The following is a 72,089-nucleotide window of genomic DNA, read 5'->3' as shown; positions in this document are numbered from 1 at the left end:
TGCCTCATATCACTTCCTGCCTGCAGTCCTGTTCCCACCTCGCCCAGTGTGTTATCTCACCCTGCATCCAGTCATCTTCAACACTTCAGTGGTCTTCCGTTAACAACATATGTAATATCCAAGTTCCTAATCATACCATTCAAGTTCCTCCAGGACCTGGTCCTTGGTACTCCCCTACTTTTCTTTCTCCAACCAAACACCTTATGTGAGGTTTATAAAAGTGTGGTCTACAAATTTATCTTATGGGATTCAGTTAAGATATTACTTCCTCTGAGAATCTTTTTACAACTCCCCTTGTCCCTTCTTCATGTTTTCCCAGTTGCTAACAACAATTCTTGGTTTGATAGTATGAGGAAATGAGCAGAATCATGCCGTATTTACCATTTGATAGCTGTAGCCTTAAAACAGACAGCCAATGTTGTATTGAAGACAGATCACACCAGCTTCTGAGAGCCAATTGTATTCATATCTTCCTGATTCTTTACAGAGTGACATCATTTTGGTGGATTGAAAGAAGTCCGGGTGACTGAAAATGTCACGCAAATTGGTTACATGATACATATCACATTTTTTCTTTCCAGAAAGCTTGTCATTTCAGGATACCAACATACCACTGCAAAATGTTTGACTACATCAGTAACGTGATAAATCGTGAAAATATGTCATTAATTCAAACAAATGAAATAGCTCTATTACATCAAAATTTGAAAATGAAATTATTATTTTCTTAATTAAAACATGATGCTTTCCAAGTCACAGTTTCACAAATGGTTTGAGGATAATTTGTATTTTTTTTTTTTCAGTAACAGTTGCCTAAGAATTTGAGTAATTTTGTGTATAACAACTATGGTAATTTTGTTAATTTAGTCATCTTGATAAATGTATCAGATTAGTTGTGCAGAAATCTCATAAATGTCAACATGTACTTTGGTGAGAGAAGGTTGTTATGACAAATGTGAAAATACATTCATTTAGTCCTACCAAAAAGCAGTCAGTCTGTACCCAACCAACTATTTTTGAAGTTTGCTCCAAAGAGAAGTTTCAAGCCAATAGCCCTTCTACCGATAGCAGTTTGCATAGATCTTGAAGTACTCAAATCTCCAGCTGTGCTGCTATGAAAATACCAGACTGGGACTGCTCTGATCAGGAGTTTTAGAGAAAATAGTTTTCTCTCTATCAATTTCCATGATATATAAACAGTGTCATAAGAGAATTCAGATAAAATGCTTGAATGCAAACTATCAAATATATAAGAATCCTTCTAGTGAAACTCAACTGTTAAATATTTGCTATGATGTAGTTTAATAATTCCCAAACATTAATTGATGTTGGCCGGTTGAGATGCATCAGAATCACCTGAACAGCTGGTTACAAATACATATTATTTATGTATCCCATAACGAGAAGGTATATATATATAAAATTATATTTTAACAGGTTCTCTAGATGCTTCCAGTATATAGATTGAAAGCACTAGTGTAGTTTTTGACACAATGTCCTCTCCCACAAATATTTTGTTCTAGTTTTCAAGTTTGTCTTTCTTTTATTTTAAAACGTATGCTCTCATATCTGAGTAATGACCATGAAGAGACGCCAGAATTCATCAGTAACATCGACAAATAGCAAAAACAATGTTTTCAGTATAGAATACAAAGTATTGTGCTTACACATGAAAAATGAGCAGGGAAATTTAAGCAATTATCTCAATAATTTGGCTTGCCTTTCACTTGATAAAATATTCTTTCTGATGACCTGTCCACATAATAGAGGGATGGGTGCTGTGATAATTGACTTCTCCAGGTAATTTCCTCAATTCTTCTTTTTGAATATACAAGTTATTCTTTAATAGAATAAACAAAATCTGAGGCATTGGCTTTTGGTCATTATTGCTCTACAAAAAGCTTTGCTTATTTCCATATGATAAAACTACCTCTTGATTGTTTAAAAGCTAGACACAAACTAGAATGTATTGACAGAATGGCAACTTAGTCTCTCAAAATATATGTGAGTACATAAACAAAAGTAAACCTGCTTTGTTAATTGATAGATTCATTTTCATATATACCCTTCTTTTCCTGAAAAAGATTTTACTTACCTCCGTTGAGTTTGCCTTTGTATTCACCTCAAAGACTGCATGGAGACTTTAAGGACAGCAGATGGACAGCATCACAGCTATAAGCCAATACCCTGCTCATCTTAGTAATGTATCATTCATTTAGAAAATACACACTAGTTTTAGAAACACAAGGTGTGTTTTCTTTAGTATCCATGAGTACATAACCATTCTCACTTTTGTATTTGGTTACACATTTTTTTAATGGAAAGCCAGAGGTTTCTGTGTTCCATAACCATAGAATTGTTACATTACTCTGTTGTTGAATGCCTCTGAATGTCATTATAACACCATGTAATTTTCGTCTTAATTCATAAAACATTTTAAAAATTTATGCTAACACTTGGAAACCTGGGGAGTACCCTACTTCTGAAAACAAAAATAGTAACACTTAACAATACTATCAGTACTTAATACAGGGATTGCTTTGACTGTGTGTGTGGGGGAGGTTGAAGGTTGGATCTGCGTTATTGACTTTAACATCTTGGTTCTAATGTCTTGTCCAGAACCACTAATTTAATTACTATTTTGAAACACTCATAACACAACGTGGCTATAACTGTACATCTGTTGGGCTTTACTTGAAATTATTATGAAGACCAGTTATAATACATGATCTGGTCTTCTTTTCTAAGTGGTGTCATTAATCCAAATTAAAATGCTTAGTTAATGTGCTTTCTGCCATACATGGGAATTAATATATCTTTTATTGACAGTGTAGATGATTTGGGATGATAGGATCAGGGTAGATTGCATTATATTTATTTTCACAAAACTAAAATTAAAGGTTAAAATAATAAGAATATTACAAATACGTTGGAACTTAAAGCATCTCTATTAGACAGTCATATCGATACATGACATTAGAATGGAAAGAGCCCCGATGCAGAAGTTAAGAGCCTTGAGTTCTAATTTAGATTCAGTTACTATCAAGCTGTGTGACTTTGGAGAATTTACTTAACCCCTCTGGACATCAGTTTTCTTGATTATGATATAAGGATATTGAATTGGATATTCTCTATAATCTTATCAAACTCTAGTGATTTCTATGGGAGAAAGTGAAATCACCAGCATGACAGTTTGAGGCCACAGAGGGCTAGAAACATGACGGCAAATATTTTCACTGATTTATGTTAAAACATGCTGGAAATAATTGTTGAACAGGACATTATAGTGTTAGCTGTGTTCTACAGTTTCAGCTGACAAAGCCCTTAGAATAAGAGCAAATGTATCTAGAAAGAAAAAACATAAAAGCAGAATTAGTTGAAAAATACTTATTTTAATTTGATTAGGCACAAAAATACCACTGCAATCCAATTTGGATTTAGTTTACAAAAATAATTGTAATGTGATTCAATCTAAAGTGGTGGTTCCTGCTGGACAAAGCCAAAGGTTAAAAAAAAGATACAATTTTAAAATAGGTCAAGAACTATGAAATGTATGGTTCTCATCTTAGACTGTGAAAGTGTGAAAAATGAGTCGGAATATAAATACAGAAAATGCGTATATAATTTGAAGGAGAGGCTCAGCTGAGAAACATGAGATGTAGATTCAGAATGTAGGTCATCTTTGAGATTTAAATACTCACAGTAAATTTCCACTAATTGGGAATAATAGAATGGAGAAGCATTTAATACAAAGAGTCCTTTTAGAAAAATAAATACTTAGGCAGTGCTACAGAATGACTTCCATTCAGCACAAACACATATAATAATTCATCAGTTCGCTTCCCTTCATAGATGGATCATCTTTTTGCTAGGTGAGATTGGTTACAGTGGGAGAAACCTAATTCATTCAAAATGTCACTGGCCAGGTTAAAGACCTTCATACATTTATTCTGTCAGAGAAAACTACTGGTGAATAAATAAAAGATAGGGAGTAAGTAGAGTAAAAATAACGAAAAAAATAAAGCATAATAAAACAAGTTTGTAATTTACAGTTGTATACAAATAAAAGATGTTATTGTCCTTGTGATAGTTTGCTGAGAATGATGGTTTCCAGCTTCATCCATGTCCCTACAAAGGACATGAACTCATCATTTTTTATGGCTGCATAGTATTCCATGGTGTATATGTGCCACATTTTCTTAATCCAGTCTATCATTGTTGGACATTTGGGTTGGTTCCAAGTCTTTGCTATTGTGAATAGTGCCGCAATAAACATACGTGTGCATGTGTCTTTATAGCAGCATGATTTAATAGCATTAGGAGATATATCTAATGTTAAATGACAAGTACATGGGTGCAGCACACCAACATGGCACATGTATACATATGTAACAAACCTGCACATTGAGCACATGTACCTTAAAACTTAAAGTATAATAAAAATAAATAAATAAATAAATAAATAAAGATGTTATTTAAAAAGACCTTCATAGATCCCTTTGATAAGAAGATCCACCCTAATTTCAGGAAATGAAAAATTGTGAATCTCAGAAATAAAGTGACTGGCTTACTTGTTTTCCCCTCTTCCCAAGCTCATAGATTCTATTCAATGTTTTCATTTTATTGAATTATTTTTGATGAGATACGGGTCACTCTTGACACTCTGGATGCGATTGAGCCCGAACTCACCAGAGTCTAAATAATATTTATCTTTGAACCACATTATTTTAGCTTTAAATAATTTTTATCACCATTTTTAGCCACCATCTCTGATGCTTTATGGTAGATCGGAATTGAAAACCTTGCTCTGCCACTAAATAGTTTTATGACCTTGGAAGATCGCTTTCCTAGGTCCTCAGTTCCCTCAAGTATAAAATGAACATTCATAAGATGTCGTTCAGATGCACAGCTCAATGGATTTTATCTCCTCTCATGTGGATCAGCTGTAGGCTTTGTTCTGTGTATTTACACTTCTGTAATCCTTTAGAGGATCCAGTATGGATTTATTCATGAGCAACATCCCAAAAGAAGCATGGTGTTCTAAATGAAAAAAAAAATCCAGCTATTCAAATTATCCACTATTTAATCATTTTCTCATGTAATAAACATTTACTGAGGCCCTACTAATTGTCATTGAGATAGTAGGTTTCAAGTCTAATGTAGGAACAAATGAGAAAATAAACAATTATAATAAAACACGACAAGGGCATGATAGAGATACAGATCCTGAAGAACAGGTACTGCAGGAGCATAGAAATGAAGAAGCCAGACAATTTGGAAGTTTTCCAATTAGATACAATTTAAGCCTTTTTTTAAATTACCTATATCAATAATACATAAATTTCCATTTAAAAAAATCCGCAACCAACTGGATGAAGTGTGACTTTTATAGACTTATTTAAATGGAAAATTACATACACACATACACAAAAACACACACATTCATGTGGTAAGGCTACTGTGAATATTCAGCAAGGTAACTGGAGTCAATATATCATATATCTTTGAAAGTATCAACCATAAACAAACCAGAATGCACTAACCAGAAGCAATGACAAGAGGAGAGAAAAGAGAGCATGGCTGCACTATCTCAGAACCACGCTGAATATGCACTTTGAAAGGTATACTGATAATTCATTAAAACCACAAAGAGAATCTTACATTACGTTTGCTGGATTTGACTACCTTGCCTCATGATGTGACTAATTACCTGTCAAATTCAAATCTAAAATTATAAAAGAAAAATTATAGGGTACCTCTAAAGAAAAAAACGTGGGGAAATTTCCACAGATCGTCCCCCACCCTCATTTGAATAACTAATAAACAAACACATTTGTAGATCAAGTTAAAGAAAGGCATGAGAACTGAATCTTTCAACAATTTCTACGGAAGTGAGTGGAATGAAGAACTGAGATAATTAAGTAAACAATCTGGGAATAGAGACCTAGAAAGGCAGAATGAGTTTGGGTCTAGGTCACCTGGATGAGTGATCTATGTAATTACACTACTTGAACAAATGCTCAGTTTTCTATTTTACTTTCCAGTTAATTTAATAGTCCAAAAATATAACTGAGACAGGGTCCTCATCATAAAAGTAAAGTGTTATATTAAAACAATTTATTCAGATGCTTTCAGGTCACAGTGACTATCTGGGACATCTTTAGACAAAAAATATTTTGTTTCCTTTATTTTCGTTAAAACATAGTTGTAATGTGTAGCTGATTCCTCTGATTCTCCACATCACATCTGCTCAGCCCACATCTTATTTCACCTGCAGCTTCAGTGGACAATTTTATGTGAGCTCAGACTCACCTCATGCTGGCAGCATCTCACCTCAAAAGTTTGCCACAATGTCTCTCTGCTTTCTTCCCAGGGCCTTCTCCAATAGCACAGGAGTAAGAACATTCTTTCCACGTATCAGAAATGGGAGATGATTAGCCTGAAGAGTAATTTTTAACCAGTGAGGGACAAGATATGTTATATTGCCTCTGTTCATCAGGTGGAAAATTCTGGCAGTCATTCTGTGCACTTTTCAGGAAGTCTCAACACAATTGAGCCCCTATTGCCCACAGCGAAGGTCTCAGTTATATACCTTAGATTGGCATATTTATTTTTCCACCTTCCTATCTTCCTCTCTGTGCTCCCTTACTCCTGCTCCTGGTAACTCCCAAATAAACTACCTGCACTTTGGTCTTTATCTTGGGCTCAGCATTCAGCAGAATTTAAACTAAGATGGTGTGATAAATTATTTTGTGTTCATCAGAATTTCTTCTTCCTGAGTTTAAATGAAAACAATATTTCTCAGTCTCCTGGAAGTAATGGTAAGGTACCTGTGACAGATTTCTGACTAGTGGAATGTCAACAGAAGTAACCTAAGCTGTTTTTATAAACCTCAAAGTATAAGGAGAGCAAGTTCATCACTGAAGGTCTCTCACCATTCCTGTAGCACCCTGCTTTTCTCAACACTAGCTCGAGCACTTAGTATACTCTACAGAAATTGTTGCTTTGTTTATCTTTCCCCTTACTCAAACATCACTAGATTGTTAGATTTTCACACACAGCCTGTCACAGAGGAAATTTTTAGTAAATGTTTTTGAATGCATAAATAAAGCCTAATGTCCGAGCAAAAGCTCACCAAAAACCTTAAGTCACTAAGAAGTTGCAAAAATTAAATCCCCTTACTTTACCCTATATCCATTCTCTTGATTATTTAGCCTTTCTCTATGAGCCTTTCTTATCAACAAATATTTTTGCTCAAGTCTTTTTCCAAAACCAAACCAAACAAAAACCTTCCTGGATTCTTTTTTATAGCATCCAGGTTACAGGTTATCCTTCTTAGTCAATTTCACAGCCAGATGTCTTTAATGAGCTGTCTAAATTCAACATCTATGCCTCCTCACTTCCTACTCACTCTTCATCTTACTTCATTTTGGCTTCTGTCTGCACAAGTCTGTTGAAACTCATAAATGTCACTGAAGAATTCTATGACTCTAAAGCGAAAGAATATTGTACAATCTTCATCTTGACTTCTTAGCAGCAGCCTTCACAGTTGGCTATTCCCTTCTCCTCAAAACAGTGTTTTAACTTGATTCCTGTGATATCCACTCATTTAAATTTCCTCCTTTCTAGTTGCCTTTTTTCAGTCTGTTTTGGGGGCTCATCTTCCTCTCTATGTTCCTTGAAATAAGTATTTCTCTAGGCTTTTTCATTTTCTCTTGGCACACTAGTATTATATGGCATCACCTGTCATTTGTGCACTGATTATTCCCAAATTCATAACCATATTTCCGATTGCTCTACCCATTTACAGATATCTATTGTCATTCCATCTGCTGGATATATATATGTATATATAGATATAGATATAGATATAGATAGATATAGATATAGATTTTTTTTTTTTTTTGAGACGGAGTCTTGCTCTGTCGCTAGGCTGGAGTGCAGTGGTGCGATATCAGCTCACTGCAACCTCCACCTCCCGGGTTCAGGAGATTCTCCTGCCTCAGCCTCCCAAGTAGCTGGGACTACAGGCATGAGCCACCATGCCCAGCTAATTTTTGTATTTTTAGTAGAGACACGGTTTCATCATGTTGGCCAGGATAGTCTCGATATCTTGACCTCGTGATCTGGCTGCCTCGGCCTCCCAAAGTGCTGGGATTACAGGCATGAGCCACTGCACCCAGCCTGATATATAGTTTTAAATATTCCACAAACACTTCATGTGAACATATCAAAAAATGAACCCATTTTTTGTGCACTCAGACCTTAATCTACCACTCCATCTGAGTCTCCTGTCTCAGCAGATGGCAGATGAATGCCTAGTAAACAAAAGTAGAAAATTGATAAAACCCTATCCCTTTCTCTTCCAGTATCATAGGATCACTACATACTATCAATGCTGTTCCCTAGGTATCTCTCAAAATCTATCTTTTCTTCATGTTCCCAGCAGACATCTCCTCATATTAGGTCATTATCATCTCTTACAAAGAATTCCATATTATACCTGGCTACTATGCCTACCTCTCATTATATTTCCCTTATCTCTTCATAAGTCTGCCTTCTCCACTAGACTGAGTGCTCTTAGATAACAAATAATTTCCTTATGCATTTTTACAATTTAGAACTTGTTGCAATAGGCACTTGAAACATGTTAGTTGAATAGATGAATAAAATAATGGATGGATGAAGGCTACTCTATTTTTCTCTAATTATGACATGTATGTATATATACTGCTTCTTTATATTCTTAGCAGCCTTATGTTCTTGAAGTTTCAAGATCTGAAAAATTTTGCCCTAGGGATTAATATCCAAAAATAGATAAGGAAGTTATACAACCTAATACCAAATAGACAAACAAATGATCTTGTCTAAAAATAAGCAAAGAGCCCAAATAGATATGTTTCCAAAAAGACATGCATAAGACCAATAGGTATATGAAAAGATGTTCAACATCACTAATCATCATGGAAATGAAAATCAAAACCACCTCACACCTGTAAGGAGGACTATATGAAAAAGACAAGAGATAAAAAGTGTTTGTGAGGGTATAAAGGGAACTTTTGCACACTGTTGGTGGGAATGTAAATTGGTATAGCTGTTACAGAAAACAGTATGACGATTCCTCAAAAAATTAAAAATATAACTACCATATTATCTAGAAATCACACTTATGGGTATACATATGAAAGAAAGGAAATCAGTATATTCAAGACATATCTGCATCCCCATGTTTATTGTAGCATTATTCACACTAGCCAAGATAGAAAAACAAACTGAATGTCCATCCATGGATAAATGGACAGAGGAAATGTGGGATATCTACACAGTGAAATATCATTCAGCTATGAAAAAGAATGAAATCCTGCCTTTTGCATCAACATGGATGAATCTTGAGAGCATTATTGTAAGTGAAATAAATCAGATAGAGAATGACAAATACTATATGACCTTATATGTAGAAACTAAAAACGTCAAACTCATGAAAACTGAGTGTAGTATGGTGGTTTGCAGGGGCTATGGGTTGGGGGAACAGGGAGAAAGTTTGGTCAACATGTACAAACTTTCAAATGTGAGATGAATGAGTTCTGGGGGTCTAATTTATAGCATGGTTACTATAGTCAATAATACTGCATTATATACTTGAGATTTGTCTAGAGAGTCGACACTAAATGTTTTCACCACACACACACACACACACACACACACACAAAATGGTAAGTATGTGAGGCGATGGATGTGTTAGCTAACTTGATTGTGGTAATCATTTCACAATATATACATATATATATAATCATCATAGTTTATGTCTTAAAGAGATACCAATTTTGTCAACCACTGCTCAATAAAGCTAGTGAAAAAATTTGTCTTCAACACAAAAATGACCTACATAATTTCTTGAGAATTGATGAATAATCTGGGCTTTCAAAATATCTTTTTAAAGACAATCACATCATCCCATCTTTAAAAAATCTATTGGTTCAAATAAACATAAGTTTTAAGAAACCAAATATATTTCAGCTACCTTGAGGGAATGGGATCAGCCAGCTAGAAAAAAGAAAAATGGTGAGTTAATTCTGTCAAACAACTTGAGAGTTTTTTGTTTTGTTTTAACAAAATATGCTAATTTGTTCAAATAAACCAGTTATGTTGGTACTGTCTAGCACAATATATTTGCTAGATGTCTAGTTCTTTTTTATTATTTTCCAATACTTCCGAAGTTTTGCCTTGCTTGCATGTAATCAATACATTATGAAGGTATTTTTTATTAAAGTCACTCAAGCCTTAATTATTTAATTTTATAATAATTTAATACATCGTGGACTTAACTCTCCTTTTAGGCTCTGTATGCAGAAAAATGCAATCTTATTTATAATGTTAAAGAAAAATGTTAAGTGATAGTAAACTGCTTAGAGGAATAAATGCTTCCAAGGACTTTAGCAAAATCAACTTGAATACAAACAATGAGTCAGTTACAAATTATTATCATCTATTAATTAAAATGAAACTCATTAAATGTTCTGTTAAACTATGCTTTACTATTATTTAAATTAATTAGAGCAAGAAATTTATATAAACATTCTAAATACTGAAGACTTTTCACCAATTTAGACTGGCTGTCTCTAATGAGTCTGATTTAACAATGCTTTATTGTCTTTGAAAAAATACTTTGAAAAAAATAATGCACTCTTTATTCTGTGCACTACAGATTTTTATCTTCAGAACAATTGGATTTTCTATATATAGATATGTGTATACATTTACTTCTATAGAAATACTCAGGCATTTCTACTTAATCTATTTTCAGTTTAGTCTGCATCGTATATACCAGAGAGACAAACATTTGACCTCTTGTTCATAGGACTATTTTTATTAATATGAAGTAACTGATTTAAATGAAATTTTCTCTTGTCTTCAGGTAACTTGCAAACATGTTTCTTCCTCACAGTTAAATAAAAGAGACAATGAATGTGCCCTGGACACTTAAAGTATTTGGTTATTCTAAAGTAAGGTGACACTCTTAAAATTTAAAAGACTCTTTCTCTATAGTAAGACTTTCATTCTAATAGGTTCAGATCTGATAACATTTGTACATGGATTCACATAAAAATCATTATTAAATATCAACTATATTGAGTAGTTTTGAACATTGTCTACAAGTCACATCTGCATAGTCTGTGGATTGTAGACTTTCTGCCAATAGTTGCTATTTAATTTGACCTTGGAAGAGTTCCAGCACATTAAGCATGACATTTATTTAAGTGTTAAATTTATACTATGCTTTTCTGATCAAAAGTTCAAGGAACCAAGTGCAGTGACATGATTTGCCATTATAAAACTAGTCTCATTAAAATTGTGATAACATGATACACATTTTTTTTTCTGTAGTGTCTTTGTCTGGCTTTGGTGTCATGGCAATGCCAGCCTCCTAAAATAAGTTTGCAAAAATTACTTCTACTTCAATTTTGGGGGAAGAGTTTGAGAATAATTGATGTTAATTCTTCTTTAAATGGTTGGTAGAATCCAGCAATGAAGCTGTGTAGTACTGTGCTTCTTTGATAGGAGATTTTTATGGCTGATTCAATCTCCTTACTCATTATTGGTTTATTCAGATTTTTTTATTTCTTCATAATTCAGTCTTTGAAGTGTTATGGGCCTAGGAATTTATCAATTTCTTCAAGGTTATTCAATTCGTTGGTATGTAATTGTTAATATTAGTTTCTTATGATCCTTTGTATTTCAGTGGCATCAGTTGTAATGTCTCCACTTACATTTCTAATCATGTTTATTTGGATAGTCTCTGTTTCTCCTAGTCTAGCTGAAGGTTTATACAAACCTTTATCTTTTATCTTTTTACCTTTTCCAAAAAAACTAACAGTTTTGTTGTTTTTTTCTATTGTTTTTCTAGTCTCTACTGTCTGCTCTGATCTTTGTAAATTGCTTCCTTCTGCTAACACTAGGCTTAATTTATTCTCTTTTCCAACTCTTTGAGGTATAACATTAGATTACTTATGATCTTTATGTTTTAATACAGGCTTTTATCACTATAAATTTCCCTCTTGAGATAGCTTTTGCTGTATCCCATAGTTACGGTGCAATGTGTTTCCATTTTCATGTTTCACAGAATTGTCTAGTTTCCATTTTCATTTTGTCTGTGACCTATTGATCGTTTAGGAACATGTCGTTCAATTTCCCATATTTGTCTATTTTCCAATATTTCTCCTGGTTTTGATTTCTAGTTTCATTTCATTGTGATCTGAAAAGATACTTGATGTGATTTCCATCTTTAAATTTTTTAATATTTGTTTTGTTGCCTAACATATAATTTACCCTGGAGAATATCCAATGAGCACTTCAGAATAATATGTATTCTGCTACTGTTGGATGGAATGTTCTATATGTGTCTGTTAGGTCCATTTTGTCTAACATATAACTCAAGACAAATGTCTAATTATTACTTTTCTGTTAGATGACCTAAAAGTGGGGTATTGTAGTCTCCTACCGTTATAGTATTGCAGGCTATCTCTCCTTTCCGATCATTTAATAACTGCTATATGTATTTAGGTGATCCAATATTCGATGTAGATATACAATTGCTATGTACTCTTGATGAATTAGCCTCTTTATCATTGCATAATGACCTTCTTTGTCTCTTTTTATAGTTTTCAACTTAAAGTCTATTTTGTCTGATGTAAACATAGTGACTCCTGGTCTTTTCTGGTTTCTATTTGCATGGAAGATATCAATCCCTTTAATTTCAGTCTATGTGTGTTCTACTACAAAGTAAATAAGCAGAATACGGTTGGATCTAGTTTTTCAAAAAATTTATTCAGGCACTCTTATGTCTTTTTATTTTTTTGCCTTTTGTAAAATGCCAAAGTCATTTTCTCTTTTATTTTATTCTTTTTTTAAATTTTATTTTATGTTAAGTTCTGGGTTCATGTGCACAACGTGCAGGTTACACAGGTAAACATGTGTCATGGTGGTTTGCTGCACCTATCAACCCATCACCTAGGTATTAAGACCCACATGCATTAGCTATTTATCCTGATGCTCTCCCTCCTGCCACCCCTCCAACAGGCCCCACTGTGTGTTGTTTCCCTTCCCGTGTCCATGTGTTCTCAGTTCAGCTCCCACTTACAGGTGAGAACATGCGGTGTTTGGTTTTCTGTTCCTGTGTTAGTTTGCTGAGGATAATGGCTTCCAGCTCTATCCATGCTCCTGCAAAGGAAATGATATTATTCCTTTTTATGGTTGCATAGTATTCCATGGTGTATATGTACCACGTTTTCTTTATCCAGTCTATCATTCATGGACATTTGTGTTTATTCCGTGTCTTTGCTATTGTGAATAGTGCTGCAATGAACATACGTGTGCATGCATCTTTAGATGAGAATGACATATTCCTTTGGGTATATACACAGTAGTGGGATTGCTGGGTCAAATTGTATTTCTGGTCCTATGTCTTTTTATAGGCAAATTTAATTCATTTACATTCAAGGTAATTATTGTTAGGTGAGGACTTGCTACAGAAATTTTATAATTTGTTTTCTGATTGTTTTGTAGGTCACTTATTTCTTTCTTCCTCTCTTGCTCTCTTCCGTGTGGCTTAATACATTTCTGTATTCTTTGAATACTTTCTTTTTATATTTTGTGCAACTACTATAGGTTTTTCCTTTGTAGTTACCATAAGGCTTACATAAAATATATTTTTAACTTTTAAGTTCAGGGCTACATGTTCAGGTTTATTACATAAATAGACTTGTGTCATGGGGTTTGTTGTTCAGATTATTTTATCACTGGTATTAAGCCTAGTACCCATTAGTTATATTTTCTGATCCTCTCCCTCCTCCTACCCTCCACCCTACGAAAGACCCTGTGTGCATTGTTGTGCTCTATGTGTTCATGTGTTTATAACAGGCTACTTTAAGCTGATAATAACTTTCCTATAATTGCATACAAAACTTCGCATTTTTACTACCTCCCTAAACTTTTATAATATGATGTCAACATTTACACTTACTTTTGTAATTTGTATCTCTTAACAATTTATTGTAGCTATAGTAGTTACTTTGAGTTTTTCTTTTAATCCTCCTAGTAGTGATAAAATTGCTTTTCACACTATAATTATAGAATTAGGGAATTTTGAGTGTAACTATGTATTACTCACATCATCGAATTTTTTCAAATGCTTTTGTTACTAATTAGCAGCCTTTCATTTAGATTAAATAACTCCCTTTAGTAATTTTAATAAAGGGGACCTGCTGGTGACAAACTTTCTTCACTTTTGTTTGTCTGGGAAAGTTTTAATTTTATCCTCATTTCTGAATGACAATTGTGTCTGTAAAGTATTCTTGGTGGGCAGTTCCTTCTTTTGTTCCCTTCAGCACTTTGGATATATCACTCTATTAACTCCTGGCCTGCAGGTTTTCTGCTGATAAATTCCCTGAAAGTTTTATTGGGGTTACTTTAAGTGTGATATGTTATTTATCTGTTGCTAATTTCAGTGTTCTTCACCTTTGATTTTTGATAATTTGATTATAATGCCACTTGGTGCATCTTTTGGGCTAAATTTGATTGGTGACATCTGAGCTTCCTGTACCTGGATGCTGTCATTGTTCCCCGGCTCTGGGAAATTTTCAGCCGTTATATACTTAAATATCCTTTCTAGGCCTTTTCTTCTCCTTCAATAACTCTTATTATGCAAAAGGTAGTTCAATTGATAGTGTCTTATAATTCCCATAGGCTTTCTTTATTATTATATTGTATTGCTCCTCTGATTGAATAATTTCAGATGTTCTGTTTTCAAGCTCATTGATTTTTCTTCTGTTTGATCAAGTCTGCTGTTCAAGCTTTCTATTGATAATTTTTTAGTTCAGCTATTGTATTCGTTATCGTTAGGATTTCTATTTGTATTTTTTATTGTTCCTAATATGTTGCCAAACTTTTCATTTTGTTCATGAATTGTTTTCCAAATTTTTTTTAGTTTTCTACCATTACTTTTTATAGTTCCATGAACTTCCTTAAGATTATTCTGAATTCTTTGTCAATCATCTAATAAATCTTCATTGTTTCTGGGTCCATTATTAGAGCTTTATTAATTTGTTTTGGTGGTGTTATATTTCCCTGATTTTTCATTATTATTGTGTCCTTATGTTGAAGCCTGCACATTTGAGAAAACGGCTGACTCTTCCAGCCTTTGCAGGTGCCCCTTGGTGGTGATAGATATTTACTATTTAGTCTGTCCTGGGTTTCTGTATGAGTTGGCAGTAATGCCAAACAGGCAGACCTTGGTGTCAGATTCTCTAGATGGGCTGGACCACCTCCTATGGTCTGAGGTTGAGTGGTAATGCTGGCTGTATTCAATGGTCTGGTGAAATAATTGGCTGTACTCTGCCATTAAGTGATGTTATTGCCAGTGATCTGTAATTTTCTCTGATCAGGTAAGGTTGAAGGCCATCATCCCTGGCTCAGTGGTACTGTTGTTTGGAATCTGTAGCTGAGCAGGCATGTGTGGTGGACTTCATGACTGGTTGAAGTCTTTGGGGTTACTACTCAGCCACATGGGGTGGGAAAACCCAGAGGCTCTGGTCCATGGATATGTTTAGACTTGGGCTTGCCTCCTGGCCTAGGGTAGGCTTCAGCATAGCACTGAAATTTGGTGAAGTCACAACTCTGCAGTTGGGGTTGAGTGAAGCCTGATGCTTTCTCTGTGGGTGATTGATGACCTTCAGTTGCTTCCCAGTCTGAAAAAGATTGAATTTAAGCATTGGAACTTGGTTGGATGACCTATTCACTGCTAAGATTGAGCATGGTCACATGCTCACCCTACATGTAATCACTGACCTGCAAATGCTTTCTAACCTGGGGAAGAATTAACGTGAGCCCCAGAGCTTAGATTACCTCTTCACTACTAGGGTTGAGTGGGGTCCAGATGCTCCCTCTATGGGTAATCACCAACGCACAGTTGCCTCTCAACGTGAGGAATACTTAACAAGAGCACCTAGGTTGTGTGGGGAAGCTCACTAGGGATTCAGACCTGTAAGATCAATGGACCACGTTTCCAGCAGCATGATGCTGTTGCTTAGCTTCTCTAGTGTGGTGCTTTTCTTGGCCAGAAGGCATAGCAATCATCTGGATCCACACATTGGTAACTGTGTGTCTCACTGGCATTCTTTATTTCTAACTGAACCTGGGTGATCTAGTGCTGCTGGTACTCCTAATGTTGCTTGTGGGTTGAGACATGAGTGACCCTCCTTTGAAGGGGCTCGGCATGGTAGTGAAGCTTCATGGGCACCTCCAACTAACTTTTCCCACTGTAGAAACCATAGAACCAGGCAAGTTCTTTTCCTGTGGTGCTGTGCTAGCTAGGAAGAGGGGCAGTCTGATAAAAAAGAACCATTGCTCTTATAATTTCATTGTGGCTTTTCTCGGTTTTGCGTCCAAGTGGCTCAGTCTCATTGCCACATTCTGGGATATTTGGGATGGGATTCTTGCCTTTGGGTAGTTGATAGTTGAATTTCTGTGCTTGGGAGTAAAGCGCAAGAACTATTCTTCCAATTTGCTGACATTACTGATCTTGTTTTGCCTTTCCTTTAATTTTATATACATTGAATAAAACATTATGTAGTCTTTTTTAACTTCTTTCATGTAGCGTAATTTTTATAAGATATATTTATATTGTTGAGTTCACCAGTCATTTATCACTTTCAATATAGAGTATTTTTGCATTGTATGAATATACCACATTTTGCTAATCCTTTCCCCAATTGATGAAAATGGCCTCTTCCAGTTTTTGGTGATTATGAATACATTTACTCTCACCATTCATATAGAGGTTTTTGTGTAAATACAAATTTTAATTTTCTTTACCAGGAAGTGGAATTGCTGTTGGGCCATGTGTTAAGACTATATTTAACTTTATGAGAAAATGCAAAACTGTGTTCTAAAGTGGTTGTCCATTCTGCATCCCCACCAGCAATCTATGAGAGATCTCTTCACTTTGCATCCATACCAGCTTTTGTTATTGCCAGGTCTTTTATTTGTAACCATTCTAGTACATATTACTGATATATAATTGAGGTTTTAATTTGTGTTTCCTTAATTAGGTAGTAGTATTTTTGCCCAGAAATGTGTATTCCATTTCTTTTGTCAGGCTGTTGTTAATACATGGTGTTGAGTCAATCTAGTCAGTAGTTGAGCTCAAAATGCTTGAAGTATTTTCTTGGTAATCCTGTTTCACCCTCAGCTTTTGGCAAGCCTCGTATGCCTGTGCAACAGAGTGTTCTCTCTCCACATGCTTGCATTCTCTCAGCAGTAGACTGCTTTTGCTTGTTACTCAGTAAGAGGCTTGTGCTGTTGGCAGGGGAGGTCCTCATTCTTCAATTGCATCCTCAGTTTTTAACACTGTGCGCATGAGCCTCAGAGATGGGGATTTCACAGTGTTCCTGCCTTCTTTTCCAGTGACAGTCAATCTCTATCTTTCTGTCATATCAGTCAGTGTATTGGATGGAAGAAAGATTTCTGCCCCTTTTCCACTGGTAGCTAATCTCCTAGGATTGAGAAGGTTTTCCACTCTTTTCCCAAAGGCAGATGAAACTTGTGTCTACCTTTCTTCCAGAAATCACAGGACTTTGTCCTGGGGCAGTAGGATTTCCTCCCCTTCTTCCTGTAGCATGTGGCTTATGATTGGGATGCAAACAAAGTCCAGGGAAGTAGGCAAGATTTTCTGCCTGTCTCCCAGTGGCAGCTTATCACCACCTATCTGCCTGCAACACAAATAAAGGGCACCCTGTTAGGTCTTGTTGCTTTCAACTTTTCTTATGAGCAGCTAGTGAAGGCCCAGGAAAAAACATTATGAGTGAGGACAGACTCTCATTTTGTCTGAGTCTTTCAAGTGCTCTAGATTAATTAGTAGCCCACAGTAGATTTTTAAGAATCCATTAAAATTCAAGTTATTTTCTATTCACCTGCTTTTTGTGGGCCACCCCTTTCTCCCATGCTCTCTAAAAGATAAAACAGTGTATGTTCTTTGCCTCTCTTCAAAGGCAAAGGGGCTTGTCACTCTTTTGAATTTAGTTCATCTGGTTGCTTTGAACCTTTGCAAACTGAGCAACACAGAAACAGTTAAAGTTTTGTAAATTATCTGGTTTTTTATTATTGTTAGGATAGAAGCAACATGCTCTTGCAGCTTTCTACATCCTAAGTGGAAATATAACTTCTTTCAATCCATGCTTTTTGTATTTGGTCACTCAGCTCACACTATATTTCTTGGGACAGACCATGCTACCTTACAGGTCACTGCTATGGCTACTGTCATGCTGGGCAAAAGGCACTCTATAGCCTTCTCAGGTCCTCAATATACTACTGGCTCTTGCTCCTAACTGAACATGTTAACTCTGAGAAGTTTATGAGAACTCTGATGTAAGTGGGACTTAATATGGACCTTGGAAGGAAGAAAGAATGGGGATATACTGTCCAAAGGGTATATGTAATGAAAAAAAAAAAACATAAGCTTTCTTCTCACTTTTTCATCCTCTTTATATCTGAGACATGTCAGCATTGATCCAACTATGGCACAACCTTTTTAGGGCACTGCCATCTGATGAGGAGCACTCCTCTCTCCACATGGTCTTTTTCCATTTTATGGCTATGTCTTCATCTAAAATAACTGGCAGTGTAACAACTCCTGTGAGGTAATTTGCATGTGTCCAGAAGGAAACATTGCCAGAGAATAGCCCTCTGGCAAAGCCTTGGGTTATACAAATCATAGATTTATAGCCTGCCAAATATCAACAGGCTTTAGCAGTGGGCTTGAAAAGATGGTGTTTTCCTATGATTTCCAGCCCATGATTTGTACTAGTCTAAAAACCCATTCCACTTTGAATAAATCCTCCTCTCCCAGTTGAGCTAATTGATACCTGATGATTCTCCAATTATAAAGTACATTCTTTTGTCTTCTATGAACACATAGATATGTCTAGAAAAACTGATTTTTTAGGCCTTATCAATTGAAAACATCTCAATGTGAATGAGTATATCATGACCCTTCCTGAGATTCAGGTAAGAGAGAAGAGGTGCAGAATAAAACATGTGCTTACTGGCATTCTAATTGGGTGGGGTATGGGCAGACCTTATGAACATAGAAGAAAGAAAGGAGAACAGAAAGAAGAAAATAAACTCATTGAATATGCATTTCTTGTATTTGACCATGTGCCCAACCTAGCTGGTCATAAATTACTATGAGGAAGAAATGTTCTAAGTAGACAAGTATCTTGTTAACAAAGAAATGATGAGTCAGTCATTACCTTGCTAAAGATGACAAGGTTTCTATTTATCCCACTGCTCTAAAAAGAACTCAAGAGAAGAACTTGATGTGAGGTACTGAGCAGACACCTTCTGCTCTCCACACCTCAGTTTCCTCATCTGAGAAATGATGACATTAAATTTGAATATTTCTCAGGACCCTTCCATATGTACTGTGATAAGTTTCTAATTTGTAGTGCTATTTCATTTTGGTGATATGAAAGTTATTACTGTGGATGCATAATATGGAACTGACATTTTAGACTGTTTTTCTAGCTTTGCATTTGCCAGTTAGAAAACCACGTATCAGTGTCATTGATTAGGTATTTCATTGCCTTTCCTTCCGTGATTATTGATCATCTTCCAAGTAAAATTTATTTTAAAATACCAAGGCAATGGTCTTGGAAATGAAATAAAGATGAATTGTAATTCTTTATGAAAAAAAATGGGCTTATTTCAGACCTGGTTTCTCATCATCTCTTTTGGCACATGCTACAAGGCACTGTGAAGAAAAACTACGCATAGCCTGAGTAAAGAAACATCTCATATTCTTTTTACACTCAACCTCCTTGCCAAGAATAAGAAAAACACATGTGATACAGATGGAATCCTGCACTTTCTATAATAATTTTAATTATAATATCTTAATAAACAGGTTGTATCAAGTCACAAATATATCCTAAGTATATATTTACCATATAAATATATCGATCTGTCTACTTATCTAATCTTTTATTGACTTTATTTACTTGCATGGTCACCATCAGGAATTGATTTGATGTAAAATTTACTATAAAATCAAGATCTGAGCTTCCAATACTGGGGAACCTTCAATTGGAGAGTTAGGAGCTATGCTAGGCATATTACAAACATCATCCCACGTAGTATCCAAAACAACCAAATGAGTTCATTATTATTGTACCCACATGTCAAAGAAGTTATCCAAAGTGCACATAGGTAGGTGAATAAAACATGATTTGAAAATGGCTTTGTCTGATTCCAAAGTGAATATTTGTTCCCTGCTTCCTCTCAGTTTTAATTGACAGTGTATTTTCGAATCTTTTAAATGTATTTTTTTTTCTGATAACAAAAGTAATACATAAGTGTTGTGGGCAGAATTCTAAAGGTGCCTTCCCTCCCCAAGATTCTCATCACTGGTTATTCAATCAAACATGAATTGAGGTACTACTATGATGGGTTTTTACACATACAATTCAAGTTCCAAGTAAATTGACTTCAATAGATGGAGATTATCTGAGTGGACCTGACCTGATCAGGTGAACCCTTTAAAAGCACTGAGTTTCTCTGGCTGCGTGTAGAAGTGGAAGACAGAGAGATTTGAATCATGAGGGAGATTCAATGTGAGAAATCCTGCTGCTCACTGTTGAGACCAGACCTGCAAGAAGGCCCATAACAAGGGACTGTGAGAAGCCTGTAGGAGATGAGCCTGATACTCCAGCTGAGAAATGGGATTCCAATCCCATAACCATAACAAACTGATGTAATGTAAGTCACATCTGAGCAGAAGCTTTAAATGTTATTGTGTGGTTCAGATTAAGCTCATAGTTCATGCTCTTCCTTTTTAGCACAAGAATAGGAATGCCTAACACAGGGGCTGTTCCTTTAGCCAAGGTCCCAGAATCAGAACATATATGGAACTAAATCAGAAGTAAGGAAAACTAAGCAGAGTCACAGTAGCTACCAGTGCCCTGAAACTTATAACATGTAATGCAATTTAAAAGTAGATGTCTTTTGTAAGTCATTGAGGTGTGGGGGCTGTTATTGAGAAGAAATACAGGCACAATACACAGTTTTTCATCCTGCTTTTTCACTTAGTATTTTGTAATATATCAGTTATCTATTGCCACTTAAAAATATCAACACAAACTTAGTTGATTGAAAGAATACATACTTACCATCACACAGTTTTTATGGATCGGGAGTTTGATAACAGCTTAACTGGATCCTCTCTTTCAGCATCTCACAAAGCTGCAGTCAAGATGTTAGCCAATGGTGTGTTCTTATCTGAGGCTCAACCAGAGAAGAATTTCCTCTCAAGCTCCAGCGGTTGCTGGCAGCATTCCATTTTTTGCAGGCTATCAGACTAAGGGCCAAAATTTCTCAATGGTCATCTGCTGAAGATACCCCTCACTTTTTTGCCATGTGTCTTTCTCTATAGGAAAATCTCATGTCAATTTGCTTCATCAAATCCAGAAAGGGAATTTATGTCCTCTAGTAAGATTGGTGCTATGAACTGTGGAGCATTATCACAATAATGATATTCTGTCATATGTGCTGTATTTTATTGATTATATGAAAGCCATAGTTACTAACCATACTCAAGGGGAAAGATTATACAAAGGTGTAAACTCCAGGGGGAAGGAATCATGAGGGACCACCTTACAGCCTGTTCACCGCAGATAGAATTTCTCATGTTACTAAGCATTCTTCAAAAAGGATGCTTTCTGCATTTATTAAAATGTTCATGCATATTTTTCTTTATTTTGTGATTGTCATAAAATATGACAAATGGTTTTGCTAGGGTTCACAAAATATATAACTTTTAGTGTTTACACAAGACCTCATATGAATGGATAATAATGTAATTAGTGTATTGTTCAATAATTAGGTGGTTTACTACTTTTAATTATTTGAGTTATTTGATAATTGTGTACATCCATTTTTTTCCACATATTTACTTATTTTCTTTATATTGCTAGATGACTACTAAATCAAAGAATATGACTTCTTTTAATGGCCTTAATGAATACTGTCACAATAATTTCCAGAAATGTATAACGATTTACAATTTAAATGCCCATCAGTAATGCATTGTCTTACCGTAACTCAGCATGTGTGTGTCTCTTCACTAACAATAGGATTCTATACCACAAAATTGCTAAAGATTCTGCCAAAATCCCCTAGACCTAATAAATGACTTTGGTAAAGTTTCAGGTTACAAAAGCAATGTACAAAAATTAGCAGCATTTAGTTTTTTCTTCCCTTTTTTAAAAATTTTACTTTAAGTTTCGGGATACATATGCGGAACATGCAGGTTTATTACACAGATATATGTGTGCCATGGTGTTGCTGCACCTATTGACCCGTCCTCTAAGTTCCCTCCCCTCACCCTCCACCCCCCAACAGGCCCCAGTGTGTGATGTTCCCCTCCCTGTGTCCATGTGTTCTCATTGTTCAACTCCCACTTATGAGTGAGAACATGCGGTGCTTGGATTTCTGTTCCTGTGTTAGTTTGCTGAGAATGATCATTTTCAGCTTCTGATTTTTTGAGATACGTTCTATCAATACCTAGTTTATTGAGAGTTTTTAGCATGAAGGGGTGTTGAATTTTATTGAAGGTCTTTTCTGCATCTATTGAGATCATCATGTGGTTTTTGTCGTTGGTTCTCTTTATGTGATGAACTACGTTTATTGATTTGAGTATGTTGAACCAGCCTTGCATCCCAGGGATGAGACTGATTTGATCGTGGTGGATAAGCTTTTTAATGTGCTGCTGGAATCAGTTTGCCGGTATTTTATTGAGAATTTTCACATCAATGTTCATCAGGGATATTGGCCTGAAATTTTCCTTTTTTAATTGTGTCTCTGCCAAGTTTTGGTAACAGGATGATGCTGGACTCATAAAATGTGTTAGGGAGAAGTCCCTCTTTTTCTATTGTTTGGAATAGTTTCGGAAGGAATGGTACCAGCTCCTCTTTGTATCTCTGGTAGAATTCGGCTGTGAATCTGTCTAGTCTTAGGCGTTTTTTGCTTGGTAGGCTATTAATTACTGCCTCAATTTCAGATCTTGTTATTGGTCTATTCAGGGATTCGACTTCTTCCTGGATTCATCTTGGGAGGGTGGATATGTCTAGGACTTTAACCATTTCTTCTAGATTTTCTAGTTTGTTTGCATAGAGGTGTTTATAGTATTCTCTGATGTTAGTTTGTATTTCTGTGGGATCAATGGTGACATTCCCTTTATCACTTTTTATTGCATCTATTTGATTCTTTTCTTTTCTTCTTTATTAGTCTGGCTAGTGGTCTACCTAGTTTGTTAATCTTTTCAAAAAACCAGCTCCTGGATCCCTTGATTTTTTGAAGGGATTTTCATGTCTGTATCTCCTTCAATTCTGCTCTGACCTTAGTTATTTCTTGTCCTCTGCTAGCTTTTGAATATGTTTGCTCTTGCTTCTCTAGTTCTTTTAATTGTGATGTTAGGGTGTCAATTTTAGATCTTTCCTGCTTTCTCCTGTGGGCACTTAGTGCTGTAAATTTCCCTCTAAACACTGCTTTAGCTGTGTCCCCAGGATCCTGCTACCTTTTGTCTTTGTTCTCATTGGTTTCAAATAACTTATTTATTTCTGCCTTAATTTCGTTATTTACCCAGTAATCATTTAGGAGCAGGTTGTTCAGTTTCCATGTAGTTGTGCGGTTTTGAGTGAGTTTCTTAATCATGAGTTCTAATTTGATTGCACTGTAGTCTGAGAGATGGTTTGTTTTGATTTCTGTTCTTTTGCATTTGCTGAGGAATGTTTTACTTCCAATTTTATGGTCGATTTTAGAGTAAGTGTGATGTGGTGCTGAGAAGAATGTATATTCTGTTGATTTGGGGTGGAGAGTTCTGTAGATGACTATTAGATATGCTTGGTCCAGAGCTGAGTTCAAGTCCTGAATATCCATGTTAATTTTCTGTCTCATTGATCTGTCTAATATTGACAGTGGGGTGTTAAAGTCCCCCTCTATTATTGTGTAGGAGTCTAAGTCTCTTTGTAGATCTCTAAGAACTTGCTTTATGAATCTGTGTGCTCCTGTATTAAGTACATATATAATTAGGGTAGTTAGTCCTTCTTGTTCCATTGATCCCTTGACCATTACGTAATGCCCTTCTTTGTCTTTTTTTTATATATTTGTTGGTTTATAGTCTGTGTTATCAGAGACTAGGATTGCAACCCGTTTTTTTTTTTTGTTTGTTTGTTTTTTTTGTTTTTTTTTGTTTTTGCTTTCCATTTGCTTGGTAAATATTCCTCCATCCCTTCATTTTCAGCCTATGTGTGTCTTTGCATGTGAGATGGGTCTCCTGAATACAGCACAATGATGGGTCTTGACTCTTTATCCAATTTGCCAGTCTGTATCATTTAATTGGTTCATTTAGCCCATTTATATTTAAGGTTAATATTGTTATGTGTGAATTTGATCCTGTCATTATGATGCTAGCTGGTTACTTTGCTCATTAGTTGATGCAGTTTCTTCATAGTGCTAATGGACTTTACAACTTGGTATGTTTTTGCAGTGGCTGGTACCAGTTTTTCCTTTCCATATGTAGTGCTTCCTTCAAGAGCTCTTGTAAGACAGGCCTGGTGGTGACAAACTCTCTCAGCCTTTGCTTATCTGTAAAGAATTTCATTTCTCCTTCACTTATGAAGCTTAGCTTGGCTGGATATGAAATTCTGGGTTTAAAATTCTTTTCTTTAAGAATGTTGAATATTGGCCCCCACTCTCTTCTGTCTTGTAGGATTTCTGAAGGGAGATCCACTGTTAGTCTGATGGGCTTCCATTTGTGGGTAACCCCATCTTTCTCTCTGGCTGCCCTTAACATTTTTTTCCTTAAATTCTACCTTGGTGAATCTGATGATTATGTGTCTCAGGGTTGCTCTTCTTGAGGACTATCTTTGTGGTGTTCTCTGTATTTCCAGAATTTGAATGCTGGCCCATCTTGCTGAGAGGTGACAGCGTGCTGGCAGCCCTCACTCGCTCTCGGCACCTCCTCGGCCTCGGCGCCCACTCTGGCCATGCTTGAGGAGCCCTTCAGCCCACGGCTGCACTGTGGGAGCCCCTCTCTGGGCTGGCCAAGGCCAGAGCTGGCTCCCTCTGCTTGTGGGGAGGTGTAGAGGGAGAGGCACAGGCGGGAACCGGGGCTGCACGCAGCACTCGTGGGCCAGCACAAGTTCCAGGTGGGTGTGGGCTCGGCAGGCCCTGCACTTGGATCGGCCCCGGGCAGTGAGGGGCGTAGCACCCGGGCCAGCAGCTGCGGAGGGTGCACCAGGTCCCCCAGCACTGCCGGCCTGCACCGCGCTCAAATTCTCACCAGGCCTCAGCCACCTCCCTGTGGGGCAGGACTTGGGACCTGCAGCCCACCATGTCCGAGCCTCACCCCACCCACCCCGTGGGCTCCCACGTGGCCAGAGCCTCCCCAAGGGGCACCGCCCCCTGCTCTGCGGCACCTGGTCACATCCACTGCCCAAGGGCTGAGGAGTGCGGGTGCATGGTGTGGGACTGGCGGGCAGCTCTGCCCACGGCCCTGGCGTGGGATCCACTAGGTGAAGCCAGCAGGGCTCCTGAGTCAGGTGGGGACTTGGAGAAGTTTTATGTCTAGCTGGAGGATTGTATATGCACCAATCAGCACTCTGTGTCTAGCTCGGGGTTCGTGGATGCACCAATCAGCACTCTGTATCTAGCTAATCTGCTGGGGACTTGGAGAACTTTTATGTCTAGCTAAAGGATTGTAAAAGCACCAATCAGCACTCTGTGTCTAGCTCAAGGTTTGTAAACACACCAATCAGTGCTCTGTGTCTAGCTAATCTAGTGGGGACTTGGAGAACTTTTGTGTCTAGCTAAAGGTTTGTAAATGCACCAATCAGCACCCTGTCAAAACGGACCAATCAGCTCTCTGTAAAATGGACCAATCAGCAGGATGTGGGTGGAGCCAGATAAGGGAATAAAGGCAGGCTGCCCCAGCCAGCAGCGGCAACCCACTCGGGTCCCCTTCCATGCTGTGGAAGCGTTGCTCTTTCGCCCTTCGCAATAAATCTTGCTGCTGCTCACTCTTTGTGTCCGCCCCACCTTTATGAGCTGTAACACTCACTGCAAAGGTCTGCAGCTTCACTCCTAAAGCCAGCGAGACCACGAACCCACCAGGAGGGATGAACAACTCCAGACGGGAGGAACGAACAACTCCAGATGCGCTGTCTTTAAGAGCTGTAACACTCACCGCCAAGGTCTGCAGCTTGACTCCTGAAGTCAGTGAGACCACGAACCCACCAGAAGGAAGAAACTCCAGACACATCTGAACATCTGAAGGCACAAACTCCGGACACACCATCTTTAAGAACTGTAACACTCACCACGCGGGTCTGCGGCTTCATTCTTGAAGTCAGCGAGACTAAGAACCCACTAATTCTGGACACATTGCTAGGCTGTGGAAGTTCTGCTGGATAATATCCTGAGAGTGTTTTCCAACTTGGTTCCATTCTCCCTGTCACTTTTAGGTACACCACTCAAATGTAGGTTTGGTCTTTTCACATAGTCCCATCTTTCTTGGAGGCTTTGTTCATTCCTTTTCATTCTTTTTTCTCTAATCTTGTCTTCACACTTTATTTCATTAAGTTAATCTTCAATCTCTGATATGCTTTCTTCTGCTTGATCAATTCGGCTATTGGTATTTGTGTATGATTCACAAAGTTCTTGCTCTGTGTTTTTCAGGTCCATCAGGTCATTTATGTTCTTCTCTAAACTGATTATTCTAGTTACCAATTCCTCTAAACTTTTTTCAAGGTTCTTAGCTTCCTTGCATTGGGTTAGAACATGCTTTTTTAGCTTGGAGGAGTTTATTATGACCCACCTTCTGAAGCCTACTTCTGTCAATTCGTCAAACTCATTCTCCGTCCAGTTTTGTTCTCTTGTTGGGGAGTTGTGATCCTTTGGAGAAGAAAGGGCGTTCTGGTTTTTGGAAGTTTCAGCCTTTTTGCCCTGGCTTTTCCTCATCTTCATGGATTTATCTATTATTGGTCTTTGATGTTGGTGACCTTCAGATGGGGTTTTGTGTGGATGTCCTTTTTGCTGATGTTGATGCTATTCCTTTCTGTTTGTTAGTTTTCTTCTAATAGTCAGGCCCCTGTGCTGCAGGTCTGCTGGAGTTTGCTGGAGGTCCACTCCAGACCCTGTTTGCCTGGGTATCACCAGCAGAGGCTGCAGAACAGCAAATATTGCTGCCTGTTCCTTCCTCTGGAAGCTTCGTTCCAGAGGGACACCCACCAGATGCCAGCCGGAGCTCTCCTGTATGAAGTGTCTATAAATCCCTGCTGGGAGGTGTCTCCCAGTCAGGAGGCACGGTGGTCAGGGACCCACTTGAGGAGGCAGTCTGTCCCTTAGCAGAGCTCGAGCACTGTGCTGGGAGATCCATTGCTCTCTTCAGATCCAGTAGGCAGGAACGTTTAAGTCTGCTGTATCTGCACCCACAGCCACCCCTTCCCCCAAGTGCTCGGTCCCAGGTAGATGGAGTTTTATCTATAAGCCCCTGACTGGGACTGCTGCCTTTCTTTCAGAGATGCCCTGCTCAGAGAGGAGGAATCTAAAGAGGCAGTCTGGCCACAGCAGCTTTACCGAGCTGCGGTGGGGTCTGCCCAGTTGAAACTTCCCTGCAGCTTTGTTTACACTGTGAGGGGAAAGCCACCTACTCAGCCCTCTTAATGGTGGACACCCTTCTGCCCACCAAGCTGGAGCATCCCAGGTCGACTTCAGACTGCTGTGCTGGCAGTGAGAATTTCAAGCCAGTGGATCTTAGCTTGCTGAGCTCCATGGAGGTGGGATCTGCTGAGCTAGACTACTTGGCTCCCTGGCTTCAGCCACCTTTCCAGGGGAGTGAACGGTTCTGTCTCGCTAGCATTCCAGGCGCCACTGGGGCATGAAAAATAAAACTCCTGCAGCTAGCTTGGTGTCTGCCCAAACGGCTGCCCAGTTTTGTGCTTGAAACCCAGGGCCCTGGTGGCGTAGGCACCCGAGGGAATCTCCTGGTCTGCAGATTGCAAAGACCATGTGAAAAGCGTAGTATCTGGGCCAGAGTGCACTGTTCCTCACAGCACAGTCCCTCACAGCTTCCCTTGGCTAGGGGTGGGAGTTCCCTGACCCCTTGTACTTCCCAGCTGAGGTGACGCCCCACCCTGCTTTGGCTTGCCTTCTGTGGGCTGCACCCACTGCCTAACCAGTCTCAATGAGATGAGCCAGGTACCTCACTTGGAAATGCAGAAATCACCTGCCTTCTGCATTGGTCTCGCTGGAAGCTGCAGACCGGAGCCGTTCCTATTTGGTCATCTTGCCAGCCACTCCCTTTGTTTATTATTCATTTGGGTTGAAAATGTAATTACTAAAATTTTCAATAGGAGTTATTCTATAAAGTACGTTGTAATCTTTCAATAGAAATATGCACTAAATGTTTTCTTAACATTTGGATTAATTGTCCTTGGATAGTGATATACCCATCGAAACATTTTTGGTAAACAAATTTAGAAAACAATTTTAAAAGGTAGTAAGATAATTGAAAGCTGTTATTTTCAAAAATTGTAATCAGTTTCTGACTTACTGTGTTTGATGTGACATATGCCTTTTGGTTTTCTGTTTGTTTTGTTTTCCATAACATGATATGACAGGGTGTTATTCTCACTGTTGATTGCAGGCAAGAGTACAAAAAATTATTAGAAGTTAGCTTGTGAGCATTTAATAAATGGAATTGTTGAACTCTAGACAACGTCTGGGGTGTATACCTTAATAAGAGTCTTCTTTTGATTTGTTAATGTTTAGATGACAGTCATGAGAATGCAATAAATACCTTGCGTCTGGAGGTCAGCGGGGTATTTTTCTAGACCTTTCTTGTTTTTATGGTGTATAAAATAAAGTTATGTGAGCTTGATGAACACTGGAACAAAATTCCAGGGTCTACTTCTCTTTTGTCTTATTTTTAGATTTTTTTTTCATTATCAGGTTTTGTGACTTCTTACAGAGAATGAGACAAGTGTCAGTCAACCTGTGGGAGAAATCTTGGGCCATGCCTTCTCTATTTTTGGTCCTCTTTCTTACTGTCTTTTAAAATATTTTTAGATTTTTATTTTGAAACAATTATAAATTCACAAGAAGTTTCAAAGATACGTACATGGAGGCCTTTTGTACCCTTCAACCAGTCTCTCCCAATAGTAAAATCTTCAATACGCTACCACATTACACTATCAAAACTAGAACATTGACAGTGATGCAATCCAGAGCTTTTTAAGATTCAACACTTTTCTTTTGACTATTCTAGGCACTTTATATTTCCATATGAATATTATAATTATCTTGTCAATTTCTATTAAAAAGCCTTTTTAGAATTTTGATTAGAATTTAGTTGAATCCACAGATGAAATTGGAAATAACTGCCATTTTACAATATTGAATCTTCCAACCGAAAATCAAAGTATACATCTCGATTTTTTTTCTTATGTCATTAATTTATCATTGTAAATTTTTGTAGTTTTAAGTGTACAAGTCATTTACATCTTTGGTCAGATCCCTAAGCCTTTAATATTTTTAGTGATATTTTAAATTGCACTGTTCTTAGTTTCAACTTTCAGTTGTTGAAATTAACTTCCAGTCCACCCTAGGACTACCATTGGCTAAAACATTGCCTCTTCTAATATAGAAACTTCTCATATATAACTGCTAATATATAAACATACAATTGATTTGTGTGTTGATCTCTGACTTTGCAATTTTGCTAACCTCAATTATTGTAGAACCATTTTTTTAGATTGAATTTTCTACATACACTTTCATGTAGTCTTTGACAAAAGACAGTTTTACTTCTCCCCTTCCAATCTGAATGCATTTTTTTCTTTTGCACTGGACACAATCTCCAGTACAAAGTATAACTATGCCCATACTGGTGCACATGTTGGTCTTAGATTGTAGTATCCTGCATGTAAACACTGAGAACAACTTCCAGCACTTGAATATCCACTCCTTCCCCCACCCACATACTGGCAGAATTCATGTTGGGATACTACATTTACTATGAACATACATCCCTGATTTGAAACAAGACTAGGATACACGGTAAAGAATGTTTATTCACTAAAATTTTGACAGACTGAAGGCCATTATTTCAGATTGGAAATAGGAAACTTAAAGGAACTACATGGACATTGGGTAAAAGAACATAGGTTGAAATTTGCCTGGCAGTAGCCCAAAAGTAAATGGTCTTCAAGGTGCATATGAAGGAACTGTAGAAGGGAAATGAGATAATTCACATCTCCACCAATAATTAAATGTAGCCACACTAGCTTGGGGGATTTGAGATGAGACATCTAAAAATGCTAAGTCATGGTGAGGGCAGGAAGACAAAAGAATGAATGACTTAATAGGAATGACTGTGGGGAAGGGCTTGAAGGAATCATCCTCTTGCTACCATGTGAACCATGAACATTAAACATGGAGAAATGGGGAGCGGCAGCAGATCAATTTGGGATGCATCTTCAGGGGATGCTGAAACAACAACAGCATTTGGTTTCCTCTACACCCCTGTCACCCCTCCCCCACAAGCCCAGGGAGTGGTCAGCAGTGGTGCTTTGTGATGCCTAAGCCACCCTAGGACTGCCGTTGGCTGGGACACTGCCTGTATGATCAAACGAAGCTCAAGGGTGTGGCTTTGCCTTGTCACTAGGAGGGTATACATAGGGAGGGCAAGAGCTCTGGGACATCCTCCTGGGAAGCTTCAATATAGCTGTGCAAGTCTGGAGTCTACAAGAGCCTACCACAGACATTCTACAACCAACCAGAATCATGGAACAGCCAACTTCATGCACCAATGGGGAGAAGAGGAAGAGCCCCTGTGAATCCAATAACAAAAAAAATGATGAGGTAAGATTGTTAGGTTTTGAAGGGAAGGTGAGGGTGAAAGAAAGACACACACAGAGGGGGTGGCTCAAACAGCAACACAGGAATACTGCAGACACCTGTGGAAGTGGGCGACCCGCTTAATGCCAGAGCCCACCGCTGCTTACAGGCTGGGGTGCTTATAGGTATGGGTGGAAGGGGCCTGGGCAGTTTGGCTTACTTCCTGGCAGGATATTGATAAGATGTTTTTATGATCAGGCTGTGGGATGTCATTGTGGTGTTTCTTGGAACTTTGCCCAGCAAGATATGATAGGAAAGTTTCTTTAGTTGGTCCTTTGTCCGTCTTGTGTTATGATGATTAGGCAAGATTTTTCTCATGGCCCAAACCCCCGTGGAATGTTTCACTTTGACTAAGGTCTGCAAAATAGCAGGATGCTTACAAAATGGTGGTTTGGACTCACATTCTTGCCTTCTACTTTAGTATAAAAGGAAGACGGGCATTGTTGATTATCTGGCTGCTTCCTGCTGAATAGGGGAGCTATAATCAGGGTTTGGGTTTTGAAGCAGTGGGTGTTGGACTTCAGAGTTGTTTTCCTGGAGGTACTGGTACCGGACTTGGCAGAGGAGAAGGATGGTATCAGTGTGTTGCTGGGTGGCTGCCTGGAGAGGGGAGTTTAGCCTTCGGGAAATAACGCAGGATATGAAGGTGAGTATACACGGGCCAATTGTATTACTAGGAGGAACAAGATTAACGGCCCTAAGAAAGGGACCACCTGCTTACGCCAGCTCTGAGTGCAGCACAGAAGTTTAGTTTTGCTAACACTAGAATGAGAAGTAGAGCCTGCTTAGTGTGTGTGGAGGAAGATGAGACAGAAGCTACTAAATGAACCTGGATGGTCTGGTTGTTAGGCAAAGTGTTAATGTTTAGATTGAAACACAAGGGTGCATGTTCCTGACCAATTGGCCAGTAGGCAGAGATAAGAGTTGTGGCACAAAGGAACAAGACACTAGGAGTGGACAGACAAAAGTTGTAGGTTATGGTGGCAAGCCATGAGAAGGTGGGGGTTGAATTCTGCACAAACCCTTTGTTTTAACTTTTATGTTTTTCCAAGTTGAATACCTGCCAGCAAGGGTAGCCCCTCTGAAGGCCTGATAGGAAATGTTGGGGGTGGAGGAGGTGAAGGCTGTTTGGTTTTGGAGAGAGAGCGGGAAATGGGTTTTTGTAACTAATAGCCATTGCGGTCCTGACAGCGCAGGATACAGGTTGCAGTTGAGGGAATTGTTTGTGGATATTTTCCAGGGAGCGCCCTTGAGTTGGATACTTGGAGAGCGGCTCCGGCAGAGAGGGGAGGGGTTGGTAAGAGGTATTTTATGGAATCCGACTGGTAACATCTTTAGTTAAGAGGCTATGAGGCAAAGGAGGGTGACAGCCCTGTGTGTGACTGTGTGGGTGGATTTGATGGATTGCGGGGGGAAAGGTGATTAGCCGAGCAAGATTATAAACAGGTTTTGGGAATGAATTGGTCAATTAGGTGAAATGCAGGTTTATTTTGGACCGGGTTTATGTGGCCAGGTTAACAGGAAGGGCTTTGAACTACTGGATATGTGTGGACAAATAAATTTAACGGTTGGAAAGAAGAGGGAAGTGTGACTGATATAAGAGGCAGTGAGGCTGATGCAGGGAGCTCATCTGTTAGACATTCGGGGTGGGGACTTAGAATATCCCACAGATAAAGAGGACAAAAGGAGAAAGAGGAGATTTGAGTAGGAGTGAAATTTTGGAGGTGCCCTAAAGTCATACCTCCTGGATTAGTGTGACAAATTGGCATGGACTATTCAGGGACATGGGGAAGGGAAACCAGGAAAGATCTGAAATAAAGTAGGAGATAAAAGATTGGAAATTGGAGACGGAGAGTGTTATGGACTAAGGTGTTCTGGATTGGCAACTTCTAGAATTCTTGTTAAGTACAGTGAGGTTGGTCCTGTGAGGGAAGGAGAATAATTTGGGGGTGAACAAATTTCTAGATGTGGATCTGGTGCTCTTTTTAGTTTGAAATGGTGCATTCAGTGTGGAAAGGATGTTAGCTTTGGCGTTGTGTGAGTAGTTAGGATAACCTGGTGAGAACTCCTCCACTTAGGTTGGTGAGGGGAGGAGGATTAGTCTGTGATTCAGACCCAGTCCCCTGGTTGTAGGGACAGGGAGGAGTGTTTTGAGGATGGACTTTTAGGCTGGGTCAAGTAAACATTTGTGTACTGTCTTATTAGATGTTGGGTGAGGTGTAACGCCGGCCAAGTATTCCATATAGAAGGGGGAGAAAATACAGGGAGATTTTGGAGGATAAAAGGGCATTTGTACATGAGTTTAAATGGGCTTAGGCTGAGCGCTTTTGGGAAATGACTCATAAACGCATGAGGAACAATGGGAGAAGTGAAGTCCAGGCCATTTTAACCTTTAGGGAGAGTTTGGTTAGTTGTTGTTTTTTATAAAATTTTTCCTGAAGATTGGGAGTGGTAAGGAATATGCAAAGCCGATTTAATGTTTACAGCCTTTACCAGCTGTTGGTTAAACTGTGAAACAAATTGGTCCATTGTCTGACTAGATGCAAGAGGGGAGTTTAAACCAGTGGATAATATGGGTGGAGAGAATAGAAGCGATGGGGTGTGCCTTTTTGGTGGTGGTAGGAAAAGCTTTTATCCATCCAGAGAATGTATCTACTATTGTTAGAATGTACAGGAATCACTTTCTGGGGGGCATGTGAGTGATGTTGATTTGCTAGTCCTGCCCTGGTAAGTGTCCTCAGGTCTGGTGTGTGGGAAAGGAGATGGTTTGAGAGCTTCCTGAGGGGAAGTTTGAGTGCAAAGGGAACATGCCTTAGTAATATCTTTGAGATGGGCAGCCATGGCGGAAGAATATATATAAGTTTCTAAAAACTGGAGTAGGGGCAGTAACTGGCATAGAAATGGTTGTGCACATATAAAAGTACAGATAGTTTTTAAAACTTGGGCAAGACACTTTTATCATTGAGGTGGAACCATTTTTTCCTGAATGGCGCCAGTCCGGGCAAGTGGGGTTTGTTCCTGCTGGGTATATACAGGGCATATGCTGGGAAAAAATGAGCAATAACGATGGGGTTTTAAGGGCTGCCTGCCAGGCTGCCGAATTTGTTGAAAAGTTTTTCTCGGTTATGGCATCTGCAGCCTTTCGGTGTCCCTTGCAATGGATAATGGTGGCCTTTAGTGGTAGTTTATCCACCCCCAGCAGCTTATGTATAAGTTTGCCATTTCTTATGGGAGTTCCTTTTGTAGTTAGGGAAATCCTGTTCCTGCCAGGTGAAGGCATGAGACTGTAGGATATGGTATGCATATTTGGAATTGGTGTAAATGTTGACCCTCTTTCCCTTTGCTAGGGTGAGGGCCCTAGTTAGGGCAACTAGCTTTGCCTGTTGAGAGGTAGCATGGGGTGGGAGGGGATTGGATTCTAGGAGTTTATGTTCAGCAATGATGGAATAGCCAGCTGCTGGACATGGCTCCCTAAAAGAGCTTCCATTAACTAACCATGTATGGGTTCCCTGCAAAGGGGCATCTGAAATGTGTTGGAAGGGGGAGGAGAGGGAGTCTAAGAGGTCCAGACGGGAGTGAGAGAGCTTAGAGTCGGAAGTGTTTACAGGGAGGAGGGTGGTTGGGTTGAGAGTTTTATGTCTCTGGAAGGTGATTAGAAGGTTACCTATGAATAAGGCATGTACCTGCTGTAAGCAGGATGGTGGGAGGGATAGAAGGGATTGATGGTTTATGAGGTCCTGTAGGTAATGGGAAGATGCAATAGTAATGTGTTGGTAGAGAGGGAGTTTCCGTGCCTCTAAGGCCAGCAATGTGGCCACACCCAAGATTTTTAGTCAGAGTGACCAGCCTTGGATGGCAGAGTCCAGTTGTTTTGAGAGGCGCATGATGGCTTGTGGGGCGTCGCCGTATGTTTGGCAGAGTAGTCCAAGGGCAAGGCCTTGGTCGGAATGTACATACAAAGTGAAGGGCTTGGTGAAGTTGGGCAGTCCCGGTGCTAGGGCCATTAAAAGGGCATTTTTAAGTTTTTAAGTGGGAGTTGATGGGGCAAGCTGGGTTTAGGGGTTTTAGGATGGGCCCATGTGAGGCTACATATAGTGGCTTGGCCAGCAAGTCAAAGTTGGGAATTCACAGCCAGAAGTATCCCACAAGGCCCAAGAAGGAGGGGAGGTTCTTTTTTCATGTGGGGAAGGGGCATGTCCCAAATTAGCTCCTTTCATTGGGTTGGGATGGCTCGAGAATTAGGGGTTAGGACAAACCCAAGGTAAGTAACTTTGATTTGGGCTACCTGAGATTTTGTGGGTTAGGCCCAATATACTTGATTATGAAGGAAGTTTAAAACCTGAGTGGTGTGTTGAATGGACAGGTTAAGGAAGGGGCTACAGAGAAAGAGGTCATTGACATAATTGAAGGAGGGTACTAGGAGCAAGGGGAAGTTCAGCTAGGTCCTTGGTGAGGGCCTGTCTGAACAGGTGGGGCCTATCCCAGAACCCCTCTAAGAGTACAGTCTATGTGTAAGTCCATGTGTAAGTCCTGTAAGAGTACGGGACATGTGAGTATTAGGATTTGACCAAGTCAAAGCAAAAAGACTTTGGTAAGCCAGATTTAAGGGAATAGTGAAATAGTCGTCTTTTAGTTCAATACAGAGGAGTATTAGGATTTGACCAAGTTAAAGCAAAAAGACTTTGGTAAGCCAGATTTAAGGGAATAGTGAAATAGTTGTCTTTTAGTTCAATACAAAGGAGTGTGTGGTAGATGGGGCAATACGGTAGAGTAGAGTATATTGGTTGAGGACCACTAGATGGATTGGTACCACTGCCTGGTTAACAACTTGGAGATCCTAGACAAAGGGGTAAGTCCCGTCTGTCTTTTGGAAAGCCAGAATAGGGGTGTTGTGGAGAGAGTTGACGGGCTTGAGAATTTGAGCTTGTAAAAGTTTACAGATAATAGGTTTTAGACCCCCTAAGCAAGGCTGGATTAAGGGGATATTGAGACTGATAAAGGAAAATTGAGGGGTTTTGAAGGGTTATTTTAACTGGGATGTGATGTGTGGCTATTGTGGGTTTAGAAACATTCCAAGCTTTAGAATTAACAGAAGGTAACAGGGTGGATAATGAGGATGAGTTGGGGGAGGGGGAAGCATTTGGGTGGCAGAGTAAACTAAAAGGGGTAGAATTATAGGAGCCGCATTGCATGGAGGCCTGGGATTTACTTAATATGTACCACCCCAAGATAGGGGTAGGGGACTGAGGGATAACCAGGAAAGAGTGGGTGAAGGGGGCTGTTGAATAGGTTGCATAATAAAGGACGAGTCTCTGTCTACAGGGGATTCTATTGACTCTCACAATAGAGATCGAAGAACTGAAAAAGGGTCTAGAATATTCTGGTAAAACCGAGTAACTAGTTGTCCTATTGAGTATCCAATAGGAAAGACATGGGCTTACTAGAGACTGACAGCATTACCCTGGGTTCCGAGGTGGTGATGGCAGTGGACTTCAGGCCCCACCTGTCTTCAGGTATGGGTGGTGAAGCAGGATGAAGAGTTTCAATGAGCACAGTCTGACTTCCAGTGTTGCTTGATACCACAGATGGGGCAAGGTTTACAGAGTATCCTGGGATTAGGCTAGGCTTTTGCCCAGTGTCCCTGTTAAACGAACTTATAACAGGCTCCTGGAGTTGACTGTTGCCAAGTTGAGCAATTCTGTAGGCCTTGGGAACCCTGTTGAGTGGCAGCTACCAGCATTTGGTGTTTAGCCTGGTCCTTCTCTAGGTTTGGATTTTTTAGTTCTTCCTCTCTAATCTTATGGACCTTGAAGGCCACTTTGATTAAGTCTCTTTGGAAGGTTTGAGGGCCATCCTCCAGTTTTTTAAGTTTTTTTCAAATGTCTGGGGCTGACTGGGAGATAAAGTATAAATGGAGGTAGATTTTGCCCTTATTGGTATTAGGGCTTAAGGTGGCATATTTAGTTGTGACTTTTGAAAGGCAGGAGAGGAAACGAGCAGGGACAGCTTTATTTATGCCAGCTAGAAAGCATGATATCATATGGCCTGATTTCTCTCTGTCTACGGAAGTTGCCTGATAATTCCAACTGGGGTCACTTCTGGGGACAGCTAGGGTCCCTATTGGATTATGAGCAGCATCTTGTTGGTGGAGGGTGTTCTCATGGGCCTGGGCACCCATAAAGATGTGTTCCCTGTCCTCCAGGGTGAGGGTAGAGGAGAGGATGACATATATGTCATGCCAGGTAAGGTCATAAGATTTAGGGAAGTACAAAAATTCCTTGTGGAAGGAGGTAGGATTCATTGAAAAGGAGTCAAGTCTCTTTTCTATATGGGAAAAGTCCGCTAGAGAGAAGGGAACTTGAATTCAGATTATGCCTTTAGCCCTTGCAACCTCCTGCAATGGAAGGACTTTGGAAGGCCTTTGGACATGTGCCTGGTTTCTAGAGAAAGGGGGTTGGGTGTGAGACCTGGTTTGAGGTGGAGAAGGAAGGGTGATCGAGGGCGACGGTAAGGGGGTGGAGGAGCCGGATCTGAAGGAGAAGGTGGAGGGAATGGTGGTGGACAGGAGACTGAAGAAGGGGTGTGTTGGCCAGGTTGAAATTCAGAGGAAGAAGACTTGTCCAGAGGAAGAGGCATTTTGGGGGGTTTCTCCTTGAAGAGGAAGATTTGAAAAGGTGAACAAGATTGGCAGAGAGAGAGAGAGAGAGTGAGGCATGAAAGGAGATAAGCAAAGCACTTCAGATTATTTACCATTGCATTGAAGAAAGTTTTTTAGATTATATTGAATTTGGAAGTTGAATGTTTTGTTTTTTGGAAGAGGGGAGTGAATACTCTGGATGGGAGTGACTACCCCTGAGGAAAGTGAGTACTCTGGAAGGGACTGAATACCCCAGGGGGGAGCGAGTACTCCAGAAAGAAGTGAATACCCCATAGGGAAGTGAGTACTTGATTCCTCCTGGGAGAAGGGACCTGGAGAGTTGGGGCAGCCCCGTAGCTATTCATGTTCCCCAGAGGCCGGAGCAGCCAGAGTGGCAAAGGTTCTGAGGGTGTACCCTAAGAAGGTAGGCTGCAGTCACCTGGTGACTGGGGAGACCTCTCACCCAGCACTGGAATTTTTTGGAGAATAGGCAGAAATAGAGAGGAATCCGGAAAGGAGGAAGAGGGAGACTCACCCACTAATTGAAGCCCAGTGTTGGATGTGATGTCCAGCAATGGGGGTGATCCTTGTTGCAGGTGCCCGGAAACAAGAAGGAACAAAAAATAAGGTGGATTGTTTGATCAATATCTGGAGGTTAGCCCAGGTCTGGAGAAGACTAGAGAATAAGGGGAATGGGACTGGGAACAGGGAGTACACTCAGGATTTGGAAGCAGGCCCTGGTCTAGTTTGTGCTGCTTGCTGCTTTCCAGGTTGCAAGAGAAAACTTACCCATTAGAACCCAATCACCACTCCAGGTTTTGGCACCAAAATGTTAGGTTTTGAAGGGAAGGCAAGGATGAAAGAAAGACACACGGGGGCAGCTCAAACAGCAACACAGGAATATGACAGACACCTGTGGAAGTGGAGGACAAGCTTAATGCCAGAGCCCACCGCCGCTTACAGGCTGGGGTACTTACAGGTATGGGCAGGAGGGATCTGGGCAGTGTGGGATGCTACCCGGCAGGATATTGATATGATGTTCTTATGATCAGGTGGTTTGGCCCTTTTTCCAGTGGAATATCATTGTGGTGTTCCTTAGAACTTTGCCAAGCAAGATATGATAGGGATGTTTCTTTAGTTGAGCCTTTGTCTACCTTGTGGTCAGGTGGTTAGGCAGGATGTTTCTCCCAGCCTGAACCCCCATGGAATGTTTCACTTTGACCAAGGTCTGCAAAATAGCAAAGAACTTACAAAATCATGCAGTTTGGACTAACAGATGACCCTACCCATGCTCCTCTTCTTCTTCCCCATAGATCCCTACCCTATGATTCTACCTTGTTCTTCTCTGGCACAAACCTCTTCCTCAACCTGCATTCCTTCCCATAAAGCCCCCCGTGCTGTCCAGTCTCTACCCTATTCACCCAAAATAATGTCTTTCTGGCTTCTGCCTGTTTTCTTACCAGATGCAGGAGGCACCGAACAGAGTCTCAGCCCCTGAACAGAGCTTTCAAAAGACAAAAACAATAGAATATCTAACAATAATAGTGTATTACTACAGGAAGCATAAGAAAATAAATTCAAATCAACTGGAGAATGACCAGTCCCAAGAGAACTCCATCGATCCTGTCCAAGAGGAGGAGGACGAAGGCCTAGACTCATCTGAATGATCTTCACAGGAGGGTGGGGAGGACTAGTCAAACATGGAGAAACCAAATTGGACAAATCCTCACCACCAATGGCGAGGATTACAATAAAATCAAGTTTGAGGAGCTGATGACTGTGTATATCTCTGCCTGTTGTCTGATGGTGGGAAGGAAGGGAAGGGAAGAGGTAGGCATTTGAGAAGGGAAGGATATGAGATCCTGTAGGGTTGGCAGACAGACCCACAGGTTGACAGTTACCCAGACATTGTAAATAAGGCCTGGGGGAGGACTTATTCCTAGAGACAAATTTTCTTCTTAAAATTTTATCTAACAGGAGAGGAAGAAAAGGACTTGGTGTTTGGAGCATGTGAATGTGTAGAAGGGCATTTAAAAAGATCTGTATTGGCTGGGCGCGGTGGCTCATGCCTATAATCCCAGCACTTTGGGAGGCCGAGGCAGACGATCACCTGAGGTCAGGAGTTCGAGACCAGCCTGTCCAACATGGCAAACCCCAGTCTCTACTAAAAAAAAAAAAATACAAAAATTAGCTGGGCATGGTGGCAGGTGCCTGTAATCCCAGCTACATGGGAGGCTGAGGCAGGAGAATCACTTGAACCCAGGAGGTGGAAGTTGCAGTGAGCTGAGATCTGGCCACTGCACTCCAGCCTGGGGGATAGAGCGAGATTCTGTCTTCAAAAATAAATAAATAAAATAAAATACAAAGATCTGTATTGTATCTAGGTGACAGTGACACTCTTTCCAAAATGAAGACACCAAAATCACCGCCTCCAGGCCACATACCTCGTAGTGATTTGGGTTGCAACTCAAACCAATACTGTAAGCAACTGAAGCCCCTCAAACAGACAAAAAACTTCACCCTACATAGAGTAAGACAGCATGTCACACACACCAAAATAATGGTGTTTGGAGGCCATGGCCCAATACTAGGGCATTTCCTTGCTAAGAAACTAGTGGCTATTGTCTACTGCAGGCAATAAATGAAAGCATAGTCTACAGAGAATTTGAATATAGTGATACAAGTAAAAGTTGGTATTTTTATTACCACTTCCATACACCAGCATTTCTATAGAATGTCAATGATTAAGAATTCTTTCCTTAAAAAAATATTGTTTTTATTGAAGGGAATACAATAGAGTGGTTTGGCATCAATGAAGAAGGCTGAGTTATATTCTTTGAGTTGATTGCTCAAGACCCTCTCCTATTTATTTACTCATTCACTCTCCTTTGTTTCCATGACCCAGTTTTATTTCTCTCGTCTACATTGGCAATCATTGTAATGCATTTGATGTGTATTCTTTTCTCTGTATGAGTGTTAATACATGTTTTTTATTGTTTGTGGACATTTGTTTTCAATTTATGTAGCCATTGTCAATATTTAATGTTTCACTCAGGCCTGTTTGTAAGATGCGTCTATTTATATATAATCTGTTCTTCCCTTGTAAATTGATATATCAGGTACATTTTTGTATTTTGTAAATTTAAAAAGATATTTTGATATTTAATATTTGTACCCACCTTCTGATCCATGTTTTGTTTAATTTATAACTTAGTATTACATTCTCTTTCAAGTGACTGTAAATAGTATCATGTGTTTAATTTTGATTTCTACATGTTCAATGTTAGTATATAGAAGTGTAATGATTTTTTATTTCTATTTTAAAGAAATTTTATCGTGTATATTTGAGGTTTACAACATGATATTATGGGATACATAAAGTAAAATGGTTACTATGGTGAAGCAGATTAGCATACCTCTCTTCTTAGTTTTTAAGTGTGTGACAATAGCAGCTAAAATCTACTTATTTAACAAAAATTGATGACGCAATTTCATCAGCTTTAGTCCCCCTGTGCATTAGATCTCTACACTTGTTCATCCATATGGTGGCAAATGCCAAGATCTCTTTTCTTTAAGTCTGAATAATATTTAGTTCTGTATAACTATAAATAACTACACACACACACACACACACACACACACACACACACACACACATACACACACACACCACGTTTTAAAATCCATTCATCCATTGATGGGCATTTAAGTTGTTTCCATATCTTGGCTATTGTGAATAATGCTGTAATGAATGTGAGAGTGCATATATCTATATGAGGCTATGATTTCATCTCCTTTGTGTATATACCCAGAAGAAGGATTGCTGGGTCATATGGTAGTTACATTTTAATTTCTTTAGAAACCTCCATACTGTTTTACATAATGGTTATACCAATCTACATTTCCACCAAGAGTGTACTAGGTTTGTTTTTTCTTCACACTCTCATCAAAATTTGTTATTTATTGTTTAATTGATAATAGCCATCTTAACAAGTGTGAAGTGATATTCTCGTTTTAGTAGGCATTTCTCTTTTGATTAATGATGTTGAACATCTTTTAACGTATCTGTTAGCATGCCATTGTAAGAAATAATATGAAGAGATACCACACTGTATCTTTTACTCAATTTCCTCCAATTATAAGATCTTGCAAAAGTATAGTACATCGCAACCAGAAAACTGGCATTAGTACAGTCCATCTGTTCAGATCACCAATTTTACATGTGCTCGTGTGTGTGTGTGTGTGTGTGTGTGAGTGTGTTTAGTTATATTCAGTTTTATCATATGCCTACATTTAAGGGACAACCACCATAATAATACAGAAGAGTTTCATCAACACAAGGATCTCTCATTTTTCCTGTAATAGCCACACCCAACTTTCCTCTCAAGTTCATAATCCCTAGTGACCACTATTCTCAGCCTATATACTTTTGTTATTTTGAGAATCTTATAGAAATGGAATGATTTGAACTTGAGAAATATGATTTAGGATATCTGGTAGGGGAAATTTCTAAGCAGCAAAGCACTCAAGATATAACCTGGATTATTCTGAAAGTATTCAGTTATATGCATTCACAAAGAGATGGTTTGCTACTGGAACATACATTTGAAAGGGAAGCAGAGCATAAAAGTTTGAAAAATTAGCAGCCCAATGATGTGATAAAAGAGAAAAGATCATTTTCTGGGGAGGAATTTAGCACACTGCAGAAATTTGCATAAGTAATGAGGAGCCAAATGTTAATCACCAAGATAATGGGCAAAATGTCTTCAGGGCATGTCAGAGATCTTGGCTGCAGTCCCTCCCATAACAGGCCAGGAAGCCTAGGAGAAAAAATGGTTTCTCTAGGCCCAGGGCCCCCGCTGCTCTCTGCAGCCTCTGGACATGGCACCCTGCATTCCAGCTGCTTCAGCGCCAGTTGTGGCTAAAAGGGTGGCTTCTATATGTTGTTGGGCCTGCAGTGAACAAAAGTCAAGAATTGAGGTTTGGGAACCTCCACCTAGATTTTAGAGGATGTATGAAAATGCCCGGATGTCCAGCCAGAAGTCGGCTGCCTTCTTTATAAAATTACAAAATTTCTGAGGCCTTGCCAGCCATGCAGAACTGTAAGTCAATAAAACCTCCTTTGTTTATAAATTACCCAGGCTCGGGTAGTATCTTTATAGCAGTGTGAAAACGCACTAATACAAATATTTAACTGGGAACCTAGTTCAGGTGAGTTGGGATATAGTGAAAAAACATAAAACTACTCAAAGCATAGAATAACTAGAATTAGATCTTTTTCCTGGATGTATAGCTCTATTTTTATCATTTGGATTACCTTTGGCAATCTCACTTTACTGTAGTATGCTATGCATTGCTAGCAAGAGCATCATGTATAGCTACTTACAAAAGCGATAACTTAAGCATACATATCCATGATTAAAATTGTAACTAAATTAATTACGAAACACATGAGAGGGAACCTAAATATTGCTATTGCTGGATTAAACAGGCAATGCATATCCTTAATAAACATAACCGTGTTCTTTGATCTGTATCTTAGAGTCTGTAAAATATATTAATACTTCTACCTTAAAAATAATGCATTGTTTTGTGTAGTCATATAGCACTGGATGAGTGTCAACTGCGAACACACTACCAGAAATACCAAAATCTCTCACCTGGCTTTCTAGAATATTCATAATCACCCTCCATTTTCTTTCTTGATCTTTCTACCAGGTTCTTTCCATTGCTCCCGTAAAGTAAAAAGTTTTAAAGACTTTCATGGAGTACTGACTTCTCCTATGCGCCATTTCTTTGACCTCCAGCTCACCCCAACACAGCTTACAGAAACATTATAAGAGGGAGAAGAAGCATAGTACATTGCAGTTAATGGCATGCACTTTGGAACCACTGTCTAGTTTGTGATTTGGGGCAAGTAATATAGCCCTGTACATGCTTCACTTTCCCTACCTTATAGAGTTATCAGGATAATTAAATTAAATTAATGATAACTTATTTGTAAAGCACTTAGAACAATTTCAGGCACATAACAGGTATTACGCAGAAAGTTTTAAAATCAACAAATAAGTCTCTCTAGGCTTAGCACAGACATTACCACCTCCAAGAATCTTTCCATAATTTTGCTCTCACAAAACCAGGTTACATGCCCCTTCCCCTTAAATTTCTCCTCCGTGTGCTCTGGCTTCTCGTTATATTCATCACACTATAATGTAGTTGTCAATTGCTCTTAGGATTTCCCCATTGGAGTGATAGACAGGGCAGATGTTCTACAGCTGATAAATAGAAGTTTCCTTATGGCAGGAATTTTATCTTTTTTCCATCTATCAGATCCCCAGTGCCTAGGATAGTATCAAGTACAGACACATGTAACTAAAAAAATTTGTTGAATGAATTGTCTAAATTTTTCATCTGCTAAGATTCTTACTCCTTTTATATGCTCACCTATTATAGTACTTCACATTATAGATACACAATAATGATAACATTAACAGTAATTAATCAATATATACCTGTCATGAACTGCCTTGGTCTGTTTTGTGCTGATACAACTGAATATCTAAGACTGTGTAATTTATAAATACAAAAATGTTTCTCCCACAGTTCTGGAGGCTAGGAAGTTAAAGACCAGCTCATGAGGATGTGATGAAGGTCTTCTTGCTCTACCCTCACATGGTGGAAGTGAAATTTGCTGATGACATAATCTTACATAATTACAAATTTGCTGATGACATAATCTTACATAAAAAAAACCTAGAGACTTTACCGGAAAACTGTTAGAATTAATAAGTGAATTGAGAAAAGTTGCAGGGTACAAAATCAACATTAAAAATTAGTAGCATTTCTATGTATTAGTAACAAATAATCTGAAAAGAAAATTATGAAAACAATATGATTTAGGGTAGTAACAAAAATTAAATACCTAGGTGTAAACTCCACTAAAGAGGTAAAATACCTGGGTACTGTAAACTGTAAAACACTGATAAAAGAAATTTAAAAGACACAAATAAATGGAAAGATTTTCTCTGTTCATAAATACTATGAAAATGTCCATATTACTCAAAGCAATCTAAAGCCTTATTGCAATCTGTATCAAAATTCCAATGCTGTTTGTAACATGAATGAAAAAGAAATGTTATGAAATGTTTTGGGTATTGCTTTTCTGGTTGGAATCCTCTGTGGCCAGGGGTGCCTATGCTCAAGTTCTTATCCTGTGTCCAGAAAGAATGAGGTATGCACACAAGTAGAGGGTGAGCAAGATGAAGAGGAGCTTTATTCTGTGTTAGAACGGCTTAGAGAAGACCTGCAGTGAGTAGCTCCTCTCTGTAGGCAGGTCATCCTGTCATCTCTGCAGCTCTCAGCAGAGTGGGGGCCTGAAGTGAATGGATCCTCTCTGCCAGCAGGGCATCTTGAAGAGTGTTCAGCTCTAAGCAGAGAGGAGGCGCTGGAGAGGGTAGCACTTCTTGGCAACTGACTGTCCCAATGTCTGCTGCTCCCAGCAGAGAAGAGGCCTTGGAGAGGGTGGCTCCTCTCCGCAAGCATGCCATCCCAACATCTGCAGCAATTAGCAGAGAGAAAACCCTGGAGAGGGTAGCTCTTCTCTCCAGCTGGTCACCTTGATGTCTGCTCTGCCTTGGCTAAGTCTGGGGTTTTTATGGTCTTCAGAGGGAGAAAGTGCATGCTGACTGGTTCATGGACAACCATGGGCGGGCCTGGGAAAAAGCACCACGAGTTCCCTCTCTGGTCTACAGTACTGGCAGAGGAGCGCTTCAGGACTTTCTGGCCTGAAGGTGGGGCTTCACCGGGGACTTGCCGTCTTCTGCCCAGAGTCTGTCTGCCTCCCACTGCCATTCATGGTGCCCAGACTGTGCCAACTGGCACCTGCAGGCCAACACTGTGCTGCCCACTCCCCAGCTGCCTCGGCTTCCCTCCTATATACATCAGTGCCCAGAATTCAGAGGGGTCCAAGGAGGCAGGGGCCTAGTGTCAGCACTGCCTCAAGCGTGCACTCACCCAGCTGGGCTGCAGTAGCACCAGAGCTCAGCCCCAACTTTGTTCCAAGATCAGAGTGGGCTCTGGTAGTGGGGAGAGGCCAAGCAACGGGAACAGGCACTTCTGAGCCTGGAGGGGTACGGGGACCTACCCAGGTCCCCAAGAGTACAGAGAATCCTGTGTCTGCAGCCAGACTTGGATGGCTACAGCTGTACCCAGAGACCTCCCACCAACCCAACTTGAAAGGGGTGGGGCTCCCACTTGTACCCAGCTCCTGCAGGCTCTGTGGAGTGTGCATCCTCAGCCATACCTCTGTTATTGGAGCAGGTGCCAGCAACGGGGAGAAGCCAGGCGGCGGGAGAAGGCACTTCTGAGTGTGAGGGGTAGGAGACCCTCCCAGGACCCCAATAGCACAGAGACACCCAAATCTAGAGCTGCAGTGAAGCTCCTGCCTGCTCTGTGGAGGAGGAGGCCCCAGCCCCATGGGGACAGGGCTCCTGCCTGCTTAATGGAGTGTATAGCCCTGGCTGCACCTCCCTGCTGCAGTGGCATCTTGGCAATGGCCACTCTAGATGGGCCACTGCCACCGTCAAAAATACTTCAATTACTATGGAACCACAAGAATTCAGCAAATTCAAAAAACAGAAATCATACTATCCATACTCTTGGACCATAGTGCAATAAAAATAGAAATCAATGCTAAGGAAATTGCTCAAAAGCATACAACTTAATGGAAATTGAACAACCTGCTCCTGAATGACTTTGGGGTAAATAATAAAATTAAGGCAGAAATCAATAAATTCTTTGAAATTAATGAGAAAAAATATACAACATATCATAATCTCTAGGACACAGCCAAAGCAGTGTTAAGAGGGAATTTTATAGCACTAAATGCCCACATCAAAAAGTTAGGAAGATCTCAAATTAACAACCTAACATCCCAACTAGAGGAACTAGAGCAACAAGACCTAACTGCAGCTAGTAAAAGACATAAAAAAAAAAAAAAAAAAAATGGAGCTGAACTGAAGGAAATTGAGACACAAAAATCATACAATAGATTTAATTTTAATAACAAAAAGTGACCAGAGAGTTATGCAATCTGTCCAGGACTTCATTAAATGACAAGAAATGGAGATTCAATAAGTGTGGTTGAAGGCAATGACTAGAGAAAAAATTAAAAATTATTTTATGTTTATATCTCAACAAGTCCAGATACCACAAAATACTGATTGTAATGCACCTTTATCATCTCATGAATTCCCTTAATTCAGCTCTTTTCCTTCAGATTTGAATATAAAGCTATTAGACCAACATCTAAATAAAGCTAACAATTTATATCTTTTGAGAGACTAACTTTTTCTCCCTCAACTATACAGGCAAATCTGATTTTATCGCTTTTTACTTTTATTTAGCTTTGAAGATATTGCATTTTTTATTTTACAAATTGAAAGTTTGTGGCAATCCTTCATTGAGAAAGTCTATCGGCACCATTTTTCCAACAGCATGTGCTCACTTTGTGTAGCTGTGTCACATTTTGGTAATTCTTGCAATATTTTAAACTTTTTCATTAGCGTTATAACAGTTAGGGTGATATGCGATCAATGATCCTGAATTTTACCATTGTAATTGTTTCAGGGTACCACAAACCATGGCCATATAAGATGGCAAACTTAATAGATACATTTTCTGAGTGTTCTCACTGCTCCACTTCATGTCTTTCCCTCTCCTCTGACCTCCCCATTCCCTGAGACAGAACAATATTGAAATTAGGCCAGCTAGTAACTCCACAATGGCCTCTAAGTGTTCAAGTAAAAAGAGGAGTCACATGAGTCCCATTTTAAATCAAAAGCTAGAAATGATTTAGTTTAGTGGGCAAGGCTTGCCAAAAGCTTAGACAGGCTGAAAGTTAGGCCTCTTGTGCCAAATGATTATCCAAGTTGTGAATGCAAAGGAAAAGTTCTGGAAGGACACTAAAAGCACTATTCCAGTTTCATTGATATGGAGAAAGTTTTAGTGGTCTCTACAGAAAATCAAACCAGCCACACGACTCCCTTAAGCCAAAGCCTAATGCAGAGCAAAGCCCTTACTCTCTTCAAGTCTATGAAGGCTGAGACAGGTGAGAAAGCTGCAGAGGAAAAGTCTGAAGCCAGCATGAGGTGTAAGAAAAGAAGCTGTCTCCATAACGAAAAAGCAGCAAGTTCTGATAAAAGTTGGGCAGTAAGTTATCCTAAAAATCTCGCTAAGATAACTGATGAAGGTGACTACACGAAACAAAATATTCTCAATAGAAACAAAACAGCCTTCTATTAGAAGAAGATGTCATCTGGGACTTTGATAGTTAAAGAGGAGAAGTCAATACCTGCCTTCACCACTTCAAAGGACAGGATGACTTTCTTGATAGGAGTTAATACAGCTTCTGACTTTAAACTGAAGCCAAGGCTTATTTAACATTCCAAAAATCTTAGGGCACTTAAGAATTATGCTAAATCCATTCTGCCTGTGGTCTATACATGGAACAAACATAATGTGTTTGCACACCTAACAGACCACAGTGCAATGCAAACATAATTTTTTTTTTTTTTTGAGACAGAGTTTCACTCTTGTTGCCCAGGCTGGAGTGCGGTGGTGTGATCTTGGCTCACCCCAACCTCCACCTCCTGGGTTCAAGCGATTCTCCTGCCTCAGCCTCTCAAGTAGCTGGTATTACAGGCATGAGCCACCATGTCCAGCTAATTTTGTATTTTTAGTAAGGACGGGGTTTCTCCATGTTGGTCAGGCTGGTCTCAAACTCCCGACCTCAGGTGATCCACCCGCTTTGGTCTCCCAAAGTGCTGGGGTTACAGGTGTGAGCCACCGTGCCCGGCCCTGCAAACACAATTTTTATATGCACCGGGAAAACAAAATTTTTGTGTTACTCACTTTATTTTGATATTTATTGTGGTGGTCTGGGACTGAACCTGCAATATCTCCAAGTTATGCCTGTATTAAGGTTATGAGACCTGTGCAACAGCATGTATGATTTTCTGTTTTCCTCTCATGTTATTAGCTACATGTTTCCTCTCATGGTATTAGCTATACAGACAGTATAAAATAAATATAAAAATTCAAATAACTGTACAATAAAACTTGATATTCACTAAGAATTGCAACACTACTCAAGTTGAGCTGATATTTGACTGGAAGCACCACTAGGAAAGGACTCAAAATATATAATACAGTACTGATTTTCTGGATGTTTTATATCCATTCAAAATTTGATGGATGATAGACAGTTTAGGGATTTAACAGTATAATGTGTTACCGTGTGAATTAGGCAAAATCTGAGCTATGACATGTGAATACCATGTTGTTAATAATAACCTACCTGTTGTTGATATGAGGGGGAGAGAGCAAGGGGCTCACCTGCTCTGTTTTACCAGCAATCTATACCCAAATAGCTGAGGCCTGAAAATCCACTCGAAAGCCTTTATTCTTACAGATCAGTATTGGGATCACTTTCATTATGCAATCCTCACTATTCAAAGAGTTGCCATAGAATTACCAGTCATTTAAATCTTAAAGCTTTGACGTTTTAAGTTTTAAAAAAATTGGCCAATGGACTCCATTATGAATCTCATTAAAAGTATACACATTATTTTCAAAAGAATGAACATAGATACAATTTTGATTACAGTTGCTATTCATGGACCAGCTCCCGGACTATTCAAAGACGCCAGGTAGGATAGATTGTATTTTACAAAAATGACAGCACCAATAATGATCCCATCCTGCACGTTCCTCTTACAACATGAGGTTCACACTCTGCCTTTGAGAGGTGGGGGCTATGTTGACTCTTTTTAATTCTGGGAACACCTTTGTAATGACCAAGGAAAAGAACAAATTTAAACCCCTACTTCACAGTATAAACAAAATTAACTTGAAACGGATAGAAGGGACCTATATGTAATAGCCAAAACTATAAAACACTTTGAAGAAAATATTAGTGTAAATATTCATGATGCTGATTAGAAAATGACTTCTTAGATATGACAACTAAAGTACAAGCAACCAAAGAACAAATACATAAGTGAAACTTCATCAAGATGAAAAGGTTTTGTACATTAAAAGATACCATCAAGAAAGAAAAGAAAACCCAGAGGATATGAAAAATAATTCTAATCATATACTTTATAAGAGACTAGTATCTAGAATATATTCTAAAATTTTACAACTCAATAATCAAAAGACAAATAACCCATTTTTTAAATGGGCAAATGATTTCAATACAGATGTCTCTAAAATGATATAAAAATGGTCCATAAGCACACAAAAAATGCTTAACATCATTTGCCATCAGTGAAATGCAAATCAATACCACAAACTTCCTATCCACTAGGATGGCTATAACAAAAATACAGATCTTAAGTATCGGTGGGGATGTGAGAAAATTGAAACACTGTGCATTGTTAGTTGAAATTTAAAATGGTACAACTACTTTGGGAAACAGTGTATAAGAAAAAGAACAGCAAAATAAGCTCAAAGAATGTGGACATAAAAATATAATGATAATAAAGTTAACAGCAGAAATAAGTAAAATATAAAAATTAAATTAAGGATCACTCTGGGCATGGTGCCTCATGCCTGTAATCCCAGCACTTTGGGAGGCCAAGGTGAGATCACTTGAGGTCAGGAATTTGAGACCAGCCTGGGCAACACAGTGAAACCACTTCTGTACAAAACATTTAAAACTTGGCCAGTTGTTGTGGCACACCCCTGTAATCTCAGCTAATCGGGAGGCTGAGGTAGGAGGACCCATTGTCAGTTTCACTCAACACAATATAAAAATCATAAGCAAAGTATTACCAAAGTGAATTAAGCAATATATACAAAGGAAAATACCCTGTAACTAAATTGACTTTATCACATAAATGCACAGTTGTTCTATCATTAGAGGCTCAAATAATGTAAATCAAAATATTAACAGATAAACAGATTTAAAAAACATGATTTCAATCGCCTTTTAACATTTGGTAGAATTCAACATCAATTTGTTATTTTAAAAAACAGTAACTATTTTAAGAAATTGAGAGTATAAGAAAAATCCTCATAGTCTGACAAACGGATGTGCAAACAACCAAAGTAAATATACACTTATCTGTGAAAGGTTGAACTGCTTCCCCTCTGAGAACAGGATTAAGACAAAGATGCCTGGTGTTATCAGCTATACTCAACATTATATTGGATGTTCTAGCCAGTTCAGAAAGCAATCAAAAGGAAATGAGGAATGAAGAGTGTAGAAAAAAAAAATGTGTAACATTTTTGTGTTTAGAGAATCCTAACAAATCTACAGATAAATTATTAGGATTAATGAGAGTGTAGCAAATTTGTGGGAAAAAAATCAATATTCAAATATTAATTGCACCCTTTCCTTCCCTTGCCCTTCTTCCTTTTCCCTCTCCTACTCTCCTTTCCTTTTATTTTCTTTATGCACACAGTAGAATACTACACAATCTATAGCCACATATAAACATTAATGAATCATTTCACAAACCAAATGGAGGGCGAATAAAGCAAGACACATTATACACTGTTCTATTTAAATAAAGTGCAAAATCTGTTTAAACTAAAGTATATATTTAGGAGTGCAAACCTAGAAGGTTAGATCGCAAAGAAAATCCAAAAAGTATAGATACCTATTTATTTTTAGTACTTACGCATTTTTTAAAATGTGCTACATAGTACTATAACTAAAGATCTCAAAAAAATGTATGCATGAGACAGAGTAGCATTGATAAAGAGGCAATTTCACCTTTGGCTCTGTATATTTCTGTGTTGTTTAAACATATTACACAAAGGATACACATTTTCTATGAATCATATATGTAATTTACTTTTGAATATCAATATAGATTTTACAAACTATAAGAATACCCAAAAATTGTTTATATAAATTTTAAGAAAAAAAAAGTTTCAGAATGAGAGAAGACACAATGATTAGAGGCAAAACAAAAAATAAAAAGCTAAAACATTTGAAGGTCCCCATTAGTTTGATGAAGCTGAAGAAAAGGGCACATGTGTGGGGACAAAGCGGAGCTCTCTGTAATCTGATCTGTGAAGGGCTAGGGCTGTAGCACTTAAATGTGGTTTGAGGTCACACACACTGAACCACATGGCAGTACTCTTTTTACTTTGACCCTGGTGCCCAGACTGTGATCTAAACCTCATCGTAGCTTGTAATAAATTCCATAATTAGTAGCAATTCTAACAACAGAGAGTCAAAGAATTGATGAGGCCAGGAGAAAAGGTCTGCCCTTTAATCAGAAGCTATACATTCAAATCACCTTCAAGGCAATTTTCTGGGGCAAACCACTGTCCATGCATTTATATGTGGTTAATGAGTAGTGAAAAGCCCTTTGGAATGTTTAGAGGCCCTTTTCATTTGCACACAATTAGGGTAAAAATGAAATGTGCAGATCAACATTGAATGACATTCTTCTGGTATCTTTTTCTATCACATCATGCATGAAAACCAAAGGTCTCTTTGTCATAAAAGGGACTAAATTGCTTAAACCATGAATTTATAAACTTGCATTTTTCCCCTCTGAGAATTTGTCATGGTTTCTGAGTTCTCGAAAACTCCCAGAAAGCGATAATGCAATCAATTGCATATAAAACCTCAAAAGTCATAGCGGAAGACTAGTTGAGAAATTTAAGTTCAGAGGAGGAAGTATGAAAGGTAAATCGTAAATGTTTAATTTGGCAATTGAACCTTAAAAGATATATGTTTACCAGGGATGAGGGCTACTGTGACCAAAACAGCATGGTACTGGTACAAAAACAGGCACATAGACTAATGGAACAGAATAGAGAGCCCAGAAATAAGGTGACACATCTACAGTCATCTGATCTTTGACAAAGCTGAGAAAAACAAGCAACGATGAAGACTCCCTGTGTAATAAATGGTGCTGGGATAACTGGCTATCCATGTGCAGACGACTGAAGCTGGACCCTTTCCTTACACCATATACAAAAATCAACTCAAAATGGATTAAAGACTTAAATGTAAAACCTAAAATTATAAAAACCCTGGAAGACAACCTAGGCAATACCATCTTGGTCCTAGGTATGGGCAAATATTTCATGACAAAGACACCAAAAGCAATCACAACAAAAGTAAAAATTGACAAATAGAATCTAATAAGACTTAAGAGATTCTGCACAGCAAAAGAAACTATAAACAGAGTAAAATGACAATCTACAGAATGGGAGAAAATATTTTCAAACTATGCATCTGACAAAGGTCTAATGTCCAGTGTCTACAAGAAATTTAAACAAGTTTATAAGAGAAAAACAAACAACCCCATTAAAAAGTGGGCAAAGGACATGAACAGACACTTTTATAAAGAAGACATACATGCAGCCAACAATTCTAAGAAAAAAGCTCAATATCACTGATCGTTAGAGAAATGCAAATCAAAATCACAATGAGATACCATCTCACACCAGTCAGAAAGGCTACTATTAAAACTCAAAAAATAACAGACACTGGCAAGGTCTCAGAGAAAAGGGAACACTTATACACTATTGGTGGGACTGTAAATTAGTTCAGCCATTGTGGAATTCAGTAGCGTGATTCCTCAAAGAGCTAAAAGCAGAACTACCACTTGACCCAGCAATCCATTACTGGTTATATACCCAGATAAATATAAATCATTCTATGTAAAGACATATGCATGTGAATGTTCATTGCAGCACTGTTCACAATAGCAAAGACATGGGATCAACCTAAACGCCCATCAGTGACAGACTGGACAAAGAAAACGTGGTACATATGTATCATGGAATATTATGCAGCCATAAAAATGAACATGATCATGTCTTTTGCGGGAACACGGATGGAGCTGGAGGCTATCATCAGTGACAGACTGGACAAAGAAAACGTGGTACATATGTATCATGGAATATTATGCAGCCATAAAAATGAACATGATCATGTCTTTTGCGGGAACACGGATGGAGCTGGAGGCTATCATTCTAAGAGAAGTAATGTAGGAACAGAAAACCAGACACTGTGTGTTCTCAATTATAAGTGGGGAGCTAAACAATAAGAACTAAGGAATATAGAGAAGGAAACTGCAGACACTGATGTCTACTTGAGGGAGGAGGATGGGAGGAAGGAAAGGAGCAGCAAAGATAACTATTGGGTACTGAGCTTACTACCTGGGTGATGTAATAATATGTACAACAAACCCCTGTGATGTGTTTATCTGTGTAACAAACCTTCACATTTACCCACAAACCTAAAATTAAAATTAAAAAAAAAAACAAGAAAGAGTTTTAAAATACTTTTCTTGTGGCTCACGCCTGTAATCCCAGCACTTTGGGAGGCCAAGGTGGGTGGATCACGAGGTCAGGAGATCAAGACCATCCTGGCTAACACGGTGAAACTCCATCTCTACTAAAAATACAAAAACAAAATTAGTCGGGCGTGGTGGCGGGCGCCTGTAGTCCCAGCTACTCAGGAGGCTGAGGTGGGACAATGGCGTGAACTCGGGAGGCGGAGCTTGCAGTGAGCCGAGATCGCGCCACCGCACTCCAGCCTGGGAGACAGAGCAAGACTCCGCCTCAAAAAAAATAAAAATAAAAAAATAAAAAAATAAAATAAAATAAAATAAACTTTTCTTAAACATAGTTTTATATGTGATTCTAGGCAACTGGACATTGAACAGTCTGTAACTGTTTGTTTTGCATCTATCCTGTTAACTGCTTCCAGCTCACCCACACCTAGGCCATGGGTTTCATATAAAAAGCTTCATAACTCATGGAGTTCCCGTAAGCCCAAGCCCGGAGCCTCATTTTTTCTTTCCTTCTGCAGTCTTTAAACCATTTCATGTAGTCTTAGCCTACCTTTGTATTGACTCTGGAGTTGGCTGCAAACCTTAAGGACGCTGCCTTTGCTGTGAGAGTTATCTCAGTTACCCGTGTCCACAAAGAAGGATGCAGTGCCCTAACCTACACTCTGTCCAGGCTTATGCAGGGAAAGCACTGCCAGGCAGATCTAGAATCACGCTAGTCCCCACCCCAAGCCCTAAAGGTCCAAGGAGACAGAAATCGAACAATGTCTACCATTACTTCAAACTTTTGAACCACTATCTTCTAAAGTGGAGGCCCTCAAACTACAGCCCAATGTCAAAATCCAGCCCTTTTCCTGTTTTCATATGGCCTTTGAGATAAGATTAGTTTTTCCCTATTTAAAGGGTTATAAAGGCAGAAGGAGGAGGAGGACAGAAAGGAGGAAGAAGAGAAGGCAAAGGTGGAGGAGGAGGTGAAGCAAAGAAGAAAATGAGGCATACGCAGTGAAGACCATATGTGGCCTACCAAATCCTAAAATGTTTACTATCTGGCTCATCACAGAAAAAAATGTTTCCTGACCCCTGTTCTAAACCACAAACTTTGTCTTTTCAAGCCCTTGCATAAAATGCTCCCACGGCTTTCCATCACTCTCAGGATAAGCTCTACATTCCTCAACATAGTCTAGGCTCGATCATCTGACCCTATCACTTAGTCCCTGTCAACTTGGCCCCAACATCCACTCCCTATTCACAGAGCCTGAATTACTTGCTCTTTTGTGAACATAACATAAACTTTCATTCCACTGTGCCCTGTTTTAACATTCTCTCCTCTCCCTGGAATCCACTTTTCCTCTGGCCCTCTTGGAAAACTCTTCCTTAAAGGCTTAGCTAAACTGCCACTTCTCTAAAGCATTCTCTGAGTGCCCCAAGCTGAATTAAGATCGCCTCTGCACATCCACAGCATTTAGTTATGCCTTCTCTTAGTCCACTTAATATATTACTCGCTGAGCCAGCACTCTCAGTTGGGGACTGAAAGGTTTATCATTTCCATCTAGCTGTTTATATCCTGCGGACAGCCTAAAAGCAGTCCTAGGTTTGAATTTACTTCTGCTTCTATTTACTGTTTACTTAATTTGGGAAAACAAAAAAGATAGACCAACAGTCCCAAATTAGATGAATTGTCAGACAGTTGAAAAGAATATAGTGCAGGCCTAGAAAATGGTTTGAGAAAGAATCAAACCCTTACCTGCAAAGTGAAGACATCTTAAAGATATTCTTGGGAAAGAATAAGTTTTCATTTTATAGATATGTGAGGCACTCCATTCCAAGAAAATTGATGCTATGCTAGGAAGTCTCCTACCTGCAGTACTGACGTGATTAAAGGGATAAAAGGAAAAATGAGAAAAGATGAAATAAATGGCTAGATACTAAGGGAATATGAAGAAATCCACATGAATGTCTACCGGGCTCTAAATAACATGATCATTCATTTATAAAGATGAACTCAAAAATAAAATTAGTTATACTATACATATGCTATTTAATTGTATGAAAATGGTCAATAAGATGAAGTTTTGTTTTGTTTGGTTTGTTTTTTTTTTGTTTTTTTTTTTGTTTTGTTTTGGTTTTGGTTTTTTGGTTTTTTTGAGATGGAGTCTAGCTCTTGTTGCCCAGGCTGGAGTGCAGTGGCAGGATCTCGGTTCACTGCAACATCCGCCTCCCGGGTTTAAGCGATTCTCCTGCCTCAGCCTCCTGAGTAGCTGGGATTACAGGCAAGTGCCACCACGCCCAGCTAATTTTTGTATTTTTAGTAAGTCGGAGTTTCACCATGTTGGCCAGGCTGGTCTCTTATCTCCTGACCTCAGGTGATCCACCCGCCTTGACCACCCAAAGTGCTGGGATGACAGGCATGAGCCACTGTGCCCGGCCAAGATGAAGTATTAATATGGAAAAAGGTTCATGGAAAAGAAGTAGGTTGAAAAAATATATATACTATGACTTTTTATGTCACTTATTCGAAATAAAAGATAAAACACCCTTTATGTGTATATGTGTGTGTGTAAATGTCTACAAAAATTTACAAGGTATGCCTGATTAGCAAAAATGTTTCCTTCGTAAATAAGGGAGGAGAGTTTGGGGCTGATAATCCAAGAGAGTCAAAGGGTACTTTAACTGTTACCTTTACTTGCGAATTGTTTGACTTCTTAAAAATAATGAGCATTTTTTGTCAATTGAAATTAAAACCAATAAAATGTACATTCACATCATATCCAGATCCTACAAGACATAACATTTCAACAGGGTCTAAAAGAGTAGGTGATATATTCTCATTCATTTAGTTTTTAAATTGTCTTTCTCGGGTTTTAAATATACATAATAAAAGAAAATCACAGATGCTGAAATAGGTATTCCAAAGCTCAAAGACAAGCTGAGAAAATCAGAATTAAAACCACACAGGTTAAAAATTATTTTCTTTAAGAATGTTGAATGTTGGCACCCACTCTCTCCTGGCTTGTAGGTTTTCTGCTGAGAGGTCTGCTGTTAGCCTGTGCAGCAAACCACCATGGCACACATTTACCTATGTAACAAACCTGCACATTCTGCACAGGTCTCCCAGAATCTAAAATAAAATTAAAATTAAAGAAACACATGAACTAAAGCAGTTTCTATTAAAGGTGAATGAAACAAACAGTAGATGAAAGTTGGGTTACCATGGAAGCAACAGACATGAACATGTAGGAAAAAAAATAAAGGAGAAGGTTTTCTGCTCAGTCACGTCAAAGTCAGGTGTCTAGTCTGTTTCAATGTCAGATCCTGTAAGAGATGATGATGTTGGGCGCTGACGGTGGAGCGGGATTCATAATGAAGGTCCAGAGATAGCCCTAGTCTTGCCCAGCCAATAAAGTGCAGTGGATTTTTTTCTGAGTGCAAAATTTAAAATAAGGCTCAACGTATTCATTTCATCTACAGCAGAGAAGGCAGACCAAGTGGTGAGACTTTTGCTGAACTTGAGAGTATGAGGTCAAATTGGCCCGGAAAAAAGACAAAGAAACTATAGGACACAGATATGTTTCAGTATTCAAGTCAAACAATGTTGAAATGGATTGGGTGCTGAAGCATAGTGGTCCAGATAGTTCTGTCATGGCCAATGATGGCTTTGTACTCCCCTTTGAATGTAGCAAGGAAGAAATTGTTCAGTTCTTCTCATGGTTAGAAATCGTGCCAAATGGCATAACACTGATGGTGGATTTCCAGGGAAGGAGTACAGGGGAGGCCTTTGTGCGGTATGCTTCACAGGAAATAGCTGAAAATGTTCTAGAGAAACACAAGGAAAGAATAAGGCACATGTATATCAAAATATTTAAGAGCAGTAGAGCTGAAGTTAGAACTCAAAAAGCTTATGGCCATGCAGCAGCCAGGTCCCTATGACAGACCTGGGGCTGGCAACGGGCATAACAGCATTAGCAGAGGAGATGGCTTTGAGAGGATGCGGTGTGGTGCTTATGGTGGAAGCTATGGAGACTATAATGATTAAAATGGTTATAATGATGGCTATGAATGTGGGTCAGATAGATTTGGAAGAAACTTCAATTATAGTTTTTTAGGAATGTCTGATCATAGATATGAGGATGGTGGCTCTACCTTCCAGAGCACAATGGGACACTGTGTACACATGTGTGGATTACCTTACAGAGCTACTGAGAATGATATTTATAATTTTTTTCACTGCTCAGTCATGGAGAGTACACATTGTAATTGGTCCTGATGGCAGAGTAACTGGTGAAGCAAATGTCGAGTTTGTAACTCAGAAGATGCTGTGGCAGCTATGTCAAAAGACAAAGCAAATACGCATCACAGATATGTAGAACTCTTCTTGGATTCTACAATAGCACCAAGTGGTGGTGGTTATGGTAGCCAAATGATGGGAGTTATGGGCTTGTCAAACCAGTTCAGTTACAGTGGCCCAGCCAGCCAAAAGTTGAGTGATGATTATGCAAGCAGCTATGGTGGCTAGAGCAGCATGAGTGGATACGATCAAGTTTTGCAGGAAAACTCCAGTAATTTTCAATCAAACATTACATAAGTAGCCAAGGAGCAATAAACAGCAGCTACTACAGTAGAGGAAGCCATGCATCTATGGGCGTGAACAGCACGGGAGGGATGTCTAGCATGTCTGATATGAGTGGTGGATGAAGAATGTAATTGATCCTCATCACGGACTCTTGGCCAACTTTTTTCAAGAAAAAAACTTCAGTTTAACAGTTTTTGAAGTACAAGCTTGTGGTTTATGCTTACTCTCTAAGTGGAAATCAGGATTGTTCTGCAGACTTAATTAAGGCCCAGTGTTTTTGAACACAGTACTCCTCTAGGATGTAACAGTGAAGTTGAGTAAACTATAACTGTTAAAGAAGTTTTCGTTTTTCTCAAGTTAGTTATATTGTACAATGTACTGAAGCAGTAAATGTATTTAGGTTAAAGCAGTTGAATTAAATTAGTTGTTGCCCTTATACCACGTTACATTGAACACAGTTTGGATGCATGTTGAAATACATGCTTTTTTTTTTTTTTCGTAAAACTCAATATAAGAGCTGTGTCTGGAATTAAAGTAAAAATTTTTGGCACTTTTTAAAATTCTAGTTTCATTTAGTAACCTGTAGGGCATGTATGTTTAAGCTTTATTTAAGTTAATGGGAAAAAATTAGAGATTCAATACCAATACTTTAGGATTTTGGTCTTAGTGTTTATATGAAATTCTTAGGCCTTGATTTTAATCTTTCATTGTATTGTGATTTTCTTCTAGGTATATTATACCATATGAAACTCGTCAAATAAATCTTTCGTTTTTTAATTTTTTTTTTTTTTGAGATGGAGTCTTGCTCTGTCGCCCAGCCTGAAGTGCAGTGGCACAATCTCAGCTCAAGGCAGCCTCTGCCCACTTGGTTCCAGTGATTCTCCTGCCTCAGCCTCCTGAGTAGCTGGGATTATGGGAGCATGCCACCACGCCCGGCTAATTTTTGTATTTTTAGTAGTGATGGGGTTTCCCCATGTTGGCCAGTCTGATCACGAACTCCTGACCTCAGGTGATCTGCCTGCCTCAGCCTCCAAAAGTGCTGGGATTACAGGCGTGAGCCACTGCACCCAGCCAATCTTCCTTTTAAAAACCGAAAGAAGAAAGAGGAAGAAGAAGAAGAACAACAACAACAACAACAAGAAGGAGGAGGGAAAGGAGGGGGGTATTAAGACTTGGCACAACTAGTGATATCAGGTTAGAATAGATCGTCAGGGCTATCACATTTTGTAAGCCTTGAAGATCAATAAAGCTGAATAGTAAATTTCAGTGCAGGCTAAATTAAAATGTAAAGTAATTTTCTCCTCTCTGATTCATAAATTCATTTATTCATTCATCCGCCAAAGATTTGCTGAGTGCCTAAAATTTTCCAGACCCTATATGCTGGGTGTGAAAGATACAGAAAAGAAATAACTCACGCCTTTTCTTGTACTTCAAAAGCTCAGTATAACCAAGGCCTTTACGGAGAGTCAATGACTTCTGAGAGACTCACTGGCTGTCTGGGACAGTATTGTTCTATTTATTTCTCTCCCTTAAATATATTACAGATTCAACTCCTTTTATGTAGCAAGAACTGGCAGTGTGGAGTGGAGCTGTTCACCACCCGTTCACCATCTCTGCTTTCTGATTTCAAACATGGAGGTTGGCAAACTTTTAGTGTAAAAGGGCCAGATAGTAAATATTTTAGGCTTTGTGGGATAAAAGTCTAGGGCATTACATAGGTACTTATATAACCATTTAAAATGTAAAAACGATTCTTAGCTTGTAAGCCATGTGAAAACAGGGCCAGATTTGACCAATAATTTGCCAACACTTGTTCTAGTAGAAACATCTGAGGATGAGAGAGGGAAGCAGCAAAGTTGTTATTCCTAGTATTTAAGGTCAGATATAATAAAGAGCAAAATAGGCACGGTCCTTGCCTTCACAGAGTTTACAGAGCAGGCACACAGCTAGTCCATAAAGGAGGTCTTCGTATCTAGTAGCAACTGTAATCCCTTGAGGGTATATGTTTATCCCATTTCTCTTGCATGTCACAAAAAGAGCAGCTGTTTGAAAGCTTCTCTTACACTTACACCATCATTCTAAAATGAACTACTTGCATATCCGTATCCCCACTAGGTAAAAATCTCTGATAAGCCAAGGAGTATGTTTTATTTATCTTTATATTCTTAGTTCCTAGCACTCCCTGTGCCTTGTGCATGTTATACACTCAATAATTGCTTGTCAGATGAATGGAAATAAACTGTTTTTATCACATTATGTGTGTGCCTTTTTAGATGGTCACTTGTCTTTTTGCTAGAGTTAACTGTGTTGTAGAAAAGACTCTGAATTCAAAGGCTTCACTTTTGAGAATGAAAGGGGGCGTATATTCACTGCAGTTGACATCAACATAAGGTCTAAAAAAATCTTTGTGACAAAAATCTTTTTCAGCTGGCATTTGCAGCAAACTATTGTTTTCCTTTTCTCCAAGAAAAACTCTGCCTAACAACAATTTTCTTGTTGGTTTCACCAGGAGACTGTTTGCACACTCCTCTTATGAGATCGATCAGGTCTTAAATTTTTCTTTCTTTATTGTTTCATAAAGCTAAAGGACAGCTTTTTCTTATGTTGACTATTCCGTCTCTGTGCCCTGTGGGTAAAACTAAATACACAGGTAGTGACTACTCAAAAGCCTATCTGGATGGCTGAAACTGACACCTGTCTTCTATTTGAACATGTGTGAAGCTAAATGTGCCCTTGTAAGCATGAAAGATGCAAATGCTTTTAAAAATATACTCTATTTTTACCAGTATAAAAGGAATGCATATTCATTCTAGAAAATTTGAAGATGATAGAAAAATGGAAAGTAGGGGAATAGATTGTGTATATACTCACCATTTAAATATATCTGTTGTAATATTTTTCTAAAGTTTAAGCTTTATGTGCCTCAGGTTTTTCATCTGTAAATTCATTTATAAATCTATAAACAACAATACCTTCCTTAAAGTGTTGTAATGAGTCTTAGAATAATTAATACATGCATAATGCCTAAAAGATATTTTTTCTTTATTTAAAAAACTTGTATTTTAGGTTCAGGGGTACATGTGCATGTTTGTTATATAGGGAAATTCGGGTCATGGGGGTTTGTTGTACAGATTATTTTATCATCCAGATACTAAGCCTAGTACCCAATAGTTATTTTTTCTGATACTCTCCCTTCTCCTACCCTCCATCCCCAAATAGACCCCAGTGTCTGCTCTTCCCCTCCTAAAGGAGATTTTTAGAGAGTACATGCTCAACAAATGTTAAATAGTACTCCTCATACTGAATATTATCTTTTAGTGCCTTAACTTGTTTTGTTATCATTATATCATAATAACAAACATTCCTTATGTAATTAAAAATTTTACTTAACATATTTGGGAGGTCGAGGCAGGCGGATCACGAGGTCAGGAGTTCAACACCAGCCTGGCCAACATAGTGAAACCTCGTCTCTACTAAAAATACAAAAATTAGTCTGGCATGGTGGTGCACACCTGTAGTTCCAGCTACTCGGGAGGCTGAGGCAGGAGAATCGCTTGAACCTGGGAGGCAGAGATTGCAGTGAGCCGAGATTGCGCCACTGCACTTCAGCCTGGGCGACAGAGCAAGACTCCATCTCAAAAAAAAAAAATTTACTTAACACAATTATGGTCCAATGCCTCCAACACATTGTTACAATCAGTAATAATATAGAATATTACATAAAAGAACCCCTAACTCTTATTTTATAAAACAAACTGAAATCAGTTACAAAATTCATAAATATTAACATTGTTTGAAACGTTGATCCTATTTAACCACAATTGCCAGAATAGCCTAGAAAAGTCTGTTCATGAAATATTTATAGAAAACAGCTAAGTTTTCAACTATACCTAGGTGACTCTAAGACCACTTATAAAAACAGCATGCTTTGAAATTGTCCAAAGAAATCTTCATTTTAACTAAGCTTCAAATAGGTAATTGCATATTTGAATACTTATGGAAACTGAATCTGAATATTCAACTCTAAAGTAGCGCATCAAACTTGCCATAATTTTCTTATATTTTCTTGAATCACAGACTACAGATTACTCTTCATCAGTTATTAGCTTCTTTAATGATAGCATTTTTTAGTTTATATACTGTTTGTCCTCAACCTTCTATGTACTTTTCCATTTCAGAGACAAACTAATGCGTAAAATAGCCAGTGGACAAGAGTTATTCATTAAAACTGTGTCTATGAATGCAAAATATGATAGGTAATTCTGGTAACTGCCTAGATGAGAACCACATGAATGAAGAAATGTAAGTAATAACACCAACTTCCCAGGCAATAAATTAGCAATTGACTTGAAGTGTCAGTTCTCACAAGAAATACAAATAGTAAATATACATAACAAATAAGTTCAACTTGGTTAAGGGGTTAAAGAAATGCAATATTTAACAAACATGAGATGCAAATTTTTGTACAGAAAAGAAGAAAAAAATAAATGAAATGAGTCCCAATCCTGGAAAGACTGAAAAGAAATATGCTTATTTATGACTAGCATAATCCTTTCAATGAATAATTTGGTGATGTATATCAGGGTAGATAAAATAATTATACCCTCTGGCCCAACAATTCCCCACATGGAAATTTACCCTAAGTGACTAATCAAAGCAGCAAAGCTATGTAAGATTGCTCTATTAACATGTCCGTGGTGGATGGCAGAGCAAGATGGCTGACATCAATGCAGCTCTCTTCCACAGAATGGAACCAAAATAGCATGTCGATTGACACTTAAAATAGATTGTGAAAGAGAGAACACTGGAATGCAACAGAGCAGTGGTGGGAAAGCACTGAAAGCAAAGAAGGAAAAAGAAGCATGGCAGCCTGCTTGGCAGAGATGCGCTGGGAGCTGGGACAAGGTCCTGTTTGGAGAAAGGGTAAGTGAGAGCCCACCAAGGCTGCACATTTCAATCATGGCCTCTTACAATCCTAGCTATGGGGAGAGCCCTTCCACTGTCATGGGCCTGGAGATGAACACAAGAAGCTGTCTAGAGATTGTGCAGGCATTGTTCCAGAGAGGGTACTCATGCTGAGCCCCACAGGCTTCTGAGCCCTGAGCAGCTACAGCATGGTATCATTGGAAGATCTCGGTCTCCAAAGGACTGTGTCCTATTCTGGGGCCCACATTGCTCCTGCCACTGCTGGGTTAAAAAAAAAAAAAAAAAAGGCAGGAGACCAGGCACATTCACATATCCCAAGAACAAATTCCACCACCACCACTGTAGGTTGCTGTGGGTCTCAGACGCAAGTAAACTGTGCCCCCCACAGCACTGCACCCACTGAGAGTGACCCCATCCTCTTCCTCAGTAGCAGGCCCAAAGCGGGCACCAGTCTCAGAGCCAAACCCCCAAAGGACTGCATCCTGCCCTGGGGCTGATGCTGCCGCTGCCACCACCAGGCCAAGGATGGTAGAGAGAGGAGGGTGGGCATTTTCATGCACCCTTACCTCTTCTGGAAAGAGGCTGCTGTGGGACTGATGCTGGAGAGGATATGGAGAAAAGGGACCACTTATATACTGCTGGTGGGAATGTAATTGAGTAAAATCACTATGGAAAACAGTATGGCGATTTCTTAAAGAACTAAAAATAGAACTACCATTCTATCCAGCAATCCCACTAAATCAGTATATCAAAAGGATACCTGCACTCCCATGTTTGTTGCAGCAGTATTCCCATAGATTTGGAAGCAACGTAAGTGTCCATCAACAGAAAAATTGATGATGAAAATGTGGTCTACATACACACTGGAATACTATTCAGCCGTAAAAAAGAATGAAGCCTTGCAATTTGCGGCAACACAGATGAGCCTGTAGGACATTATGCTAAGTGAAATAAGCCAGGCACAGAAAAATACCACATGTTCTCACTCATATGTGGGAGCTAAAAAAGAGTTAATCTCATGGGCATAGAGAATAGAATGATAGACACTAGAAAGTGGGAACGGTAGGAGGGTGAAAGTAGGGGATGAAGAGATCCTGGCTAGTGGGTAAAAACACACAGTTAGATAGAAGAAATAAACTCCAATATTCTATAACAAAACAGGACCACTATAGTTAGCAACGATGTATTATATATTTCTGGCAAACATCATTCTATTCTCTATCTCCATGAGTTCAATTGTCTTAATTTCCAGCTCCCATAGTTCAAAGTAGACAAAAGAGAGGACAAGAAATGTTACAAACACATGGCTGGGTGTGGTGGCTCACGCCTGTAATCCCAGCACTTTGGGAGGCCGAGGCGGGCAGATCACGAGGTCAGGAGATCGAGAGCATCCTGGCTAATGCGGTGAAACCCCATCTCTACTAAAAAATACAAAAAATTAGGTGGGCACGGTGGCATGTGCCTGTAGTCCCAGCTACTCGGGAGGCTGAGGCAGGAGAATCTCATGAACCCAGGAGACAGAGGTTGCAGTGAGCTGAGATCGTGCCACTGCGCTCCAGCCTGGGCAACAGAGCGAGACTCCATTTCAAAAAAAAAAAAAGAGAAAGAAATGTTACAAACACATAGAATTTACAAAAACTCAAGGTGAAGGATACTGTGAATACCCCGACTTGATCATTTCAGATTCTATTCATAAAACAAATGCTCACATATACCCCATAAATACACAAAATATTTTGTATTAATAAAAAAGTCATCCATGGTCATGTTATTTATTGTGGCCAAAAAAACTGTAAAAATTTAAATTCTTAGCCAAAGACTTGTTCAGTTAATTGCAAGAATTAAATTGCTACAACATAATATTAAGCATTTATCATAAATAATACATCTTGGGATCCTGTAAAAGCTTGGAAAACAGTTTGGAGTTAATATTTTGTGAGACATAAAATTGGATTAAAGTAGATACTATACATTTTTGAGGAATCGAGTCTAAGGCTAAAAATATTTACCTTGCAAGCCACTAAAGCAAATAATTTCCCTTTTAAAATGCAATAAAAATAACTAAAACATCTAACCCAAAATTAAATACCATTTTTTCCAATTTCTCTGAATTGTTACTGGGGTGCATGATGAATAGTTTTATGAATTGCTTTTTCTTGTTTCCATACTAAGCATTTAGTAGACTTGTTCATGCCAGAAGTTCAAATTGCCACTGAATTCACACAATCATTTATTTTGCTCAAAATTTCTATTTTAGAACCAAAGAACATGACTTTATTAAACTCCTCATTTCCATCACCAGCTCTAGAATTTGGCTTTATTTTAGAGCCTTTTTTTTCACAGAGAAACTTCATTTTCGTAACTCTTTGATAGCAACTGTGTAAGAGTGAATAGAGAAGCACACGACTGGGCAGCAACCTAGGCTCACTCACTGGTAAGTGGCTTGCTTTGATTAATCAGCCTCAGAGTGTGCATGCTTCAAATGCATGCATCTCCAACAAAACCTTCTTTGCTGCATGCGATGGAACAAACATTTGCCATTCTTAAAACGTGCCAACCATTCATGATCTGGGAGCTTTTTTTTATACATACTGCTCCCTCTACTGGGCTATTCTTATCCTCACCTTCACATCAAATTGCTAGTCACCACTGAAGTCAAAGTTGAAGCATGACTTTCTTATGAGACATACTCTGACACCTCCAGGGATGGCTATTCCTGGTATCTTCTGCATAATATTGCACGTCAAGTGAGTACACTCAAGTCCTGAACTATGCTTGCTTATGGGAGTGTTTAATGATATTAACTATGAAACATCATGACAGCAAAACCAGGATCTATTTTCAGTTTCAATTGAAGTTAAAGGGAATTTCTCACATAAGAGAACCACACATAGTGTGCGATGAATAGTAAAAGAATTAATGCATCTGTATGCGTAGAAGAGATTCTCACACATAGTATGTGCTCAACGAATGTTAGACAATGCTTTCTACTATTGCAGCTTTCAGAGAAAATGGACACCAACCTTGCAATATTCAGGTTAAGGATGGGGAGAGTCATGGTATCATGTAGTCATCACCAGGGCTAGTAAGCAAGGGTTAAGAACTCTCCAAGATTAGTAATTAATGAAGACAAATAAGATGTAAATATTCCCATGCAAACAAAACCTCATGGAACAGGCAAATTGATTCAGAAAAGATGGGAACTATTCCTCTCACCATGCTGTAGACTGAAATCAGGGCTCTCTGCAGTCCCGACAGAGGTGATTATAGATAATTATATAGACTAAGGTACTGAGATCATCAGTCCAGAGTGGGGGAACAGTTATTCTCAACAGACCTTCTCGTCATTATCATAAAGCTTCACGTTAAGAAACTCTCAAATTATTATTATAGATATTTGGGTTGAGGAGATCTTACTGGTTACATCCAAGATCTGTAGCAAAAACATGTAAGAAAGCAAAAAACATGTAAAATACCCCAGTTACACATGGATATATACATACACATTGACAACAACAGGAAATAAAAGCCTATCTAGACGAGGCTTCTTTATGACTGGGTGTGTTGCACAGCTTTTGTTGTTCCTTCACATGCTTCAGTAACATCTTGTGCTATATCTATCGAGGCACTTGTCAGACTCCATTGTAATAAGTTCTGTACTTGTTAATTGACATCTTTGCATCCTCTTTAAGAATGTGGGTACTTTACGTAAGGGTGAAGTATTGTTTGTCTTGTATAACTCTATCAAATATAGCCTTGTCTATTACTATAGCCATTCACACAATGAGGGTGAAATGGAAGACAGAGAATCAGTTGGTTGGAAGACATTTATCCTGAGATTTATCTTCCCTGAGAGTTCTCTTAAGAAACTGATCAATTACAAGGTTGGCACCTTAAGTACCTTGCTCTACCCTTCATGCAAAACTACTGAATGCCTGTGGAAACAAAACTGTTTTTAATAGTGCCCCACTGAAGGGTTGACAAAGGCCAATATTCCAAAAAGAAATTTACCAAATACCACAGAAGAAGAAAAGGAAAATAAGCTCAATAAGCTCAGAAAATGCTAACAGCATCAGATTTCTGAAGCTAGTATAATCTCATTCCACATGTTCAGTTGTGCATATGTATATATATATGTATATACATATATATGTATTCAACCTTACTTGTTTTTTCTATGATTGAACACAGTTTCAATTTTCAGGGGTCAGTCCCTTAAATAAACCATCTTGAAAATGTCGGGGTTCCCTATGCCATTGAGTAACATCTAAGTTTTAGAATGCTAAAATCTACTCAAGACATTGCAGGGTAGAGGGCACATATTAACCTTGATGGCATTTGTCCTTGCAGACACTCCTTTGTCCATGAAGACACTCCTTGAGACACTTGTGGCCTCATCAGTACAGATAAGGTGCTTATGAGATGACCTTTGCTCCACCCATAAAACCCCTTTGGGTCTAGTGTTGGCACACAGGACTCTTTCTGATGCCTTTCTACTACTTTGAGTTGAATAAGTCCCTATGAGGCTCTCTCTAAGGCCCCACGTGTCTAGACTGACTACACAGCCACTTATTCTCTTGGGTTTTGTGCCTCCCCACGGCTTCACCTGGGAAGTAGAGTATTGAAGCTCTGGCTCTGGAATATGATGATGCGTCCTTCCTCTCTACACAGGGATATCTAATCTAGCCTCTAGGAGAAACCTGTTTCCTCAGATCCTCAGCTCATATTGTTCTGTTTTCCCCTTGTATTTTTTTTTTACTATGTCAACAGTCATATTCAACAAAGCTAAACAAAGATGTTACAAGAAAAGAACATTACAGGCCATATCCCTAATGAAAATATATGCAAAAATCCCCAACACAATTCTAGCAAACCACATTCAACAGCACATTAAAAGAATCATTCACTATGATCAAGTGGGATTTACCTCTGGCATGCAAGGAAGGTTCAACATACACAAATTAAAAAATTGTGATATACCACATTAACAGAATGGAGGACAAAATCTATATGATCATCTCAATAGATGCAGAAAAAAATCATTTGACAAAATTCTACGTGCTTTCATTTTAAAAACTCTCAACAAATTATGTATAGAAGGAATGTACCTCAATACAATAAAGGCTATATAACAAAAACCCACAGCTGACATCATATTCAATGGAGGAAAGTTGAAAGCATTTCCTCTAATATCAGGAACAAGGCAAGGATGCTCACTCTCGCTATAGTTGCCAACATAACATGGTACTGGCATAAAGACAGACACATAGACCAATGGAACACAATAGAGAGCTGCAAAATCAATATGAGCATTTACAGTCAATTGGTTTTTCACAAAGATGCCAAGAACACACAGTGGGGAAAGGACACTCTCTTTATTAAGTAATGTTAACAAAAACTGGATATCTACATGCAGAAGAAGGGAATTAGACTGTATGTTACATCATATACAAAAAGCAAATCAAAATAAAGTTTTAAATATAAAAAATATAAGACTTTACACTGTGAAACTACTATACGAAGCATTGTGGAAAGACTCCGTGACATTGGCCTTGGCAATGATGTTTTGTATATAAACCCAAAAACACGGGAAACAAAAGCAAAAATAGAAAAATGTGATTGTATCCAACTAACAAGCTCCTGCACAGTAAAAGAAACAAATGACAGTGTGAAGAGACAACCTACAGAAAGAGAGAAAATATTTGCAAACTGCACATTTAATCAAGGGTTAATATCCAAAATATATAAGGAATCCAAGCAACTCAATAGTAAGAAAACAAATAATCTGATTTATAAAATGAGGAAAGGATCTAAATAGACATTTCTAAAAAGAGGAAATACAGGTGGCCAATAGGTATACGAAAATATTCTCAACATCACTAATTATCAGGGAAATGAAAATTAATACCACAATGAGATATCATCTCCCATCTGTTAGAACGGTTATTATCAAAAAGACAAAATATAACAAGCTTTGGCGAGGATGTGGAGAAAAGGGAATCTTTATACACTGTCGGTAGGAAAGTAATTTAGTACAGCCATTGTGGAAAACAGTATGGAACTTCCTCAAATTAAAAATAGAACTAATATATGATCCAGCAATTCTACTACTGTGTGCATATCCAATGAAAATAAAATTATTATGTGGAAGAGATAGCTGCACTGCAATGTTCACGGCAGATTATTCACAATAGCCAAGATAGTGAGTCAACCTAAGTGTCTATCAAGGGGTGAATAGATAAATAAAATGGGGCATATATATACACAATGGAATACTATTCAGCCTTTTGGAAGATGGAAATTCTGTCAATCGTGACAACAAGGAGGAACCTGGAGAACATCATGTTAAGTAAAATAAGCCTGGCACAGAAAGACAAATACCACATGATCTTACTTATGTGGAATCTTAAAACATCAAACTCACAGAAGCATAAAGTAGAATGGTGGTTATCAGGGGCTGGGGTGGAGGCAGTGACTGGGGACATGCTAGTCAAAGGATACAAAATTGCAATTAGCTAGATGGAATAATTTCAAAGGGCCTGTTGTACAACATGGTGACTATAGTTAATAACAACTTATTGTGTATCCCAAAATTGCTAAGAGAACAGACTTTATGTGTTAACACAACAAAGAATAATAAGCGTATGAGGTAGTGCATATGTTAATTAGCATGATTCAGCCATTCTGCAGTGTATAATTTCAAAACATCATGTTGTACACCACAAATGTATACAATTTTTATTTGTCAATTAAAAATAAGTTTAGAAATAGGGCATATGATTTAGGGTTTGATTAACAGAATAAATATTTTGAAAATAGGCATATCAATTTCCTAAAAGCTTAATTTTTTTTGAAAACCCTAGCTAAGAACATTTCATATTCTCTGCTTTCTGTTTTATTATTCTTCTGAATAGTGAGCATAAAAAGGGTTATCTACTTGGATTTGGGGTTGGAGATAGAAAGAAAAGTAAATTATTGAGAAAGGGAAAAATAGTGAATACTATCTTGTCACTTTTTCAAAGACTTCTTCACCCCCACAAGGTTGGCACAACTTTATAAGCATCTGGTTGCCCTTTCTTCCTGTTTTTGTGATAAGTCAGATGAAAAGTTAAATAGTCTAAGAAAATTCACTCTTTTAAGCAATACGGCAGTGAATACTTTTGTACAATAATTTTTGGTAAAATAAATAATTATCCCCTAATTGTTCTTAATATTTGAAAGTTTTCTAAACTACAGCCAATTTTTCCCTTTATTTGGTCTGATACTTAGGTAATTGTGTGTGGATTTATCACTGATAACCTGGGTTATAAATTATAATAAAATTGCATATGTGGGCTTTTTACCCCCATTTTAAAGGACCAGCTCATTAAAAAGAATTAATTCTTTAAGAAAATATAAATTAATGAAACTATGCTCAACTACTTTAAATCAATTATAAATTTTATTTATGAGTTCTTTGCTAGGATCATTGTCTACCCTGCAGCTCCCAACTTTAAATGACATATTCATAACTATGAAATCTATTATAATATAGCTTTTCACTGATTGAATTCATGATAAAAAACATCATTATTTTTTGTTAGATGTGTAAAATTAGATAGAATTCATCTCATTAGAATACATCTTTAGTTACAGTTTCATTGTATATTTTCGCAGCAAAGCACATGCCACCTGGTGGCTGAAAGAAGTATGTAACATAATAGGTTTCAAAAATACTGTGTGGAAAACTAAAGGTTCCACAATATCATTTTGAATCCATTTCTAAATCAGTAGCAAACATGTATTTTGGGGCAAGACGCACCACAGTGGCAAATCTTACACGTTCAAAAGTTAACATCCAGTGGAGTCTGTGTCAAATGGAGACATGAAACAGCAATACTCCATTTTAAGTATTTTTAAAATATCTTTCCAGAATTGTTTTGTATTTTGAAATATATTTGCTTCTTTACGTCGTGTCCATTTTACTAATAGAAGTAAAATTGTTTACATGCAGAATTGCTTGTCCTGGTACACACCTAGAAAACGGAGGTAAATATCTATTTTTTCCTTCAACTAACTAAGAAGGAAGGTGATTAGCCAATGTGGGAAGCATTTATTTCTTCCAAAATTTTTACTGGAGTAGGCCCTACGTGTTAGATTCCATGCTAACAGAGGGTAAGGTGATAGAGAGGAATCTCTGGAGGAACTCTCATTGTATTGAAATTCAGAAAATCTGGTTTCCGGCTCACAGCCAGCTGGTTGTGTAAGCTTTGGCAAGCGTTAAGCCACCTGATGCAGATACGTTACATATGCAAGGCCTACATTTTAAGGCTTTAAGTGGATTGATTGTGTGTGTGTGTGTGTGTGTGTGCGTGTGTGTGTGGCTACAGTGGAAGTTTCTTGTATTTTTCATTTTTAATTATAGTAAAAACACATAATATAAAACGTATCCTCTTAGCCATTTTAAGCATATATTCAGTAATGTAAACTACATTCATATTATTGTGTAACAGATCTCTAGAATTTCTCATCTGCAAAACTGAAGCTATACCTACTGAATCGTACAACTCTTCATTTCCCCCTACCCCAGCCCCTCATAATCATCATTCTACATTCTGTTTCTATGCTTTTGACTACTCCAGATATC

General features: G+C 38.7%; 1 protein-coding gene and 1 pseudogene across 1 annotated transcript; both read left to right on the top strand.

The window, feature by feature from the left end:
• Positions 1–30,891: 30,891 nt before the first annotated feature.
• LOC100458898 (sperm protein associated with the nucleus on the X chromosome N2) lies at positions 30,892–39,309 on the top strand. Its single transcript, XM_009235341.3, has 2 exons — positions 30,892–30,969; positions 39,106–39,309. Exons 1-2 carry the CDS (start codon positions 30,892–30,894, stop codon positions 39,307–39,309), a joined length of 282 nt encoding a protein of 93 aa, XP_009233616.3.
• A 17,982-nt stretch (positions 39,310–57,291) lies between these two features.
• On the top strand, positions 57,292–58,659 carry LOC100458537 (heterogeneous nuclear ribonucleoprotein H-like; annotated as a pseudogene).
• The last annotated feature ends 13,430 nt before the right edge of the window (positions 58,660–72,089 follow it).

Source organism: Pongo abelii, chromosome X, assembly GCF_028885655.2.
Source record: "Pongo abelii isolate AG06213 chromosome X, NHGRI_mPonAbe1-v2.0_pri, whole genome shotgun sequence".
In the NCBI taxonomy this organism is placed as follows: Eukaryota; Metazoa; Chordata; class Mammalia; order Primates; family Hominidae; genus Pongo; species Pongo abelii.
Note: the sequence above shows the minus strand (reverse complement) of the source record. Positions and strands in the feature narration are given on the sequence as shown.

Coding starts and splice junctions, on each gene's coding strand:
- LOC100458898 (XM_009235341.3), top strand. CDS start 30,892: ATGGAACAGCCAACTTCATGCACCAATGGGGAGAAGAGGAAGAGCCCC. Junction 30,970..39,105: donor ATAACAAAAAAAATGATGAG/GTAAGATTGTTA, acceptor TTTTCTTACCAG/ATGCAGGAGGCACCGAACAG.